Consider the following 72089-nt stretch of genomic DNA (forward strand, 5'->3'; position numbering starts at 1 on the left):
CAGCAGCTGTCAGCCACATCAACGCTAGACACGCTCTGCGCTAGACAAAGTTAAATTGAAGCACACTCTAACACTATATATAGCTAAAATGTCACTTCTTTCAAGAGACAAGGCACCTTCGAAGTCGTCAATACACAGCGCTTTATCACGGGCACAATAACTTTGAAATGGGAGAAGAGAGCGAAGATGAAACGATTATTCTCTTTTCCCACTTTGTGCTTGAAAGAGGGAGAAAGTGAGATTATTCCAAAATGGGTAGAAGCGTTTAAGGGGCTGGCTTTTTGATCTGCCTGTCCGTCAATGGAAACGAAGAGTACCTCCTGATGCTTCTGATCGTTAGGTGTCCTCAAAGTGTCTCAAAGTCTCTTTGTTATCGCTGAGTGCGTCGATTAAAGGGAGAAATATCATTTATTCATTTTGCCATTGAGCGAAAGAAAGAAAGGATTCGAGAGCTTAGCGTTCATTTTCGTCAAACTCTCGAAGTGCGGTGATGAAGTCAGCTTTCTTTTGAGAGACGAAGGGAGTTGAGGTAAAAAGATGAGAAGTGAAAGTTTTTGCTCGGCACATTTTGAAAGCCCCACACTGATCTTTGAGATGAAATAAATAGTGATCAAACTTTATTAAACTTTTCTTTTAACAGCCCCCTGCAGGAGGACAGTTCTGAGAAGAATGCTGTCTAACAAGGTGTTCCTGATGGTTGTAGCTAATAGATAAACACACACACAATCTCTCTTTCTACTATATAGTCTATGTCCGTCTCACACACTCTGACTGAGAGTATATAGCTTATGTACTGTATATGTTTACTGGGATATGTCACATTGCCTCTCTTGCCAGAATCAACACTCTGTATGTGCCGGGTTCCTCCCCTCAGCAGAGGACAATGCCATATGCATCATCGCTCTGTTCTCCAAACACGGTTTCTGATTCTCCTGGAAGTCCCTTCCATAGCTACTGTTTCAGGGTTTTTGGTTTTTTTCAAATGCTCAGTCCTGTTGCGATGTGTCTCTCAGATGTTGAAAAGTTCTTTTCAAGCCCAAAGTTTTTGCCGTCTTCACTTTTCAACTGGCAAGATGAATATCAGTGGGACAAAGCATAGAAAGGAAAGGCTTTTTGACAAGACTTCTGAAGGCCCAGGAGCTCGTCCTGTCTTTCCCTTTTGCAGTTTTCCCATAACTGGCTTTCTCGCGTGGCTTCTAAAAAGACACGGAATCAAATGCAAACTGAGACGTTGCAGTCTTTCAAGTTACATCAGTGGGGCCCTTGTGGAGATGCTGCTCTGCTTAGGTTTTCACAACTTTTGAAAAATGAGAAATTGGTGCATTCTCTCTTGTGTTATCAGAGCTGCTGACAGTACGTTCATGTTCTTCATGAATACATGACCGAGAGCAAAGGTGAGATTTAAGGTACAACTTGTCAGATTTGAACTTGTACACAGTAGGGATGGGAACGATGAATCGAATATTCGAATATTCGAAATGATTCAGGTATTCGAATAATTATTCAGGTATTCGAATATGAGTTATGAATATTTTTATTAATTCATTTTATTTTTATTTTATTTTTTGGGAGGGATGCCTTAATTGATTACATATTATCAAATTGAATAATTCAATGTATACGACAGTGCCATAGCTAAATGTGTTAGGTGACGTCTAAAGGTGTGTTTTGCTCCGCTCACCGGTCCCTCACAGCGGGCAGAGCTGCAGGTGCTGGGGCCTCATTTATAACGCCTTGCGTAGGATTGACGTAGGAAGGTTGCTTACGTAGTACAAAGCACAAAAATAGGTACATACATTTTCCGCCATTTTCCGATTCACAAAACATTGCGTACCGGCGAGGGAAGTGCGTACGGCACTTCCTACGCCTGTTTCCCTTTATAAAACACAATCGACTCGTAACGCCCATATTTGCCTGTAAATAGTCAAAGAAACGCCCATTCATTCATTCATTTTGACTGACTGCATGAAGTAGATTGCAGGAAATGACGATAGAACAGCTAAAAAAGACATCTCACACGTGTCAGATTTTGGTTATTGTGGGGAGGTCGAGATAAATCATATTGTTTGGTGGATGCAGTTTGAACCAGAGTAGCAGCATGGAGGTCGGATCGTCACCAAAATAAATAAATAAGTGGTCCGAAAAAAGTTAATGCCAAAAAAATTACACATAACCTTCCTCAGGCAGTGTGTTTGCACCGGGGACAGGAGACACCCCCTTGATGAGAAACTCTATGAAATGATTGGGGAATCCCTCCGGAGTGGAGTCATGACGACTGGATCTGAATTATTTTGTTGTATTTGGTGGTTTGTGTTCCAGCTGTCGATCAGCAACTATATATCCATAATCCACCAGTTAAAGGAAATACAACTAATGGATTGTGTTATATTAGCTGTACAATTTACCACATGGTGTTCTTAGTTTCCATACCTCCTGTGTTTTACGAGCGACTTATCAAGTCTTGGCAAACGGCATAAAACACGATTAAGCGTGATAGTATATAAAACCATGCTCGTATCTACAACCTATAGAAAAGCAAAACGGCGTCAGTTTAGACGTAATTCTGTCCTCCTGCTTACCGCATCATTTATGAGAAAACATTTCATAACAGTAACACAACATATTCGAGGTGGTTTTAAATAACATATCTGTATTTATTTATTTCTCCAAGTTATGTTTTTGTGTGCACTGAGGAGTCTCAAACAGGCGTTTGTTTAATCATTTTAAGATTGGCTTTAATCAATGTTTGAAAATATATTCTTCATATTTGATAAATGAGAGGTAACATTTTATTTATGGTATTATTTCCACATATTTCTCTCCATTCTTCCTTCTGCCAACGGTGTCGCAGTTTCTCGTCTCTCCCGTTTGTGTGCTTAGTGCGTACGCATGGGTTAGAGTTTGCGTGGAGGACAGCACATTTTCCCGTCAAGTTAGTATTTTATAAATCGCAAACATTGCGTAGAAACTGGCGTACGCCATTTTTTGAGCGTATATCCCTTTATAAATGAGGCCCCAGATCTCTCTCTCTGGCGTCCGGTACTTCGCGTTTATGTCCAAATCCATCAGATCTAGCTAGTTCTAGCTAATGATATGGCTGCTGCCCCTGCCTACACGCAAATCACGCAGACTCAAACCTCATCTTATGCCGAAATGCGGCGCAAATGCGCTCCGCAGCCGTTGCGAGGTTCCGGCGCTAACAGTTCATGAGCGTGCTCCCCCGCCCCCTGTCAACACTCGCGACACATGAGTGGCCAGCCTAAACAACAATAAGCGCTGCTTGGCAACCGTGTGTGGCGGCAAAGTATAGACATTTTGACAGGAGAGATTTAGTTTTGCCGTATTCAACATATTTTACCAGTCATAGTCCGGTAATTATTTACACTCTAAGAAGAGTCTTGACATGGCGTCAAAAAGGAGTAATGTGTGGAAATATTTCGACCAGGTTAGTGAGTGCGGTGTAGAGTGCAAACTATGCCAAATTAAACTTATATATACACATACTATACCTTGCTATACCCGCAACCTCTGTTCCAGCTGAGAGGGTCTTCTCTACAGCTGGCCTGATTGTGAATCGCCTCCGCACATGAAAGCTGTAGGCCTATAGCTGTCAAACTGTGATCACCAGTTCAATACATTTGACAAATTCGACTTGGTTTCTATACTTATTTGAACATGTATTTATTTATTTCCAAAAGTTATTGAAAAAAAAATGTTCGAAAAAAAAATTTGAATTTTTTTTTTTATAGGATATTTACATTTCGGTTAACCGGTTAACCGTTTTTTGGGGGGTCGAATATTCGAATATACATTTGCTTTCAAATTCCCATCCCTAGTACACAGTACACAGTACGTTTACAGTATACGTCATCTCTTTTATGAGGAACAATGTATTGCTGGCAATAAGTGGGGCTTTCCTTTGTACATTTTTAAGAATAATTCATCCCCAAATGAGCTTTTATAGATAAATAACCTACCCTTTGTTACAATGAATTCTTAAGCTGCATTCACATGATACTGATACATGATTTTGTCTTTGCTCACCACGAGGTTGGGCGCAAAGCCCTGTGGTAAACAGCCAGTTAGGTTTAGTTTCTATGGTTTCCTCCTCTGCCAGCTTGCGATGCTTCAATCAGCTGTTATCTGATTGGTTGCACGTTAAAAGGTCAACAGTAACTAGGTACAAATTGAACTCATTTGAACTTTGAACACAGCGCTGTGCAACCATTTTGAGCAGTGCACGACGCAGACACACGTGCGTACATGCGCAAGTGTTTTACATAGTACCGTTTGAATGTAAATGCTTGTGTTTGGGAATAAGTGAGCATAGAAGTGGATAAATGAGACCTGGATTATACTATAATCACAACTACTAAGTTTGAAAACGGATGTCTGATATAGTTTTGCTGTTGTTAAAGGTGGTCCCCATGCCTCTACCTGAAATGCCTCCATTGGACTACTTTGTTAACATCTGTAACATAGTGACATCACTACGTAACATTCGCAATTCTATTGGCTAGCGCTCTGACCAATTGTACGTGATATGATAAGGTGCTACGTGGTTGACCAATCACAACAGAGCCGGCCAGCTAACCAATCAGAGCAGACTGGGCTGTGGTTTCAAACAGAGGGTGAAAAGAGGTGCTGCGGCACAGGCAGTATGAGAACAATAAAGAGCTTTTTGAACATTCAGAGGCACAAAATACAAATATGACCCTGTAAATGAACATAATATGTCCTCTTCAATCCATCAAGAAGTTCTCCTGCTTTTGAACCCTTCGTTGAACGTGTAGGCATGCGAGAAAAGTTTCCAAGAATTCAAAAAATCGCACGATGTGTAATTGATATACATGATTTTAAGCAGACCTTTCTCATTCATAAAAATGTGAAATGTGTGAAATGCTGTCATATTAGAGGACTGGATGAAGGCATTTGTGGTATAAAGAACAACACAAAGGCCCAAATAGTTTATTTCCTTTTCATTCAGGCGTGAGTTGCTCTTTGTAGCTTGTGCTGTCTGGACAATCTGTGTTGGATATCTGAAGTCTAAACAGTCGGTGTTTGGTGTTCACCGAGGCTGGGGGGCCTGCGGTTTAACACTTTCAAGAATCACTTTGTGGGGCGGCATCGTAGGGCAGCCTTAAGAAAACCTGAAATAGCTGAAACTAGACCTTTGTGCAAATAATCACCCTGGGCCTCTGTAAACCATCATGTTTATGCATTGTAAATTGTGAAAAGAAATGCTTTAACATTGTGTGGCATATGTATTTCAAGGCTTTGAACATTGGATGGTATCCGAATTTCACCCACACAACCACAGGCTTTTGCTCTCGCCTTTTGACTGAAATATCATTCAGATTCCAAAGGGACTAAAAAAAACAACCTTTTTTGAGGCTGCCTGAAGAATGTGTCTGAAACCATTCCCAAGCTGCTTCCATGGCTATCACTGCTGCGGGGTCAAACATCTTCCACCAACTTCTTTCTATTCTAAGTTTGGTGACCATGCATTTTTTAAATTACACAACAGGCTTAGAAATGTTTGTCTGAGTATTCACTTCAAAATGTTCTGAAGTGCATATTATAATCCTCCTTCAAACTGGACATACAAGGCTTCAACAGTGCCGCTTATATAAACACCCAGTGGAGCATATTTAGATGTTGCATCAACCTCTCTGCCACCTTTTGAAGGAGTTTATAAGAAAGCTTCTTGGCAGGAGTGCAGTCACCACACCGGTTATCTCTTTCCTTTCCTGTAATTCACTTCATTTGCAACACACCTCCTCCTTTCATCTGTGGGTTTGAAAGCTTGCCTCAAAACCTGTTTACCCACTGATTCCTTGAAAAAGACAGGGAACAGACTGGGTGATGTCATGACACATACAGACAAAGATACACCCACTCCTTGGATCATCAACAGGTTTAATTACCTCCAGTTTGTCTCAGGCTCAGATAAACAGTCACAGATGTCTCATAGATTTGTTGTATTTACCTTTGGAGCTCCTCTCCTTGAGCATACTTTACTTTTAGTAATTACTATTAGTGTATCTGTTGAAATAGATACCTCAATAGACGTTTGAAAACAGATGAGACTGAGCCACATGCATTGTGTCCCCTTACTTTCAGTTGTGATGGTTATAAAGCCTATATGGCATCTAACGTTTCAGACCTTTGTCTAATTATCTAATAAAGAACATTGTGTCTTTCAGATTAAATCAAAGTCATCTGACATCCATGTAAAGGGGACTTAACCTCGCTCTGCTGCCGTGCTTTCTATTTTGATGTCAGTAAGCATATTGGATACAATCCTAAGGGAGTGCATGTACGTAGACACGTTGTGCCTCTCCTCCTCTGTTCCCTACTTCTTACTTGCTACCCCTTTCCCTCAACCTATCCTAAGGGAGTCCATGTACGTAGACACGTGAGTTTTGCTGCTATAGGCTTAGACTGTTGGGGGACACCTTACTTCTTCCTTCTGTCTGTCTGTACCTGTGTACTCTCATGTTCCCAATAACCCAGCTTCCCCCAAATGTATTTTTGGTGTCTATCTACGCCGGGATCCTGAGTCGTGGCTGATCCTGTTGCTGCGGTCCTGTGTCCTGGATCCTGAATCATGTGTCCTGGATCCTGCATCCTGAGTCCTGGATCCGGAGTACTGGATCCTGTGTCCTGGATCCTCTATCCTGAGTTCTGGATTGAGTCCTGGACTTCGAGTCGTGGCTGAACCTGTCACTGTGGTCCTGCCTGACTCTCATCATGCTGCTTCCCTGATGGCTCCCACAGGATTGTTGACATCCTCATGGATTCATCTTCTTATTATAGACACATGCATTTCCAAACATTTGGTCTACCTACGCTGTAAAATGTATTATCTCTTCGATTTACACACGGCATCTATTGCACGTCTGTCCATCCTGGGAGAGGGATCCCTCCTCTGTTGCTCTCCCTGAGTTTTCTCCCATGTTCCCCTTTAAACTGTGGGTTTTTTCTCCGGAAGTTTTTCCTTGTACGATGTGAGGGTCTAAGGACAGAGGGTGTCGTATTGTCATACTGATATTCTGTACAAACTGTGAAGTCCACTGAGACAAATGTAACATTTGTGATATTGGGCTATATAAATAAACATTGATTGATTGATTGATAGTACCACTAACCTATTACGTCATCTAAAGCATGGCACTACTGGACTGAGCATCGGCTAATAATGCTTGCGCTGTTAAGCCATCAGAAATTAAATATATAATCAAGTTTATCATCAGTTTCCACAGTTTTCCTGATATTGAGTTTTTTTATATTGATATTAATGGGATCGAACATTATCTGTTGCTTTGGGAGAAACCAACACAATTTGAGAAACCAGCCCAAATGCACTGCTATGAAACCAACTCTGGATTTGTAATAATGTGTGTTATATTATTGGGATAAGTTGTTGTCCCTAAAACAAAGGGTGGGCCGGAAAGGGCTCCCAGACAAAAACAGTTTACATGACAGGTACAACAGGCGTGTCAAGATCTTAAAACGCTCCAGTCATGCCTCTCCTACGCCTTTGATCTTTCTGCACACACATAAACACACATTCATACACTCCAGAGCACATTTATGTGCTTACACACGCCCAGGTGAAATCCTCCCTTCTCTGTGAAGCAGGGAGGTGATTTATATCAGCCAGAAAATCAAGAAGGGTGACATTTTGGAACCTCAGAGCTTGAAGGGGGCTTTGAGAGGAAATATGATCAGTTATGTCCGTGGAATGTCTTGGCAGGAATGTTGAGCTCTCACCTCATGTATGTAGCTGCTGGTTGCAGTAGCTCGTGCATTCCTGTTCATTTGACAACATGCAGCTAGTATTTATTTTAAACACTCAAGTGTGTGCCATATCACAGATTATCTTTCAGGTTACAGCCAGCAAGAGAAACAGCTTCAGTAGTCGTGTGTTATTCAATTATCAAGCCAATTGTAAGCCAACTTTTTAGAATTTGCATAAAGGAAATGTTTCATTAACTGGCTTGGCGCGAACTTGTCTAAGCGTAGTTTCGTCAGAAGTCAGCAGTATAGGCAACTAAGAACTTGTGGCCTTAATATTACAGTAGATAAAATAGAAAAAGCAGAGGTTTAAATAAACAAGTCTCCTTGGCTACCCATCTGAGACAAGAATGGGAAGAGCTCTGGTAGCTTTGGTACGTTTTAATTGTTCTATCATGTCAGCTAGTAGTAGTAGCACCAGTTAGTGTCCACTGTCATGATTCTAATGCATGGCAAACAGCTTATCAATTATTTGAGTTCAAGAGGACATATACTGCTGATGTTCAGGTTATCAGTATTTAGTGCCTCTACCATGTCTCCATGCTTTAATGTTCAAAAAGCTCTTTATTTTTCTCATACTGCCTGTGCTGCTGCACCTCTTTTCACCCTCTGTCTGAAACCAGAGCCCAGTCTGCTCTGATTGGTTAGCTGGCCGGCTCTGTTGTGATTGGTCAACTGCTTAGAGGTGTGTCTGAAATGTTGCGCCCCTTAGCCTATTGCGTACAATGTGTTGGAGGGATAGCCAATATAAATCGGAGTCTTTCCTAGCAATGTCATTATGTTAGGGAAGTAAACAAAGGAGTCCAATGGAGGCGTTTCGAGGGGGGGGGGGGAGTGTGTGGGAGAGAAACTCCCTCTGGAGGGAACACAGGGATTTTAGTCTTTGCAGACCATACCACACAAAAACTATATTACAGATTACAGGAAAGGAAAGCCCCTCCGAAATGTAATAGGGCCCCTTGAAATATTTGGTAAAAGCGGATCCATTACATATTCAACACATCGACCAGTTTTACACAAATGCATAAAACACCCGAAGTAAGCATAAGAACTTTTACGCATAATTTAGGTTCTTTTATTGACTTTATTTGACTTTTATTGACTTTATTTGCTGTACTTCAAAATGCAAATACAAATATGTTAATAAGAAAAAGGCTGCTGTGTACCTATAAATGACACAGCTTGGTAAAAGGTTATAAAGCAGGAGAGGATTTGTAATTCTTTTTTATTTATTTTTAAAATAACCACTTTTATGTTTGTTTCTTGCAGGTGGGGGCTAATAGTTTGGAGGAAACAGAATAGAGCTAGCATGCAGCAATGGGTAAGTGCATGTTTATCTGTTTAAAATCGGGTTGAGTTTGTTATTAATATGTTGGAGTATATAGGCTGCCACTGTCAGTCAAGCTCTTATACAATTCATCTGATCATGTATTCTCCTGAAAAGCTTGTTAATGGTACATGTATACATGTGTAGTATTCACGCTGTTTTTTGGCTTCACATGAGACCATACAGTATAGATCGGTGGCACGTATTAAAGATCCTTAGCAGGAACTGAACCCTTGGTGCTGAGATTACATTTGATGCTGTCAGGAATAATTCCCTATTGTTAAGACACTATCTTCAGAAAGAAAGGGTGATTCTGTTTTTTTCTTCTCAAATAGGTTTCTCACCAAGCTCATTTCTGAGATCAAGCATCATAATAACATGGCAGGAAGATTACTCAAACTTTAAGAAGATAAGAACATTTTAAAGTAATTTTTGAACAAGACAAAAAAGAGAAAAACATTCAAATGATGATCAAAGCAGCCATTTGTAACTATCCATCACAGTTTACAGGTTTCTTACAGACCTGTCAGTAAGTCACATTTCCTCTTTGAAGTGATGTAGCCTTGTCCCCAGATCTCAGCAATTCGGAAGTATAATTAAAATGATCAAATGTCCAGAACTATGACTATAAAACAACAAACGTTTAATAAACCCAAATTATTTTTCACACCATAAGGTCGGAAAATTAAAATGGAATATGTGAAGGGATTGGGATTAAAAGGGTTGCACACACACACACACACACACACACACACACACACACACACACACACACACACACACACACACACACACACACACACACACACACACACACACACACACACACACACACACACACACACACACACACACACACACACACACAGGCCCTGAGCTCCAGCTGCCCAGGGCTCTAAAGTCACGTTGTCCCGGAGTGATTGAAGGTCCAGCTGGTAGAGCAGCCCTTTTGATCCCTTTCTCTTTTATGAGAAAGACAAACAGCTCCTCGTCGTCACCCACACTGCAGTGATTGATACACACACACATTGTGATCACAGTTAGGCACACACATGCATGCACGCATTCAGATGGTGATCACAGACAGCCACACACACACACACACACACACACACACACACACACGCACACACACACACACACACACGCACACGCACACGCACACGCACACACACACACATACACACTCAATCACACGCACGCACGCACGCACGCACGCACGCACGCACGCACGCACGCACGCACGCACGCACGCACGCACGCACACACACACACACACACACACACACACACACACACACACACACTTGCGTTTTCTTAATAGATGCCCTCTCTCCCACTGTAATCACTCTAATGACCTCCTTGAACTCTGAATAAAACCCAGAGGGTGAGAACAAAAGGGGGGGAAAGGGGGTGGTTCATTATGCAGTCCGTTATTATAACGATATATTTTATTATGTGTTCAATTTATTGGTTTAAATCGTATTTATATTATTGATTATGGGGTTAAAAGTTTAAAACTAACAATTCACTATGAATGTTATGATATTTTTCCATTCAATCTGCAGGGAGAGGGACAAGATTCTTGTATCGGAAGTGCTCTTATTTGCATTTTTAGTCTAAGTGACCTAGACCAATCACATTTGAGCAGGCTTTGGTTGCAGGTAAACAGCCAATTGTATGCTAAAGAAATGGAGCACATTGGCCAAAATGCATGGGGGAGTTAGCATCCCAATTTCTCCCTCATCAAAACGCACTGGGATATTCCGCTTGGATTTGGGTATATTGCAGAAAATCTGTACATTCTACAGAAATTAAAAGCTAATGTAATGCTAAAAACAACCTTCTTCACAGCATGACTGCTCATCACCACTGCTAAGCTAAAAGGTGGACTTGTGTGGGCGTTATGACATTTAGTAGTTGATTTGGTCACTGGCCGTAACAGACACAAAGAGGCTTCAGACATTCACCAGTGGGGTATTTACTGACGTTTGTAGAACAAAATGTTAACATCTCTTCAGTGTGTGATAACCACAGACCTTATATTTCAGGCATTTAACCAAAAAGGGAAACCGGAAGTGGTAAAATAGATAGATATACTTTACTGATCCCAATTTTGGAAATTATTTTGTTACAGAAGCAGTGTGTTCAACATTAAAGTACAAATACTTAAAAAGTTCAATACAGAATTAACTATTACAAATTATATGAAAATGAATAATACTATATCAAATATAAACAATATAAAATATTCTGGATAATAAACATTTTCTTAAAAAAATCTAAAATACTACAGAGCGTAGACATACTGTACATGGTAGTATATAATATACTAATAATACAGAAACTTGCAAATTGTTTTATGCTTATCAGGAGAAACTATATTTTCTGGGTTTGAGAACTCATTACTGCTTAACACAGCTGTTCTATTCTTCATAATATCAACCCAGAGAATTGAACTTCACTGATACAGTCTTTGCTTATTTTGGTAAATGTCATGTGTCCTTCATGTTAAAACGTCTGATCTAAATACAGTGTTTTTCCTAGAGAACAGCTACAATGATTTTCCTTGGTTACTTGCAATCCAAATGTTTCAATCTGCTTCCAGGTTGTGTGGTAGTTGTTGTGTCTGGCTCGGGATGAGCTGCTCTTGTTGTGTCTCTTTGACTTTCTAGTATCATTTATTTTCTATGTTACCGATGTGTTTTGTCTTGAGAAACTGAGCTTTGTTTTTCATTGTGATGTGAAAGGAATTTCTCTGTTTGGGTCAAATAAAACACCATCTCAGCTTTTGCTATTAATTTACTACTTGTGTCTATTTTTAATCTATGGATCTAAGTTTAATTTTCTTAAAGGGCCCATGTCATGGCCATTTCCACTGATCATAATTACATTGTTGAGGTATACTAAAATAGATTTATACTGTGCAATTTTCCAAACTCACATTGGTTTCGCATACAGCATCTCTGTCAAGCATGTGTATTCAGCAGTATTCACTTTCTCCACTAAACGACTCGTTGGAGCTCTTGCCCCCCCCTCCCTGTGAGCCTAGTGTGCTCCGATTGGTCAGCTCGGCCACTCGTTCTGATTAGTCAACCACCAGAGAGGCTGCGCCCATGTCAGTGCTTTTCCCGGCTGCTCTCAGCGTAACATCAGTCTTATCATGGCGTCGGTACAGCGGTATATTTTATATACATATATATTTTTAACTGTTGTTATAGAAGAGTGTGACGGCCTCAGGGCCTTTGTCTTACGGTGGGGTGGAGCTGAAGAGGGTAATCAGCGCGATCACGGACACCTCCGTAGCCGGTGCTATTAATCCCAGCGGCCCGGAGTCTCTCTCCAAAGCGGCTGCAGAAGGACGAACTGAGCGACCCTCTCCCCTCGACCACCTGTCTCTGCATTTACTACAATAAATGTGCCGTGGTTTTGTAAACTCGTGTATGTCTCCTTGTCTTTCCGTTGTGGCCTACGAGCTACTCTCATAACAAAGAGTAAGTTATTTTTACCCGTTATAAACTACTACTGTTTGATGAGAAATCAAATCATGGTTTGCTATATATGAATTCAGGGAAGAAAGGATAGGCCTACTAAGTATTTCCATTAAACTTTATTTTTAGAAATGTACAAAATGAACATAAATATACATATATATACGGTATATCATCCATTCCTCCTCCTCGCATCTTGCCTGCGCACAGTCGGTGCGGTGCCTTTTAGCACCCTCAGTAGTAGTAGAATCCCTTCCCCGTCATGGATTGTCCGCCAGGATCTGGCTGGACGAAATCAAATGCAAATCACAAAATATTAGAGAAACTTAGTTGTTTTAGATTCGTTAGTAGTAGTTGTGTAATGAACAGCTTGCCTGCTAATATGCTAACCTAGCTTTGTTTACCTTGGTAGCTAACACGATATGAACGTTAGCTTGGAGGAAAGGCAACTATAATGCAGTGTAATAAAACTACTATGAACAAAAGCTAGTGGTTCATATTAGGCTAGCAATAACGTGTTTATAATTGCAATCGTATACGGGTATTCTGCTACGTTCGGTCATACAATGTAACTTGCATGAATACATTGTTTTGCGCTAGCATACAGCTAGCCTCGTTAGCTACATGCAGTATATGTACGGTCACAATGTACGGTAAATCACAGTACAGTATACTGTATGAGTATTCCGTGTGTGTGACTGCAGACATTCTCCTGCCATGACAAACATGTAAGGCCATCTGCTGACATTGTAGTTGATATATTTAAACGCTAGCAACGTAGCATCACAAAAATGTTTTTCTGACCGAAACTAGCTCTAGCTCCGTGTGTTAGATCGCTACGCCAGCTATAATGTAATTACGTTTCGCGACTGACTGGCAAATCACCCGGAGTATACTGTCAATAGGTATTTTGTGTGTGAATGCAGACATTCTCCTGCTATGAGATACATGTATGCAAGGCCATCTGCTGATATTAGAGTTGATATATGGAAACTCTAGCAACTTAGTTAGCACTGTGTCAATGGCTTAGCAGTCCAACACAGTTTACACATTTAAACAGTCTTGTTTGATAAATACACAAATAACAATGCAAACTTACAGGTTGTATACCCAGATCTTCCCCTGCTCCAAACGGTCCAAACAAGCTGTGCATATCCGGCCTCAAACTGGGCAATGTTTTGGAAGCTTTCGTCTGTGAAATGCCGGTTCTTCGAACCTCTGGAGGAGGAACACGACGCTGCTGGTGTGGCCATAGCTCTTCGGGATTGGTCCATTTCGTTCCGGGTACCGCATGACATCAGGCGGTACCCGGAACTAAATGGAAGACTCAAATGGGCAGTGACGTATCTCCAACGAGGCGTTTTGGGGAGGTATTTTCTGTGTTAGAGTTTTACTCGCTACAGGGTGTACTTTGAGGGTTTTGACTCTGCACACCGTTTACATGCATAAAAACCTTCATAACACACAAGGGGACGGGTAATAACCGGAAAAGCATGACATGGGAGCTTTAAAGAAAGTTAAAAAAGAAGGTAATATTATTAATTCTGTTGTCAGTGCTAAGGCAGGTTATCTCAGCTGACCCTGCTCCAATAGATGGTGTTGATGATGAAGCCCTCACACTGAAGCTTAGGCTGCCTTTACACAAGAACGAAACAGGTTGTATCCGCATAGTTTCTCTTGCGTATAGCCCTTTCATTTACACGAGGCCGTAACAAAACGATAGAAACGGACCCCACAAACGATAACGGGTCCCAAGGTGGATAGATTTGCAAACGAAACGCTCTGGGGGGTCAAACGGCTCCGTGTAATCGCCTCTATACGATAATTTCCCGATAGATGAAGCCATAGCCCCGCCTCTCCCCACCTCTGCTGCTCACTGCTGTAGCATGGCCAGTAGCACTAGCAGTAGCTACTGTCAGTAGCTACTGCTAGTGCTACTGCTACTGACCATGCTACAGATGTTAGTACAACATCTACAGCTCGACCATGCTACAGATGTTAGTGCAAAATCTACAGCTCCTCTACCACAACCATCAGCAACAAGTGGACATGGAGAATTACATGAACTACATGTTGCTAAATCCACCGCGGGGCATAAACAGAAGGGCAACCATGGCAACCATGCTCCGGGGTCTTCTTCGCTGCTTTTGGTGTATTTTGTGGCGGAAGTTACAGCGCCACTTACAGTCCCGGCATATGTACTACAGCGTTTCCAGCGGTCTCGTGTGAACAGACACGTTAAATGAAACGAACAGCGACATGCAGTCAGGGGAGGCAGGGGAGGCAGAGCCTCACCTGTCATACTCCAATGTAACGGAAAAACAATTAAAGAAAAACTAAATAATAATAATAATAAAATGTCTCCACTGATCTTGTGTAAATGTGATTTATGTATGATTCCAATCTCTTTCTATAGTCAAAATCAGCAAATTTGCCGAGCTCCGCTACGGGAGCGATGAGAAGTGAGGCAGGGACGTGCTCTGCCTCTCGTAAGCCCACAGTAACTTGCTGGAGCGCGGGCACTAATTTAGCGCGGCCACTTATTTTGTGAGCGCGCTCAAGCCATTTACTGTGGGGTAAGGTGAGGCACAGATGAGCTCTGCCTCACTTCAGAATGCGTCACCCCACAGAAACTGGCTGGAAAGCGGGCCCTAAGCGCATGCCTGTTCCCATCTCACTGTAGGTCACCAATGTAATGTTTGTAGATCCCTTTATTACATTTATCCTCGTCATCCATAGTCTCTAAATAACTTATTTCACGTATATATGATATTTAGGCTCGCTGGTCTCATCGTACAACGGCAATGAAAAAAGCACCAGGAGAGGCAGCCATAACCTCTGCCGCACTGAAGGGGGCGCACGTGAGCCCACAGGTTCTTGTTGCTACTGTTATTCTACGCAGAGACGGTAGACACAAACAAACTAGACTTTTGAAACTAGAGGAAGATAAGGAGGACTTTTACAAAAAAGTAATAGAGATTGTTGTCCAGAAGGATAGCATGGACTTCATCTTCAAGTCAAGGTAAGACCACAACTGTAATGAAAATGGGATCTTGCTAAGAAAGAACAATCCAATATTTAGATTTTGGGTATCCTTTTGTTGAACGGTCTGTTTAAAATTAATCATAGCATCAGACTAAAAAAGCTTTTGAAAATAACCGAATATTTCGATTAAGGTCAAAATATAATATTTGTAAATCTGACTCTGAAAGAGTCAGTGCCTCACCAGCCATGAACCTCACCGCACGTCACTGGAAACGAATGCGTGTGAACGGAAGACTTTTTTGAAAACGCATACTGTGCATAAACGCAAACGTTCCCGTGTAAAGGGAGCCTTAATTCTACAAATGTATTGTATACGTATGTGAATGTACATTACCTTGTGCTCAGAAGCATTTTGAAAGTTCTAAACTGATGAGTACATATTCTCCTTTATGGAAAAATTGTTTAGGAACAGGTGGTTAACATTGTAAATGAAATCCATCAAAGAAAAATAATGCAACAAAATTATTTAATATGTTTAGGCAACAGAACTGTTTGGTCAATTCAGAAAAGGTTTTTGGTTTTTCATAAAATAGTTAGTTTGAGGCGTCAATTGTAAAAAGTCAACATCGACATAATTGACATTGCCTTCTAGTTTTATGAGAACATGTTTTTTACGAACATTGATATGGATCTGAAGCAGTTCATGCAAACACATTTGTTGTTTCATGTTTATTTTGTTGTCATTGATTGATGCCACTAAATGCAAAACAGAAAGAAATGTGCTTTGATTTGCGAGCTAATATCCAAGCAGAATGTTTGAAGTTGGGATTTCCAGTGATTTACTATTTTAAATGGTTCCCTGCACCTCTCTCCGCCTTGGGCAAAGTAAGGGAACAATAGGGGGGCAACAGAAGAGAGAGAGGAGGGGAAGGGGAGAATGTGCTGCCGGATCTACACTTCCTGGGTCTCCGCTGCCCCAGAGGCATCTCGGGGCCTCCTTACATGGGAGCCTTTCCTACATGGGATTTGCATGAAACCGACTTTGATGGGATCTCCCTGCAGCTAAAGTGCTAGGATACAACATGTAACTATAAACTGGGCACCTCAGAAAGATCTTCCGCCAAGAGAAGGGTGTCATCTTTCTTATTTTTGACCACAGGGCATAAGGATGTCTCGGTCTGTTTTTAGACGAGGGGGTTTGTAATGATAATGAGGGTGACACTGCAAGGAGTCTCATACCTGCACATCTCACAGTGAATATATAGAAAATGCATGGGTGGAAGCCGGTGGGCAGGATGAAGGAGAAATGCAGGCAGAGACAGACTACAGATAGAGATAGAAATAGATAAAGAGTTGAAAATTCACTAAGGCGGACAGACAGAGAAACAAAGGGAAATCGACAAAGAGATATGGCAGTGAGGAGAAGGACATGTGAAGTAAAAAGGACGGCGATAGAAACAGAAAGATGAAATGAATGAAATGAGATACTGTGAGAGGTCAGCTTCTTCCTCTCTTCCCTCCCTCTTTCTCTTACGGTAATCCCTCCAGTAGCAGTGAGCTGTTAGGCTCCTCCATAAATCAGCGTTTGTATGAAATACCAGCGGGAGCCAAAGGTCAAAGGAGAAAATTAGCAGCTGTCTTTTCCTCTCCTTTCATGTTAGCCGCAGGGCTAATCGCCAAGTGCGCCATCAGCCTCATTTCCACTTTAAAACAAACGCCCCGACAAGCTGGGGAGGAGCTGTTTGCCTGCTCTTACATTTTATGGCACTGGATTTTATTCTGAGAGGGAGAAAGGTGGGAGGTGGGAGGGTGGGGGGGAATCCTGATTTCTGTCAGCCCTCTCCTTCTAGACTGTTTTTCTTTCCTTCCACCTATCCCATCCTCTTCAGGTGTGTGAGGGCAAACAGTGTCTCACACTGCTCTGTTGACACGTTTCAGCAGCGCAGGAGGAGCGCTGGTGATTGGCGCCCCCCCCCCTCTGCTCCTCTCCTAGGCGCTGCTCCTCATTAAAGGGAGGCCTGGTGAACTCTGTTGACCCCCTCGCTCCCAGAGTCTCTGTTACTCTCCTGCCCTACTACTGCCTCATTGTGGAATGGACGTGGCAATATTGGCTGATGGGAGTAGAAGGAAAGTTTCAGTAGCATTTCAGAAATTGAAAAGTGAAGTCTATGGATTTATTTTTCACAAATTGGAACCAAAAATGATTTTGTGATAGCTATTATTCTGTTGCTGCTTAAACACCTGCGCAACAATTTTTCTATACTATCTTTTCTATCAAATTTGTATCTAATTGCTATTATAATTGCTTTGAATACCCATATGTTTCACTATGATCCATCTACTGATAATCTGATATGTTTATTTCTTGATTACACGGTAGACAGAAAGAAAGCTTATCCAGCTGAAGCATTGTGCTTGTGTTACATTTGGCCAATGATAGCAAACAGCTCATCATTCAAATCTGGTGAAAAATAAATAATGTCACATGTGTGCCTTGTTTATGTTGCACAACCTTTACGTGTGTTGTTGTGTTTTAACCCTTTGCATTCCTGCTGTTAATGCTACTGAATCAACTTTGATTCTTCTCTATACTCCCCACTGTTCTTGCTCAGGTTCCTTTCGCCCCAGCCTCCGACCTTAGCCTCTGATGTAAGCGGCTCTTGGTGTATTCGGGGTCGAGAGCTGGCGCAGATGCAGTAGGAATAATAATAATAATAATAAATTCGATTTGTAAAGCACCTTTCATTGCTAACAGCAATCCCAAGGTGCTACAGGAGGCATTTTAAAAACAAACAAAAGAAACAAAAGTTTAATCAAAAGATTTTTTTAAAAGAAAGGTTTTTAGGCCTTTCTTGAAGGCGTCAGTGGTCTGTGGAGTCCTCAGGTGGTCTGGGGAGTCCTCAGGTGGTCTGTGGAGTCCTCAGGTGGTCTGGGATTCCTCAGGTGGTCTGTGGAGTCCTCAGGTGGTCTGGGAGTCCTCAGGTGGTCTGGGAGTCCTCAGGTGGTCTGGGAGGGAATTCCACAGGTGAGGAGCAGCTGCACAGAAAGCCCGATCCCCCATTGTGTGGAGTTTGGTCCTCGGGGGGCGAAGCCGATGGTTGGTTGTGGAGCGGAGGTTGCGTGTGGAGGTTTGTTCCCGTGGATGCATAGATGGGTCAGTAGTGCGATCTTGTATTCGATCCTGAGTGAGACAGGAAGCCAGTGGAGGGAATGACGAACGGGTGTGATGTGGTTGTATTTTCTCACCCTCATCAGGATCCTAGCGGCACTGTTCTGTACGTATTGGAGCTTCTGAAGGCTCCCGCTAGGAGTCCCGATTTTCCAGTTTCCTTGCTTTCTTTTCTGCCAGGGTTATAGAGTGGTACAGTGATGACATATTTGTGTAGGCTGACTCTGAAATTAGCATCACAAGTGGTCCCTCGAGAAAAAGCAATGGGAATTTTTACATTGGATTTTGGTATTTTGTAAAACATAAGCTCTTATGCAAACAGACATTTATCATACTTACATGTTTTGCTCAACAGGGTAGTCTCCACATGATAAACCAACTATATCATATTTAAATGGTATCACCAGAAATAAAAAGCTATGATGAATTACATCATGATAGCATGGCTGTGCAGCACCATCGCTAAGCCTATAGCGTTTTTACTGACACATTTGATAAATGAAATGTGAAAATCTTGTCAGTTCGCGGCGCGCTACACACAGACTTCACTTCTGACGTCTAAGCACAAACATGTTCAAAAAACGTTGAGAGAAGGAGACAGGAAGTGGTAAAATGCCAAGTTGTTTCCGGGTTTTAAGACTCATTCCTGCACCGCTATATTTTATCATTTGTTACTTATTTTTCCCCTTAGGTTTGTGGGAACTTAACAATAGGGCCATATCACTTTAAGTCTATGCTCCTAATCACAACTGAAAGCAGCCATGTTAATTATGCTGATAGCAATTGAAATGTGGTGTTTCTTTTCGCCGACTCATCACGTCTACTAGGTCAAGTTTTAATGAGTGCATTTTTGGTACAATGCAATCCATTTGAAAAACACAAACTAACACATCCAAAGTCAACAGCTCTGACACAGACTGTGCCAAACTGACTGTTGTGCAGCTGTTGTTTGTGATAGCAATAGATTGTACAGGTATTTCCATTATTGTCCTATCTGCCTGCATTTCTCCTCCCTTTCTCAGCTGCTCACTTCTTTCAAAACTTTGAATTTCAAATGCCTTGTCGCTGGCATGACAATGAAAATTGTGATCTTAAATCCAGTGGTGCTAAAGCAAATTGACAAGGAATAAGACATAAATAAGTGTTCTTTCTTTGTCTTCATCTCTCTTTGACCCTCTCTCTTTTTGTTTTTCACTTTACATCTCTCTATATCTCTCTTCACCCTCTCTCCATCTTTTTTCTCGCTGTGGGAATGTTTTCCCTGTCGGTTGTCAGTGCAGTCAGTGAGGTGCATAGCAGCGGTGCTTTGTTGATGTTTCTCTTTGCCTATCTGCTGTGCAGTGTGTTTTGAAACTCACCCTCCCTGTGCACACCTGCTGAGTATGACACTGGGAAACATCCCACAATAGGGTCAAAACACTTTTATCTTAGTTTTAGTTATGGATTTTGAAACTCTCCCGGGAACAATATGCAGCTGGCCAGAGCCGAGGTCCTGGATGATGGCTCTCTTTTGCTGCATCCAGGACTTCCTTTATTCACAGCCGGTGGGTTTAACTCTTCATCTTGAAACAATATCATAACCTCACCGAATAAAGTCAACAACACACACACATACTGTATGTTTCAAACTTCATCTAATCTAACAGAAGTAGATTAGATGTATGTTAGGTGTGCATAATACAGATTACACAGTTACATATGCATGCACACCATTTATAGGAATGGTGGCACTGTCTATATACTGTTTGTTTAACTTCATACTGACTATTGCTTCTTATAGCCCCTTTAAAGATAGAAGAATATGTAACTGAAGTGTTGCTGCTATTGTTCATGTCAGTGGTCCTTCTTATTGAGTCTTGATTCTAGTTTTATGCCAATGAATGTCACGGACCATGAGCGGTCTTTCCCCATATGGGCTCAATTTCATATTTCATTTCATTCTGCCTTATCCAAAACGACTTTAGCCCAGTCCAAACAGTATGAAGTACTACTTAGAAACTTTATGTTTTTTTTTAAATTGTTAATATTGTTTTCAATATATTTTAAAGGCCATGGTCCAGTTGAAACAGGTTGGTTTTCAGTCAAGGACTGAGGATTTGTAGACTAAGGATTTGTAGAATGAACTGTTAGCAGGTCAGAGTAAAGGGAGTGAGTTCGGGAATATGGTGTAAAAATGTCCTGGAGGAAGGGCCTGATCCTTGTACAGCACGGTAGACTGTACAAGACCAGTGTCTTGATCCAACCCAGTCTCACGGCATTTCGTGTTATAGTCACAACATTTAATCTATTGTTGTGTTCACCAACACGATTTTCCCCTTTTTCTCGTGTCACACAGAACGATTTTTTAAAAGCAATGTTGGTAGTATGTTTCGTGCCTGCACCACGTCTTTTTGTCCGGTCGGGTCTTGGAAGACCGGAAGCTGTGTGGTTCATAAAAACATGTTCTTACTCAATATCAAGCCACGATTATTGTTTTTATTTTTAATTCTATAATGTTGGACTTTTTTTGCCGTCCGTGAGGAAAAGAAATGGGGCCCAGAATACTGAAATATGTATTTTTTAAATCTTTTTTTCCTTCTAATTTGTTATTCTTTTCTAAATAACACACTGTTATTTACTCAACAATAACACAATTATCCTTGTTTTTATTTATTTGTTTAATTCTATAATCTCTGTTTTTTTTTAATTGAACTGAATTTCAAAATAAACTATCAACAAAATTGCGTTGCCAGGCAACAGCTTCGGGTGAAAACCGTATTTCCGGTCTCAAAGTTTTCATAGTAAAACCATAGACTGTATATAGAGTAAAACCGAAAGTATTCCCCTCACTGTCAACTAAAAACATCAGATTATCCTTGTTAATTACACAACATTGATTGGTTTAAATTGTGTACAATGCTTCTGTGTTTTTCCCCTTCGATTCGGAGAAACAAATAGTTTTTTCGGAGTTTAGGATGGCCGAAGACACTACACTACCCATAATCCTCAGCTATCGTTTGGGACTACAGTCCCTTTGCTTGACAAACCCCGTGATTAGTCTTCAAGCTCTATGATTGGATGTTGAAGTGGCAGTGCGCCAAGGTTACGCCGAGCGTCAAACAGCTCTTTGAAATGGAATGAAACCACGGCAGACTATCCAAAATAGGACTCGAACGGGTCCAGCCCAACCCCCTAATAGCTGGTCTAATGTCTGTGACCCCTCCTGTTGTTAATTGATAAGCCTTGAAACATGCACTTGTCAAGGTTCAGAGGCACATTTTGCAAATATGGCAGTAGTCATCGATCATCTTAAGATAAGATAAGATATACTTTATTGATCCCAAGTAATACACAGCAGCATGTAAAACATGCAATTTATTGTTACTTTGTAATTCTACTCCACTACAATTCAGAGGTTAACCTGGTATTTTTACTCCACTACATTTATTTTAGTTACTTTGCAGATTCTGATTAATGATGTGAAATATAAACAACCCTTAAAGCAGGCTTTAGTTACACCTGAGTAAAATTCAGTGAAGGTGATTGTCAAGTGCCAACAATCAGGAGAGATATTTGATAGTTGGTGCTTGAGAAAACTAAACATTTATCTGCAGATCCCTATAAAGTATATTCATTACTCGTTATTCTCTACTAATAGTTAATAATAGACTGTATATAATGACTATTTTGCACATCCCTTTCAAGATTTCAAGATTTTTTAAGGTTTATTGACATATCATATACACAACTACGGTGTAGTTATGCAATGAATGAAAAACGTGGGTTGCAGGTTCCTCAACAGTGCATTACAAGACATCTATCAATATGTGTGTATACCTCCACCATTAAACTGTCGTATTCTGCACATTTCTTATACTATCTACATACATCTTACAAGAGTATAATACATATGTATAATATCATTTAAAATAAGTGCTTCTACATAGTTAACATTGCAGGAAAGCAATATATTAGACGTTAAGTACTTTGTCAGGCTTAATATTTATCTGTAGATACCCCCAAAGCTTTTTTCTTATTTAAAAGAAGACCTTAACCTAAAGTATTCTTTAATGTTTAAATAAAGCCTTATTAGTTTGTCTGTTTTGCACATCCTCATATTAATATCTTTGTACATCCGGCACTAAACTGTTTTATTGTAGAGATCACTTACAGTATCTTCTTGATTTTTTATATTCTATATTTCTATCATTGACCTTCTACTTTCCCCCTATTTTGTATGTACTCTTAATATTTTTTTCATCAAAGATAACAAAAACAAAAAACAAACAAAAAAATTCAATAACGTGCTTTAACCACTAGGTGGTTGCTGATATATTTATGATCCACGTCACGTATTCAGTTTCGGCGGCAGTTCTTCCAGTTTGTCCAAAGGTCTTCTAATCAGGGCTCTATAAATAAAGAACTACGGCAGATGTGTATTATTTAATGCAGCCGAACCGTGTATTACAATGCCGTTATGTGATGACTTCCAAAGAGAAAAACAAGCACACTCGGATTAAAGTATTCTTTTCTTCTTTTTTTTTAAATGTTTTCGGATTTTATATCGCATAAACACCATATCCCAACGTGCATTGCGACTAAAACATCCAATCACCGAGCTTCAACCATAGCTGAGGATCTTGGGTAATCAGTTCTGTTTCCGGTGACTTTATTTTGAAATTCAGTTCCTGACGGACGGCAAAAAAGCCAGAGATTATAGAACTAAACAAATAAATAAAAACAAGGATAATTGTGTGTTATTATTGAGTAAATAACAGTGTGTTATTTAGAAAAGAATAACAAATTAGAAGGAAACAAATATTTTAAAAATACAGATTTCAGTATTCTGAGGCTCTGAGCCCCATTTCTTTGCCTCACGAACGGCAAAAAAAGTCCAACATTATAGAAGTTAAAATAAAAACAATAATCGTGGCTTGATATTGAGTAAGAACATGTTTTTATGAACCACACAGCTTCCGGTCTTCCAAGACCCGACCGGACAAAAAGACGTGGTGCAGGCATGAAACATACTACCAATAGAAATACATTGCTTTTAAAAATCGTTCTGTGTGACACGAGAAAAAAGGGAGAAATCGTGATGGTGAACACGAATCAATAGATTAAATGTTGTGACTATAACACGATTTGGCCAGCTACTGTGCCAGTGAAGGGAAAGGAGGAGCGGTGTAGTTTGTGAGAAATTAGGGGGGTCAAAGACCAGTCAGGCTGCTGCATTCTGAATTAGCTGTGTGGCCTTCTGGGTCAGCAGGGCACGTATCCTCCTGGTGTTGTAAAGAGTGTATCTGAAGGAGCTGGTTGTTGCAGCGTTGTTGGTGGTAAAGGACAGTTGTTCGTCCAAGGTCAAACTCCCAGGTTCCTTGTAAACCTGAGGCGGGAAACAACAGATGTCGATGTTGAAAGTCAGGTCGTTGATGTTGGAGCCCTTCTCTGAAAAGCAGTTTAGTCTTGTTGAAGTAAAAGGAAACACAGACTTAGTACTAGGGAACTACCAGGATAAAATCCATTTGATATCCCCCAAGAAATGTCTAGATAATTTCATGGGTGCAGTGCATGTCTGATGTGGCTTAAGTAAAAGTAATTGGGTTTGCTTTTCCATCTAATGGTATGTTGTTGACTTCCACCAACAACCAAAACATGTTCAGAATCCTGTGCAAATTGAAAACCATAAACCTGGTAACGTGGTCACTGATAGCTTCTTGCTCAGAGCTTAACATGTTTATTTTTATTTTGCATAAAATAAAAAATCACAATTACATAGCTTTTTCTTTTCCCTAGGTGTAAAACCAAGAGCTGGTTAACTTCCTCGCAAAATGTGAGCAATGTTGTTGTCATTGTTGTTGCTACTTTCATGCATATTAGCCTACATAGCAAAACATCAGGTAAAAAGGAGAAGTATGGGTATGAATATGCATGTTTTATGCATAACAACCATGTTCTAATGTTTAAACAATCCATAGGCTAACCGTTTGCAAATCTAATCAATTAGATATTTGCGGAGCAGAGCGAGCCATACACATAATAAAACATCTAGATAAATAAACACAACCAACCATCACCACACATGATTGGCAGCTAATCATCTCATATGCCAAAACATCCAGTTGACAGATGTAATTTTACGGATTTTTATGACATATTTGTTACCTCTTGTTTCAGTGAGGCAATCTGTATATGCATGATATTCATGTTTCTACATTTCTGAACCTTTTTTCCCTTTCCAAATTACTTTACTGTACGCTTTTTGTACAGCAATACAATAGGAAATTGTATTTAATTGGAAAGATTTGGAGACAAAAGAGTATTGCTCATGCCTATGTTTCCTGCTTGATCAGCCATGGCAATGCCCTGAAATCAGAAATACCAAGAACACCTCCCTTTTGAAATGTGCTGTTTAGCAGTCATCGATAGGCATTTCATTGCACAATTTTACTGTTAAGTCCCAATGCAGGAGGCAAGGCCTTTTTTATTTTGCAAGGTGGAAAGCAAAGTGGAACAGAGTGCAGGGGCGGACTGGCCATCGGGACGTTCGGGACGAATCCCAATGGGCCGAATCCCAATGGGCCGATCGGACGATGTGGGCCGGTCGGATAAGTCACTAGCACAATGATGATCCTACTTCTCACTTTATATATTACCTCAGTAAACATTTTAATATCTTCATGTTCTCAAGGGTGAGTTTCAATTCGTCTTCAATACAGCAATTTCATTTTGTAAATTACAGATCCATTTAGAGGAAAATAGACCATTAAGCAGGTCGTGCAGTTTATGGCTGCCTTGTGACTGACATTACTAACACAAAGTTTTCAGGTTCAGGTCTTGTCCCTGTTTTTGTCTTACAGCTCAGAACCCTTCCGAAAAATGTTTCCAGTTCATAGAAGTTTATTTTAAATGTTGGTTGGCTAGAGATATCTTGTTCAGGGTTTGATTGTACTTGGATACACCCTCTTGTGTCGCTTCTTGTTCCAAAAACCCAAGATGGCAACAGCTCAAATCTAAGACGGCAACTCAGTCAATGCTACAATATCAACAATGTTGTCTGCCAATTAGGTACTTCCTCCTTAGGTTTCTAAACCGAGACTTGGAACCACTGTTCCTAATGAAAGTAGCTATATCTCTTTTGAAAATAATGGAAATAGATTTGAGATGCTTTTTTATTTATTGATTTTCTTTTTTTACTGTTTTCACATTTGCAATTATAATCCTAAACTATTTTGCAGATTTTGTACTGATGTCTGCTTTGAACATGAACATATAAAAGTGTCAGTTGTCACTCCGACACTCTTCAGAGCTGACACATAGTGCTAATTGGCAATCAGCTGTAGCAGCCTTTGTAATCGCAATCCACTAACTTCAAGGCTAGGAATCCTTTAAATGTGGTGTTTGTATTATTTTGTCCTCCCTTTGGTATTGATGCTCCCATCAAACTCAAACCTTTGATTGTGAGTTTGGTCATAGCGACCTGTAAAAGCTTTTATAAAAAACAGTGGGAAGCAGCTCGGTGCGAGATGGGCGACATGTGGACAGAAAAGATTTAACAATGAAAACAGGATGGTGATGAAATAGTATTGGTTAGTGCCAAACACAAGGAATTGCTTTGTTTTTACCATACAATCTTAGACTGTGTTTGGACACACAGCCAGGGGCGCCGTAAGGGGGTGAAAAGTTAGGACGATTCTAAGGGCCCGTGACTGACAGGGGCCCAAACATTTTAGAACATTAAGAAAAAAAAATGTAAGTAACCAATTGTGATATCTTTTCATAGGGCCCAAAATCCCTGGCGGCGCCCCTGTACACAGCAATCACCGGCAATTTTCTGCTGGAGCGTGTCTGAAATGACAGGATGTGGATAAGTTGATAGCACAATAGCTAGCTGTAAAGATTGTAAATCCAACAATGAACCACTGTGACGTCCTTCTGTTTGTTTTATGGTGTCACTGTTGTCTCTCTCTGATGTCTTGTCCAGAACTCAGTTGAACACTGAATCATTTGATCAATAGCGCCACTTCATTTGCCTTATCAGTGCATGGATTTGCTGTCAGGCCGAGCCTTGGCCAGTTAGCCGTTGTCAGTTTGAACCAGTGTTGCTCTGTAAAAGGTTTTGTTCAGCCTCTAATAGGCCTAACCGTTGCTTCATATCAAGCATTTTTCTACATCATTTGTCTGATGCTCATTAAGGATGGCTAATGTGGCTCAAAGTGAACACTCACACATTTGTCTCACTTTCACAATCGCAAGGAGGATCACTTGATGTGTCGAGCGCGATAAATAGGCATCATGAATACACATGGCATTGTTTTAGTGGAATTACTGCAGGAACAATTGACACACTTATAAAGAGAATGCAGGATAATACTACATTATGTGGGTATAGGGATAATAACAGTTATTACAATTCAGGCAATTTGTGATGAATAGTTTTCTATTCTTTGCATGCATGCAGTAGGTGTGCAGAAAGTCGTTGTTTTATATTCTTTTTCAGCTGTTTATATTATTATGCACCGAGTAAATACGCACATTCTATCCGTCTGTACATGCTGGCTCGGCCAACATTTGCTCACATCAGATAGGGTTTTGGTTACCACAAAGGTTTGCCAAGCCAAAAAGGATTAGGCCAAGCATCAGAGGCATTGTTTCTATACATTTTTAAACTTTTAAGCCACCGAAAAACAGGATTGTGAGAAAAAAGAGGCAGAGTGGGAAGAGAAAGTAATTATTCATCCTAAGCGCTCACCCACACCCCCACACCTTATTTAGCAAATCCCTCACTCCAATTTCAAAAGATGACCACTCCTGTTTCAACCTTTTTGAAACCCTTACCTGATTGTTGTCACTTTGAAGACATTTAGACCTTTTCAAAAGTTAAAATTAAAGTGTATTTTCTCAAATTGGGCCGTTTAAAAGGAATGGTCTTAACAAGCCATAACAAGCGGATGAATGACTGGCTTCTCAAACTTTAAGGGTATTATGCACCATGTCCAACTTCAAAGCCCGTCTTAACTCCACACTTTAATTGTATCTTCTTCAAGCCTGTCTGCCTGACCGCCATCTGATTCTGCTGACAACTGCACTCCTCTCTTCTTCATGCTCATCCTTCTATCTCTCCATTCCTCCGTCGACATTCCCCCCCCCTTCTTTCCTTTAGCTTTTCTAAAGTCTCTCTGCTACAAGTGTCAACTCAGGCAGAAGCCCTAAATTACTTTTTTGAATGAGTGTTGACATCTACCACTCACCCTTCAGCTCATGCAAACAGAATGATGATATTTGCCCTTTTTTTCCCTCTCTCTCGCTCCACACTCTATTTATTTCTCTATTGCTCCTTTTTTTTCTATTTCTCTCTGAGCCTACAAACAGACATTCACGCTTCTCTCCATATGGGCTTTAATTTGCCATTGTCCCCCAAGATATTCCTCGCTCAGGCTTGAGATAAAGGGATAATCACTTCAAAGGGAAGCTAGGGGGGAGACTGCCCCCTCCCTCCCAGCTGAAAGGACAAGTGGACAATACGCTAATTGAGAGGGGGAACTGATCACAGGGTCTGTTCAAAGGGACGCCTGGCCACGCCCCCTCCTCCCTCCGACGCACTTAATTTTATTAGTGTTTATGGTGATGCTTCAGCCAAAATTATCACTGAAACCCACCAAAGCCTTTGAACTCCAAAATATTGGGTTATTTGCAATTAGCCACCCTCTCCTCTGTTTTTCTGAGCTATTTTAGAACAAGTATAGGATTTGAGCAAAGGAAATGGCGATAAAACAGGCTGTACAGAATGTATTGTTAACTTTATGGAAACATATGGGCTGGAGTGTGATGTCAATACAAAAGCGACAACAAGGGACAGGCCTACAGTTTGAGTGATGCAACTAACAGTCAGTGTTGGGAGGGTTGATGTAATATGTAACTTTTACATTTGATTAACCTTTGATCATTTTTTCTAACAAATGTATTACATTTTGTTTAAACTTAAGAAGTACTGAAAACATAAAGCTAAACCTCACAAGAGTAGTTAACACTGATACTGTCAAACTTTTTTTATATATATATAACTACAACTAAGACTAAATGTGTTTTCTTAGCTGATAACATTTACATTTATATTATAAGTAAATTACATAACTCCATTACATGTATTTAGTTACTCCCCAAAACCAATGATACACCATCAAAAGTGCTCTATACTACATGAAGAAAGAAACCAACTTCACTTCTATGATTAAAGTGACCTTTCTATTGCCATGTATCCTGGTGTGACACCTGTACTAACAGTGGTGAAATGCATACTTTCTCTGTGCCTTTAATGCAGGCTCTAATTAAAGAGAACCTTCATTTTCAATCTGCGGTGATACACCAGATGCCTTTAATTTCTTCCCAACCACAAGCTCTCAATTAGCCTCCAGGTCACCCTGTTTTATTGGGGCTTCTAGCAAGTCAGTGACGGCACTCTCGTCCTGTATTGTGCTTTTAAAGCGTTTGGATCTCCCTGTGAAATGGTTAGGGCCCCAACAAAGGGGTCAGGGCAGGGTCAACATCAAAAAGGGGCTTCTTGTGGTTACTTTACAGCACCCTCTCTCTTTTGTCACTGCTGAACACAAGAGTGGGCATTCAAGGGTCAACAGGTGTGGTCTCATGGGTTTAGCGCCTCATGACAATTTACAGATGAATTAAAAAAGCAAAAATTGTATCACAGAAGTTTTATATAGAAATGCATTAAAAATTAAAATATCCTGAATAGTTGAATAGTCTGATCTTAACATGTCATTATAAGCAGACTGAGCGAAGCATTAAGGAAGCTTCCTGTCTGTCAGCAAAAATGGAACTGTCTGAGGACTCCTTTTTTTCCTTTTGCAGTGATATGTGCGGCCTAATTTAATTTGAGCAAAGATAACATCTTATCCCAAATGTGAAATATCGCACTTGTCCTGCACTTCAAAAAATACATTTTATCTCAATTCTCCTTTTAAAGCTGACTTAGAGAAGTTAATGCGCAGATAACAGTATAGCTACATATTTCATGGCTTTAATTTGGTCTTTGCTGATCAGCCAAGTGCCCCTTAAATGTCACAATGTTGGCGCAGCTCAGCCTTTTTGTCATTTTGTGTCCAATCTCGCAGACAGCGAGCACTTCCATTTGCAAAGTGTTGGAAACTTTTTGTGAATTTTGGTCGCTGGATTGTTGAATTTGTGGCGGCAATGTTTGTTTTACCAAGCCCTCCAGCATAAACAGTGGCTACGAATGAACTCTTCATAATCACACTGTAACACACATACATGTTAATGCAAACGCAGACTGACGGACTGAGAAACACAATCACTGTCATACAGCTTTTTGATAACACCTTGCAGTGAACATTTTACATTTCAAAAAATAAGCTTGTCTCAATCATCAGACGAGCTTCCAGCATGCAGGAAGTGGTTGGCAGGATGTCAATGTAATCAAACAAGAAAGGCTTGTGATTGTGCATATTTGTAAAAAAGCGGCAATATGTTAAAAACACTCAGCAACATGTGGCAGATCTAAAATCTACAAGTTTGTTGCAGGATGCCGTGAGAAATATTGATCATCTAAATAAATACAAATATGTTCAGTTAATTGCTTGGCAATCCCCAGTGCCAATTAATTGTGAAGTGGATTACATGTCACCTTAAACCATGCGTCCGAGAATAAAGATTTGGACAAACAGAAAAAAGACGGTAACACATTCGATCAACATGGGAACTGCTGCACAGCATGATTTGTCTCTATGTAAAGCTGAACATGAACTAATCACCACTTCAGGAACTCGGAAAAGTGGAATTTCATTAGTTTTCTTGTCCTGTACCATCATGAGAGTTTTGTGAATTTGAATCGTCTGACTTATATAATTATATTCTCCTTTAAAGTTGATTTCAGACATCAAAGGGACAATATAGCCTTTGAAGTACCATGGGATTGGATCACTGTCTAACCCACTCTTTAAGATTCTGTCACAATGACATTAGGGAAGTCATGTGAATTAAAAGACTAGAAAACAGCTCTTGCCTTTGCTCTCTGTCCAATTTCAATCAAAATGTCATGCTGTGCCATTTTCTCTAAATGTGGAACTGGCAAGTGTGTTAGGTTGACATCTTTGTGGCGAAAATCCTGTGACTAATATGTAAATTATTTGACAGTTACACTTTAAAGGATTAAAAAATGAGTGATATAACTTAAAGAATATGTTTGAAATCTGTGTGGACATTGTTAAATTACATGTATCCACATATTCTTTAGTGTCACTCCCCTTACTATGGTAACTATGTAATTAAGAGTGAATATTTCTGAAATGACATAAGGATAATACGCCCAATCTCCCTATAAACCAATGTTAAAATTACAAAGAAAAATCTTGCAGTAAGAAAAGAGATAGATATGTACCACAATGGACTGTAAATGTATTGTAAACCCTTTTATAATGTATTTTCCTCAGCTATGAGAGACTACACTAAACTTCCTCACGTCACTTGAAGAGGCAACAGGCAACTAAAGTACCGCTTTTGTTTGCTTTGTGTTTCTGTTGAAACTTTGTGTAGTAACAAGAATAATGCTATTGGCGCGGTAGATCACTTACTTCTGACGCTCCAAAGCCTCGGGGAGTTGGCTTGAGATTGCTTGTCTTTGATAAGGTCCTGGCATACATGTAAATCTTTTCCCTGTCTAGAAAAGTTGAATAAACGTTCATGAACGTCTAAGCGAATGGGTTTGCAAACGAGAACTGTTTAACACAAAGGATTATTCAATTTGTTGGTGTTTTCAATCCTCAATCTTCATTCTGGTGTGTTTTATTGTATTGTTTGCTGCGAAGATGAGACGCTGCGTTTGTATGTATCTTCCGGGACCAGGCCAGCGGTTCGTTACTTTGAAGTCCACAGTTAAACCTTCAGCCCAGTTGGTTTAGAAACAGCCCGGAGGATTTCTACCGCCTGCCATGACTTCTTGAAACACTACCTGGGGAGAAAAGTCGAGGGCAAAACGTTTCTCTCCTTTATTCGAAGCTGTATTCAAATTCATCAGTGTGTTAGGACATTACAGGACAATGCCGAAGCGGTTGTAGGCAAGCCTGTTGTTGGACTACTTTACTTTCACGTTTAAAAAGGGAGGCTACTCGGGTACATGGATGGTAAGTTGTAGGAAAGCTGTTCCACAGGCCCCCTCTCTTGGCCGCTTTGATGTGCTGCTGCTGAGCTTTGAAGTTGAGAAATGCGGGCTATGTTTCTTGTTTGTGGGCGAGAAATACGGTGAGATAGATAAGAAGCTTATGTGTGTGTGCGTGTGAGTGTATGTGTAGCCCAGATAAAAAGCCGAATATTTGTCTGGTGGTGCGTCTTCTAGCTGGGAAAAAAGTGGGATGTATTCTTCTAACGGAGCCCCCCCTCCACCTCCTTTTTTACCTCCTCCAGATTTTGACACCCCCAGTGATCTACATAGGGACTGAGCCTGCCTACTCTGAGGTCAGTTGTTGAATGGGACAGGGTACATCAAACTACAGCGCTTGTTTTGCAGCGAGATAGGACACATGTGGCACGGCACAGGCTGTAAATAGTCCGTCGTCGCTTTTTCTGCTGGATTACTGCTTGGAGAATTCTGGACTGTATTAGGCTCTACTATAAATGGAGTAACAGTTCAACTTTTTAACGGGTTTTACTCTGGTTGGATCTGCTCTACGATGGTATGTTGTTTTACGCACGTTTTTTTTAGCCTTCATCCATTGAATTTTAGAATCGGTTACATTGTGCTAGAGTAACATTGCCTGTTAAGAATGTTTTACCTGTAATGAGGCATTTTTGATCGCCTATCACACAGTTTATGCCGATTATCTGTGTATCGTTTAGGAAACAAGTCTCTTAAGACTTGGCACCGAGGCTCCGGTAAAGGCTTTTCTTTTTTTTAATGAGGTTTTATGCCATATATATCGCGTATTTCTGCCGTGTTGGTAGTGTAGACACGTTACCGAGTATATGGCTTTAATAGTGTCCTGTAATAGCCTTCTTAAGTATGTATTAGGACGATTGGTTGCTTACATTTACGCATGAGCCAATAGTTTTTCCCGCGGGGCTTTTTACCCCTCGTACATTACAACGTTTAAGGTCATTGTGTTGCAGATCAGATGCATTTCCACTCGTCTGTACATTTCTGGGATGGTGAGAAGTGTGGAGACGAGTCTGTGTGTGTGATGCAGACAGGGGTATGGTACGGTCGTCCGAAACAGATTGGGAATTAATTGGAGTTGAAGCCTGTGACATGGACTCGTTAGGAAAACACGTGTAAGCCACAGTTGTGAGAATACGGTTTCGGTGAAGAATGAGGCTGTGTGAGATTATTACTCTTGTGAAATGTGTTTTGATGTGACAGATCAATGCACGTTGAGAATGTAGGCTGCAGTTGATCTCTCATTTAGATTATAAATAGATAAATGAAACGAAAAGAGCCTTTCATATTTCCGTTCTCTGTGAACCCGGCGAGGGTTTTTGAAAGGGACTGTTTACTTGATGTCTTTCTTTGAAGTTCAGCAGGATCTGGCTTTGATTAGATCAATACTTTGTGTTTCAGAGTGAAGAGGAGCTAAGAAGCTCCCCCGCTGCTTTCAGAGAGTGAGGAGGATTAGGCTGGTGCTCAGTGGAGGCACGACGGCACTCTCACACGGCAACCGGAGCTGGAGCCATGAGCAGGGCGCTTACGGAGCACATCATCAGTAGCTTCCGAGAAGATGCTCCTCGTCCTCCGGTACCGGGGGAGGAGGGAGAGGCGTCATGCTACAACCCCAGCAGATCTGCCAAAATGAGAGCCCAGAGCAAGGTTAAAGATATCCCCGCCGCCTCCGCGCCTCCCGGCTCCACGCCGCGGAGGAACGAGGATGGACTCGGGGAGCCAGAGGGCAGCGCGTCCCCGGACTCGCCCCTAGTCCGGTGGACAAAGTCACTGCATTTTCTCCTGGGTGACCAAGACGGCGCTCACCTCTTTAGGACCTTTTTGGAGCGGGAGAATTGCGTGGACACTTTGGACTTTTGGTTCGCCTGCAACGGCTTCAGGCAAATGGACTTAAAGGATACCAAAACGTTACGAGTTGCCAAAGTTATTTTCAAGCGGTACATCGAGAACAACAGCATTGTGGCCAAGCAGCTGAAACCGGCCACCAAGACCTTCATAAAGGATAGTATTAAGAAACAACAAATAGACTCGGCCATGTTTGACCAGGCACAGACGGAAATTCAGTCAAACATGGAAGACAATGCATACCAGATGTTTTTGACCTCTGACATATACCTCGAATACGTGCGCACGGGCTGTGAGAACGCAGCATACATGAACCACGGGAGTATCGGCAGCCTGAAGTTGATGTGCGGATACCTTCCTCCTCTCATGGAGGAAGAGGAGTGGAGTTGTAATGACCTGAAGGCAAAAACGTTAGGGTCTGTTGTTGGACTGTCTGCGAAAACCCTGAGGGCTACTGCTACCATCCGGACAGCAGCTGCAGTGCTGGAGAATAGTTGCAGGTAAGAGCCGCGCTCACCCACAGCATGCATGTGTGTGTTATTACATTTGAGTGCATGTGTTTATTTGTGGTATGCACACTTTCCTTGTGATCATCATTCCGTCATTAGTTAAACTACAGCGAATATGTGGCAGTTGGCAGTTTTTTCACAAATGCATAAGAGAGAGATAAAGGCACTTGATCAAAGAGTCTCAGAGGAACATGCATGTATATTTTTGCCCTCCTGCCTTGCAGTCAGTCAAGGGGTTGGAGGGGTGGAGGGGCGGGGTGGGTACAAAACATCAATGGATCTGAGGCTTCCTTTTAAGTAAATGGTGTCTTGCAGGCAGCCCTCTGCTGGCTTGCCCAAGTTTCCTGTGCTTTGAAACCCTTCCTCCGGTTCAGGCACAAATTCAGACACCAAGCCTCATGTCTGTTACAGCTACATGAAACAGTGTGATGCTATTGTAAAGTTGCTTTATTTTCTCCCTTTTTCTCTACTCTCTAAGCCATATTGCGATTGTACACTGTCTTAAAATCTCCCTAACCCAGAGAAATGACAATACAGAGTTAAGAGAACTTTATCCGTCAGTCTTATGCCAAGCCGGGATATTGTTCTCTTGGTCAGAGATGAAAGCAGAATTGTTTGTGGAAAGCATTTGGGCTTTTATCTTAAGAGCTCGTCCCACACGTTGTCCAACAGCTGAAATCTTTTCAAGCCAGGAACATTTTCAAAAGCTGGATGTTATGCATGAGTCTGCATCAAAGGGCTCTTTAAAAGTTTTTCACTCAACTACTTTGTCCTCACATCTGGACGCAATTGTTACTTAGAGGCTGGACAAGTTCTTGATACTTTGGTTGGGTCAGGAAGTGGAATTTACTAAATAATCCATACTTTCCCTCTCAGGTTAACTAAACATTTAGTGAGACTAGAGACTAAATATGCACCCCCCCTCCCCTTGATTTTTAAAAGCTGTGTAAAAAACAGAATAGATTAAGTCTCATAACTCAACTTTAACACCCCCTTGAGGATTTTATCCTTCATGTGAGCAGATGTCAGATAACATCATCACACAGTTACTCATTTGCTTGAAAGGGCCCATGTTGAGCCAGGAACCAATAAGCACACGGTTTGTTGACATGTGGGCATCTCCTGGTTTCCTGGTGTGATCCCCTGCATTCTTGTTTTTCACTAAAAGAAAATGGAGAGGGAGAGAGCCCCCTCTTTCTCCCTTCCGTCACCCGCGCTTTCCCCCTGCCCCTCACCATCTCTTTAGGTCAACCAATTTCCATCTCAAACATGTGGAACTCATTTTGCCACTGCACAGATCCCTTTTCCCTTCTCTTTGGAGAAACCTCCAATACTCAACTCCAAAGTGATAGAAAAACACAACAACAAAACATCCTCATCTCAGTTCCGCAGCTTCAACCACCAATCCCACTTTGCCATAGAGTGTGTGTTTCAGTGTGTTTCAGTGTGTTTCAGTGTGTTCCTTTCTCTTTTTTCTCTATTCAGCACTTTTATCTTTCTTTTTTGAAAAAAAAAAATGTGTCTGACAGAGACTAAGCATGCTTTGGAGAGAGACAGGGAGAGACAAGAGGAGGGGAAGGGGGGGATCATGAAAGAAAGAAAAGAGATGGAGAAAGAGAGCCCAGCTGTGCTAAATACCTGACTCTTTGCGCGGACCTTCCAAAGGTCAGGTTTGTGCTTGGGGCCTACGGCTTTAGTCATGCTGGGGTTCTCCTCTCAGCACTCCCGGCAGAAGGCATTCTCATAAAGAAAGGGGCCCTCCTTCCCCCTTTCCCTCTCTCCCTCACCCTCCCTCACTAAAGCTCAAGTTCCCCCTTCCTCTTCTTCCGTCCCTCTTCCTTGTCCACCCCCTTCACTACTGAAACAGGAATGCAACACAGCAGGAGAGAGTAGAAAGACAGAGAGAGACTTTAGAAAGGAAAGCAGGGGGGAATGGGGAAAGGAAGGGCCCCAGACTGGATGACAGAGAAAGGGAGAGACAGAAGGAAGAGAGCATAGAGGAGAAAACACTCCAAAGAAAGAGAGAGAGATTCAAAGTGGAAAAGTGCCTGTCCCAAACAAAAGAGTGTGGAGATAGAGAAAAAGAAGGTATATTCTGTTGTTCATTCACACACAGAAAAGCGGCTCACTTCACTTACTCCAACCATCAACCCCCCCCCCCCCCCCCCCCCCCCCCCCCCCCAAACACACAACCCCTGTATGTTAGGGAGGAGAGACATGACAGAAGGTCGAGAGACAAAAGGGAAAAGCATACCTCTATCTCTAACATTGTTGTCACATTGTCGCAAACAAACTCCAAGCTGTCACCTTCGCTTTTTGTTGTAAAAAATAACAGAGAAAGTCAACTCTACCCAGCTGTCACATCTCTCCCCTCTTCAAATCACAACTTTACATTCAAATTTGGGACATTTCTTTCTCAGGCCCCATCGTCGAGGAGACCCTGCCAGCCCTTACTTTGTCAACTCCGGATACATTTTTGCCCCCGCCACCAGTGCCAACGACAGCGAGATCTCCAGCGATGCTACGACGGATGATTCCATGTCCATGACAGACAGTAGCGTGTAAGTGGTTTTCGTTTTTATTCAAATCTAACCGTTTTTTTGTCAGTTTGATATCTACCCAGATAATGTAGCAACTTCAAAAGACATTGAGTTGACTTTGGCCACAGCTCTGGATTTCATTGTTTCCAAAGTATCTGAACGTGCCTTGGCCAGGGTTCAGTCAACACCTTTCCAGGAAAAAGTCTAGAGGTGTCAGAAAAAATATTTGGCCTTGTCGTCCAACAGACTCAGCATTTCTTGAGGCCAGGGAACTGTTGCGAAATAATGGCCCGTAATGTATTTTAATTATCTTCTATGATTGACTCCAGGTAATTCTATTAATGTGTAGTTGTTACTGTGGCCTCCGGGGAGATAACTCTGGGAAAGTCATTATGTCTGAGGACCTTTTGAAGTTTATTCTGATGCGTTGCAGGCTGGTGAGAAGGTTGAAAAAAATTGAAAACGTCTTGATGTGGGTGGGGGCGTTGCCTCATTTTCCTCAAAGTTGAAATGTATCCATCCCACCCACCCTTCTGCCACAACAGACTTGTTTTTTTCATATTATCTAATCGCTTTTTCCCTTTGAAGAGCTGAAGGAGAGGGGGGGAGGGAAATGGCCATTCGGGCCTCAAGACAAACTCATTGAAAAATGTTGGCACCAAATGAAAGGAGGCTTACTCACATGGTGGGTCGGTTTCCTGCCACTGGCCTCTGCGGCGTGCTGAGATCATGTGTCTTTCACAGGGGTTACTCATTTCTAGACCTTGGGACAAGGCATGAGGAACTCCCCCTGGCCAGACTAGGGCACCCCCAAAAAATCACCTCACCCTCCCAACCCTCCTCAACAGCGTCTCTCCTCCACCCTCCAGAGCCAATAGCAGGAGTGGTTAGGCTCGAAGTGCAAGGGAGTGAGAAAATAAAGTGCATGGAGTATAAAGGGCTTAACTGAATCGCTTTCAGCCTATTGTTAGGTGAGGGGAGCTTAGGGGGATAAGAGGGTGGCTGGCTGCTTTGAAAATGACTTGCACAACTGAATAGGAGATCCCCATAAAGTAAGGGCCCATGAAAGAGTCCAGGGCTGTTTTCTCTTCCCCAACCTGGACAAAGCACCCAGCCATCACATGATTCCCTGAGGTGGAGACAGTTTGGATTGATAAAAACATAGTTAGCGAAAGGGAAGTTGCTTTGTGTGCGAATTATGTTTTGCCTCCAAGTTTGGGGTTCTTGTTAGCACGCAAGTTCCTCTGGGCTGTTGAGTTTTACTTTGGAGGAGTTTCCTGTGTTTCTTCCTGCACCTGGAGGGATGATGGCTTGTAGTCTCAAGGGTACTGTTTGTGAAGCATTGATTTTTTGGTAGTAGGCCTCACTTTCAAAAAGCTTGCTGCAACACAGGCAATATCGGGAGCTTGGCTCCATTATCTTCTTGATAATGTCACTCTGAATTGTGACTTGTAGAACTTGTTTAGGGTAACAAAAGAGAATGTCCATGTGTCAAAGTCATATTCCTTTAATATTCACACCAAGGGCTTTGACACAGCGACCCCTCTTGTCCTTGTCCCCAGCGTTCTGTACTGCTAACTGATTTTAATAAAAACCCAGCTTCTTCTTCTCTCATTTGAGGGAACAATTTGATTAGTGTGTCCTTTTACAGTGGTTAAAAGGCACACTGTGAATTTAAATCTAATTTCCCAGATAAAGAACAAGAAGAGGAGGATTTGGGAAGGGGGGGGGGGGGAAGGGGTGGGGGATTTTTTTCTCTTTTTGCTTATATCTTATTTATGGATTTACTTGGACGCTGGGGAATGCTGCTGCACCAACTTCAAACATTACCTTATCTTACAAACCAGCCTTTTGATGTTGCTGAGATCAGAGGCTCACAACACAGCGCTTGCCAAACGAAGATGGCAGCGAGTGCATATGTGCATGAGTGTGAGATTTCAAAGAGGCAGCAGAAAAAGTAGCGTTTGGGCTAGGTCAGACACTTCTGAGCAGCCAAAACGGCCAAGATAATTGGCCCAGCTTAAGTGGCATATGACTGGAAATGCTAGCAGACACAGAATGAAAAATGGAGAACAAGATTCCCAGAATAAATGCTTAATTGTCCGGAGACCACTGGTATTCCTAGCTACATCTCTATTCTCATATTAATATGTCAGAGCTACCAAGACAGCAGCGCTTGCTAGCGTGTTGTAGTTTCTGTCTCTAACCAGCTACTGAGCTAAGCGCTAATTCGTCTGCTTTTGAAACAACCATTGTCAGAGTTGACAAGGACTGATGTAATCTTATCGGCGGGGCTCTTCTTTTGAAGCCCACAGTGTGATGTTTAGCATATCTCTACCATTGTCCTGGTGTGTTTTGTTATGTGTGTTTTTGTTGCCTTGGCTTCAAGGGCTCCCCGGCCTTTTGATTTAGCTGTAATGGGCCTAGTGGGTGGTGTTGTGTCGGTCACTTCAATGATGAACTGCCTCCAAAAGGCTCTTTCTCCACAAAGATTGTATAATGGCACAAATGCATTGGCAGTTGATGTGGAGGTATTGTGCCCGGCATAATAAGTTGCAGTAAATGATGAAACAGAAACACCAATTATAAAAGAAAGTAGTTCAAGTGGTATTTTTAACCAAATGTAAATATTGTTGTTTTTACAGAGATGGAATCCCTCCATATAAACTGGGCACAAAGAAGCAACTCCAGCGAGAGATGCACCGCAGTGTCAAGATCAATGGCCAGATTACACTACCCCACTTTCCTGTAAGTCCTACTTCCTTAAGTTCTACTTCCTGTCTCAGTGTTTCCTTTTTTGTAATCTGCTAAACTCAAACTTTTACACACTGACAGACAACTGGGTCCTGATTCCCTCGAGGAGTTGTGCTTTATTTTATTTTATTATTTTCCAGAGCTCACGTTGTGACAGAATACTATATTTCATTCCCCGAGTCGTTTTCATATAAAAGTCAGGGTAAATGAAAGGCAGCATTTGCATACCACTTCACTTCTTCTGCTGTTTAAAGCCACAACCCCCATCTTTCCCCCAGCTTCTGTAAGGCTGTAAATATAAACTTGTGTTGTCATCTTTGTATTCTGATTCAGTAGCTGTAGCATGTCACAAAGAGCCATAGCTTAATATGTGTTATGCATCAATGACAGCTGTCGTTGTAGCATAGGTAATTAACATTGCAACAGTGTTAATGCTAATGACTTAATTCAACATTTAGGTTGCTCATCTCCCACCCTGATATCTGGTCCTATTAGTATTTGGGTCATGCAGTGTATGTGTTTTAAATTAAATATGTTGTTGACCTGCTGAAGTTGTGGTGGAAAGCTATAAGGAACTGGGTCAGAACAGATTGACACAGGTTATGAGTTGGCTCTATTTGAGGCACGAAATTAAATGTGAAGATCTTTTGTCTTCATATCCAAACACAGGTGTGTGTATGTGGAAGTATGTTGAGTGCATGCAATCGACAGTGTTGTCTGTTCCGCCTTTTTTCTCTTTTCCTCTCTCTCTATCTCTCTTTCCCTTTCCCACTTGCACTCCTTTAATGTCTCCCTCCTGATTTGGAGATGGCTCTGTCTCCCATGATGCACCAGCCCCAGGCAGCGGGGGCCCCGTGCAGGGCTGGCGCTCCTTTGCCAGCAGCTCTGCTTGCCTTTCTTCTTCTTCCCTTCATCGTGTCTACAAAGAGATGAGAGGAACAACAAAAAAAGAGTCAAAATCAAGAAAGCCAGTGTGCCAAATAACAAAAAGTAAGAAAGGCAGAGAGAGAGAATCCGGTGCATATAGTTAAAGAAAAAGGAGGATAATGTGACTAGAGTACCTCAGAGCTGCCCTGCATGCAGCCGGGAAATAAATTACTACTTCCCCTCAGATCTTCCTAGTATTTGACTCTTCTATCCTCTCCCTCCCTCTTTTCCCTTCTCTCCCTCGCTCTCTCCCTGCCACCATTGACACTTCACTAACGCACGTCTCAATCCTCTTCCTCTTTTTTCACGCTGTTAATTTTGTCCCCCTCTCCCTTTTTTTCTTCCCCTCTCCTCTCCTCACTCTCTCTTCTCTGTCGATATCTGGCTTTTATTCGGAGATTTAAAGCTGCGTGTCCCTCCCACCCCTAGTGTGCGTTTGATGTTTGACAAGGGCCCTTTGAAGTGTGCTGACTTCAGAGGCTGCCTAGCTGATGGCTTGGTCGGGCTACAGAGGGTGCAGGCAGGGGGCCTCCCCTCCAAGCGAGACCAACTGCTACCCTGCCATCACTACCCCCTTTCTCCCCCCCCCCTCACCCAGCAGCCTGGCACAGTCAAGGGCACTGGGCATGAGACGATCATGGGAGGGATGGGCGGTGAAGAAGGTTCAGGTTAGCTCCAGGGCAAGGGCATCTGGATTAGGCCTTTTTGGAACAAGATAGAGCAGTGGATTAATGCAGCATAGTGCATCTGTCAAAAACAGTACGAACTTACATCCACACACAATCTAAATGGTCCTCCCCCTGTGTTGTTTACCCTGCAGAGGACACATCGGCTGCCTAAGGAGATGACCCCTGTGGAGCCGTCGGCCTTTGCTGCACAGCTCATATCCAAGCTGGAGAAGCTGAAGCGAGAGCAGGACACCATAAGCTCGTTGGAGGAGAGGCTGCAGCAGATCCAGGAGGTATGGATGCAAACAAAACTGCTCTGGCAATTCCACACACATTGAGCATTGCTTTTATTAAGAAATTCTAACTTGTATCCAAGTTACCTCTGGAGAAGGCACTATGAAAGCCTATGTGCCAACTTTAGCATGTCGAAGAACAGGGAAAACACCAAGGGATTTGAAAGTCTGTCTTGGTTTAGCTTCTTCTTCCCTTTTCCTCTCTGTCCTCCTCTACTTCATCTGGAGGAACTTTCAAACTTATGTTTCTAGACACACTTGAAGCTCCTTCAAATAGTTAGCACTTAGCTACTCTCCAGTGGCACGCTTGCTGAGTGTGTGCAGTGCCAGTCTCTTTGTGAAGCAGAGGCAAACTCTGCATTATAGATGAAGCGCACCCAAAGCCTGTTAGCGAAGATAACAGTGCGGCAAAAAGGAAACTCAAATCAAGTTATCCAGGCGTTTGCTCTCACTGATTTCACAGGACGATAGATATAAGTTAGTGTAAGTTTAGACACAAATTGAATGGTGGTTATGACTGTTTTATCAATTGACTTAACTTTTTTATTATTTTCTTTGCCTATCTAGGAGGAGGAAAGGGAGGAGAGCAGTGATCCCACCAGCAGCACCTCCATCCAACACCCTCTGCTCCCGTCTGGCAGTCAGTGTGAGGAAGACCCTCAGGCTATCCTGGACGAGCACCTGTCCCGTGTGCTGAAGACACCCGGCTGCCAGTCACCAGGTGTGGTTCGGCACTCGCCACGCTCTCGCTCTCCAGATCAGACAGAAGCTCTGGTGTCCTCTGGCCACGGGCCCTTCTTCGGTGCCTACCCTGGGGCAGCCAAGGTTCTCATGACTGGCCGTCAGTCCACAAAGCACATCCACCACCACTACATCCACCATCACCACGCTGGGCCCAGGACCAAGGAGCAGATTGAGGCCGAGGCGGCTCAGCGCGTGCAGTGCCTCTGCCCTCCAGGGGGCGCCAATTATTCCGACTTCACCCCTGCGTAAGTGCAACCTTTCCCACCACTTTTCCATCAACAGTTTACATTTACCCTTAGTTACTTTATATTCTTAAATCTGCATTTTGTCTGGTGCTAACTGGCCTCTTCTTCTTCCTCCAGTCGCTGCAGCACTTTGTCCAAGCGGCCAATCAAGGCCATCGATGAGGGCGTGTCCACCCGCCTTCCCCTAGATGCCACCGACCGCTCTCAGAATGTTTGGCAGTGGATCCTCGAGAGTGAGAGGCAGGGCAAGCATAAGCCACACAGGTAAGAATCGCCACAACGGACATTGGCACCACGAAACACTAACAGACCGCACCCTCTTTGTCGATAAGTCACTTTGGTCCTAGTCGTGGAGATTTCTTTTGACATTTAGTTTTAGTTTGTTTCATGGTAAATGATTAACCTGTTGAACCCCATCGACCCGCCCCCGGGCGGAAAAACGCATCATCTGCAGGAAACAGCGTCTGAGGGCTTCTTAATATTTAATAAACTATGAATGTTTTATATCCATGTAACGGGAAGAAACTCAGCTAACTGATGATATGAACCATTTTTAGCAAAAAAAAACACAAGACTAACGCTGAGCCTCTGAATCTGCCCTGAGCGAAAAAATCTTAATGCCGTTATTACAGAATTCTAGCTATACTGATCGATATACTTATTGGATCTGCACAAACAAGTTTAGCTAACATCCTAAGATTCCACAGATTATAGAAGTATAAGGATCATCACTGAGCGATCAGAACTCGTGACAGGGGAAGCAAATACAGACAACACACGACGTAGCTTTAGGTAGCAAAACACGGAGATATGCTCACCTTTAGCTGTTATTCTGATCAAAAGCCGTGTTCAATGGCATTAAAACGAGAACAAACGCGGCTGAAGGTTAATCCAATGTGTCTGTCACTTTGAAAAAATGATTGATAATCCATAATTCAATTTGTATGCAGAAATCGGAGAATAAAAATTAGCTGCTAATGGTAGCCACCAGAGGTTAGCGCAGCTTCCGGTTTTTCTACGCGTCACTCTCACTCCTTATTTGGTAACCTGTGTGCGTATGTGGAACTTTCCCTCCATTCCATTGGCTCTAGCGGTTAAAAAGAGATGTCAATCATCAAAATCGAGCAAGGGGGGCCAGAGATAGGTCAAATCCACCCAAATGACCCCAGAAGTGTTTTTTTTTTGCTACATTTCTCTAAAAAGGTCAAATGTCACTTGTTTTGCATCAATCTTGATACAGGGTACTTATTATATGTTGTACTTTGGATTCCTAAAGCTTTTAGTCTACCATCCCATCATTCAAGGGTAGTTTTCACTATAAGTAAAAAAAGAATCTTTGGACGGACACTATAATTTACAGTTTTTTACTATGTTCAATCTGAATTTTCTTTCAAATAAAAAACATCTATATTGATTCTGACTTTTCTACATCCAACTCACAGGTTTATCATTACTTTGAGAAAAAAGATTATTCATTTTCCCCTTTTAGAAGGGAAGATATATAGTCAATTGTTCTGGGAATGTCATTTTCGAGCCTGAGACCTGGAAAACAGGCTCGGGGTTGAACAGGTTAAAAGAAACAAATAAGTACCTATTTGGTAAACACAACATTTAAAGTGGCAGTTTTGCATGATTATTTTTGGAGAAAGAGCATTTTAGAGATCCGTGAATTAAATCAAGTAATGAAAACACGTGTAAGTGCTGTCCTAGACTAAATCATTATTACTCCACTAAGCACTGGTGTCTGGAGTTCTCAGCTCATGTTGTATTTTATCCCGACAGCACACAAGGCCTAAAGAAGTCCAACCCTCTCGACTCAAAGACTCTGCCCAGCCGGACTCACTCCTCTTGGGGCGGAGGCGGCATTGGCAGCGGAGCTCACCTCCGTGGCCACCACCCCGGCCACCCTTTCATCCAGGACCCGGCCATGCCCCCCCTACCCCCACCCAACACCCTGGCACAGCTGGAGGAGGCCTGCCGCAGACTAGAAGAAGTCTCCAAGCCCCCAAAACAAAGGTATGGCAAACATTTTGCTTACATACATATTCCCCATCTTTCACATTTCATGGATCACCTTATTATACATTTTAAATGGTGTCAAATGATTGACCTTGATAACAATGTGATCGATTTCTGTGGTTTTAACAGGCATTCAACAGCAGCCAGCAGCCTTCCGAGAGACAGAAGCCATCCGGCAGCTGGAGGCACCCCGCTCTCCAGCCCCGGACTCACAGCAGACGAGTACGTCTTCTTTTATCTATGACACATTACTGTCTTCTTTTCTACAGCTCAACTTCTCTTAATTAGATTTTTTTTTTTAAATCAGATTTCATTAGCAATAGACTTTGTTAGCGTTCCCTCCCTCTCCCAGCTCGTGTTTTCACCCTCCTCCTCGCAGATTTTCTCACTCTCCCGTTCAAAGAGAGATGTTGTGAGTCAGCATAGCTATGTCTTTGAACTCCTCTTCTCTCGCCTTTTAATCATTTAAGATTAAACATGCTTTAATACGCAATCCTAACTACCCACCCATCTCCCAAACCAACACATTCACCACTGGAGCCCAACAAAGTCGTGTTAAGCAGCCCCTGATAACTCAAATGTACCTCTCCCCTTCATACATGTGTTGTTGAATGAGTGGGTGTTTGATGTTAAGCTACAGCCACCTGACTCTAAAGCCTCTTTCAGTTTTAATTAGTTGACCCTTAGGTGAGCTAGCTGTCTGTTAACATCCTTAATTAATTATACTCCAAAGATTCCTTGTCTACATTCAACAACCTGACTCTTACAAGTACAGTGCTCTAAAACCAGTTTTTATTTTTGCCCCTTCAGGTCTAAGGAGCTCATGGTCACCTACTTCTTCTGTGGTGAAGAGATTCCTTATCGCAGCATGATGAAGACCCACTGCCTCACCCTGGGACACTTCAAAGAACAGCTTAGCAAGAAAGGCAACTACCGGTAATTACAAAACCACTGACCAAAAACACATCACATATTCTGATAGACGGGGTTTGTTGGGCTGCTTATCTGTGTCTGTATGTTTGTGCACTTGTTATTGCACTTGTATATGCTGAGTGGGAGTGTGAAATAATGGAGGCGGATAGTTGAAAAGAAACTGGGCTGATCCACTGTATTCAGAGCTTACAGAGAGGGGGGGAAATGAGGGGGGGTTGTGGGGCGAATTTTTTCCCCACATCTGGTACTGATTTCCACGGTAAGGCAGCCTTAATAAATATGGCTTTGAAGACTGGGCCATTTTATTTTTTGCACAAAGACCATTGCGAGGCCTTCAAATTCCTCCTCCACACTATTGCATCAGGCATTCAAATCAAACGCTGTAAGCACCTTCTTTTGTTAATGTCTGATAGCAAGATGATGAAGGGAATTTAAAAAACATAAGACCTTATAAGGTAGTTAAAAATATCTGGGCAGTTTGAGGACAATACATCAGGAACTTATTTATCAAGTTGCAGTTCTGCTTATGTTGTACGCCACTGAAAAAAAATACAAACTGCATGCCCATGACATCAACATTAGGTTACAGCCACATCTGCTTGTTAGTCAAGAGAGAAAGCCTGCAAACAAGTCATTGCACCCCTGCTATCCCATAACTCAGCGAGCGAATGAGAAGGGGGGGAGGTGGGGATGAAGCGTCTGGCTTCAATGGCAGCAGAATGTGTGGAGTTGGTTAATTTGGACATGGCAGCGGTACAGTGGAGAACAGTACGCCACGGCTCTGCCAGACGATATTGGTGCCAGATGTTGCAAAGAGAGAAAAATCCTGCCACATAAAACATGTTCCAATAGAAACGACTCCTTCTGTCTCTCTCTGTCTCACTCTCCGAAACAAAGTGATGACTTTGAAACTATTTGTGAGCAAAAATGTAGCAAAAAGAATCAGCCAATTAGACTGAGGAGGGTAATGCATTTATTTGGTTTCTACAAACGCAGATGAAAAGGCTAAATCCTGCCCACTGAAGCTTAGTCAGAGTGAAACTCTGCCAAAATGCCATATCATTAAACAAAGCCATCAATTGTCACATCGCTGCACACTTGTGTAGAAAGTCTTGCAGCTGTGGTAGTGCCACCTCCTCCTCTTTGGCTTGTGCGTAATTACAATCAACACGGCAAATAAAAGTGCATGTGTATGTTTTTGCACAACCCTTCTTATATGTGCTGTTTGAATCACTCTAAACGGAGCGATTGCTCATAAAACAGCTTTTTTAATCTCTTTTTTCTTCTTTTTTTTGTATTCCGAACGCAAGCACACATGGGCAAAATGAGGCATTTTTCCATTACAAAGCTTATCATTAAATCCCCTCCCGCTGATCTTTTGCTGGGTTGAAAGTAGAGAGGAGAAATCATTAGGAGCTCCAGGAGACTTCACAGTCACCGGGACCAAGCTAACCCTGGGAGTTATCTCTGCTTGAGAGAAGAAGAAGAGTGGGCTAGCTAGGTGACCTGTGACCTCCAGGAGACTGTCTGAGCGGTGCCACCCCCCTCCCTTTAAAAGCCCCTCAGGCTCGGCCTACGTCCAATCTATCACACCCACTCAGCGAGCCAGGAAGGCCTGCTCTCCGCTTCCCCTCCGCTTTCTTCCCTTCCCGCTCCCTCTTTCCCCCTCTGTTCTCCGCTGGTGATCGGAACGCTGCCCGAAGTGTGTGTGTGTGTGTGTGTGTGTGTGTGTGTGTGTGTGTGTGTGTGTGTGTGTGTGTGTGTGTGTGTGTGTCGGATGGCGAGTGTGTGAAACATAAGGCATGTTTATGTGCAGGCAGCGGAGTGTGCTCCTTCAGTCACATGCAGACTCTCAGGCACCTGAAATGCCAACCTGTGTGACAGAAAGGCCCTTCATTTGACAGCCAGCCCAATTAGAAGCCATGGAGACACAGAGAGAAGGGGGGGGGGGGGGCTACTGAAGAGAGAAAGAAAGGGGAGGGGGGGGGGGGCCTTAAGACAGCCTCTAATTAACCCTTCAACTTTAATAAGAACTTGCAGGACAGATAGGCATCCGTAATCTGTAGGATGGTCAGGAGTAGATGAGGAGATGAGCACACATGGATGAACACACACACACACAAACACTGACACACACACACACACACACACACACACACACACACACACACAAACAGGCGGTTTCTAGCAGCTTGAATTATCACAGGGAGTGTTTAAAGGCAGGGTTAGCTCTGTTTGTGCAGTGGTGTGATGTGGAGTCAGGCTCAGCCTTTGAAGTGTGCGGGGATGGCATTGAAGGCTATGACTAAGTTGTTTTGAGCAGGATCCATTTCTGGCTCTCAGAGTGTGTGTTTGTGTTTGATTTGGACTAAAGGGAGTTGTGCGCAAGCATGTATATGGAAGTATTCGTGTAGGTGCCTCAAAGCGCTCTTAAAATGCGATGAAATGTATCAGATGCACTCCTGCTGCAACTCCTGTCTTGAGTTCAAGGTTTATTTATTTTTTTCACTCACACCCACGCTCAACATTTTCTAATCACGGACCTCTCTTTGTGTTTCCTTCTCAGGTACTACTTCAAGAAAGCCAGCGATGAGTTTGAGTGCGGTGCCGTGTTCGAGGAGGTGTTGGAGGATGCCAACTTGTTGCCCATGTACGAGGGCAAGGTCCTGGGCAAGGTGGAGAGGATGGACTGAAAGCCACTTTGTTGCCAACCAACCCTTCTCCCGCCCAACCAAAAGCTAAACTGTCCCTAAAGAAACTTGAGCAAGAGACTCTTTGTAATTAACAAAAAATACTCTAGACTCCTATTTTTTTTTTTTTTCTATTTCTTAATATTAAGCTAAACAGAGTTAATATATCCAGCACAAGAGGAGCGATTGAAGGAAGACGAGCCAATGAAGTATGCCGAACCCAGAGGAGGCACCGCCCCTCCCTGACTTTATCAACCAATCAGCCTTAGAAACACAAGGGAATGACACGAGAGACTTAAAAAGACCAACACAAAGGATGATGATGATTGGAGGCTAGTGGGGGGGAGACCCCGCCTCTTCTTAAATATATAACCACTGAAGATGTAGATGACTGTTTTGTTGTGATGAGAGACTGCCGAGTGCAACGGACTAGCACAAACCTGCTCTTAACACTTCGACATCGCTACAAAAACGTCTGTACGTGTGCATATACATACATGCATTTATGTATATATACATGTATTATATATAGAGATGCTTTTCGTCATGAGTTGAAAGTTTTTATTAAGTATTTATTGAGAAAAAAAAACACCCACACTTTACCCTGTTCCTTAGTTTTCTTAAATATACCCCTCCCTCCCTCCCTCCCTCCCTATTTCCAGCCAATGGGCAAGCTGCTTTGAATGTTGGGAGAATACTGTGGTGATATTGTTTGTTTTTGTCTGTTTTTTACTTTATGTGACACTAGCCTAGCACCTCCCATAGCCTTGTCGCCCGCCTGATCTGAACTAACAACCTTCGCAGTGGTCTTGTTCCGAGGCGCACTCTTTTCCATTCTAATGGTCAATCCCAGTCTTATATGCTGCTGATAGTTTGGAATGTTACGTTTTTCACACTAGCATTTCCTCTCCCACGTCCCCGTCCCCCCTCCCTCTATTCTTCTCCCAGTCCGGCGACAGAGCTCAATCTTTTTTGTTGTGCCTTTGTTTGTAAATCAGGCATTGCACGAGGGGTGGGGGGTGTAAACAGATACACACAGAGAGGAGACCTGGAGCACAAGCTGTACCATCTAATAATGGCAGTGTTTACAGCCCGCACACCAAAATAACTTGTGCTAACAAGAACAAGTTTGGGTCACTGAAAAGGACTTTCTCGGGGAAGTCAGCTAGCGTGTCAAAAAAACACAAAAAAGTAAAAAGTGAAGAATTATGGCTCCGATACCTTTTGAATGTTGTTACAGTAACATCGTATATAGCAGAGCTCCTGTATACATTGTAATTATGCATTCTGAAGTATGAATACTGATACATGTGATGCACACACACATAAATGACACACACAGTTTCGCTGGTGTTTTATGAGTACAGCACCTGTGCCTACATGGATGCCATACCATGTGCTACCCTGTTTCAGGGGTTTAATATATATCCCTTGGTTTTCAGAAGGGTTTTATGTTGAAAAGATATTTTTATGCTTTTAATAATATCCTGTAATCATGTTTTTTTGTTTTGTTTTACACTACGGCCATTTGTTTTTTGTTTTGTTTCATTCTATCTTAACTGTAAATTATACATTATATAAAGAGTTTCATTTAAAGATTTACATGGACCTATAATTATTGTAATTATTGAGAGATGTAGCCTTTATTAAAGTTTTATATTTTTCAAATGAAACCTGTTTGACTGGATTTGCTTCTTTCACCATTGTTTTCACTGCACTATAATGTCACTGATATCTTGTTTAATATTACTGCCAGTTCATACCACACAGCAAGTTAGAGAATATTCTTTTCCTGACAGTTATCCAACAGTTTTTCTTGTATAAAAAACTTTAATGAAACAATATATCAAGTAAGCACCGAAGGAGTAACAATAGATTATTAAAATAAAAAAAGTATTAATGAAATCTTTGTAAAGGTTGCTGATGTAAGATGTTGTTTACAAAAACTACTATCCAATCAATTATCACTAGAATCCAAGTTAAAGGTGGGGTATGTAATTTATTTCAGAAACCCTTTTTGTTATATTCCATGGAATGCTCTTAACATCCCGATAGCAATGAATATATCAAATGCTTTTGCAATAAATACATTAAAAAAATGTCATCTGTGGAAGCCGTAGTACTGTAAAAAGCACGACCAATCATCTGAGCCGGCCCGGCTAAAATAACTGGATGGCCTACCTGCCTGTCAGCCTTCCATCAGGGCACAAACTTATCTCGTGCCCTCATTGGTCATGTGCGCGTTCGTGTGTGTTGGAGGAGGGGCTCTGTAAGGAAGTGGCAGATTTTGTTTCGGCTGCGTACTTTCAAATTCTAGCGCACTCGAGCTGGTTTCTCCAAAATGACCTACCCCACCTTTAAGTGTACATGAGTATTTTTACAGTTCACCCTAATGAAAAATATGTGAGGGACCAGGTCGAATGCAAAGGCTATGAGTCACTTCTTTAGAGGCATGATTTTTGTCTGTTTCTTTTACTTTATTTCCAAGATATTCATATACAAACCTTAGAGATCACAAGGCTGTGTTGTTCACTTTACGGAACTTACAAAGCTAACGTTTGTCTGGATCACTAGGGAGTGCATAACAAATATATTTTAGGTTATGGGCGTTCTTGTAGTAAATACAAAAATATAAAGATTCAGCACCTCGTATTATTTTACACGGCAAATGTTTTAACAACATGTCTTACCATAACTTTATTCTCCACGAGGAAAGTCAGGTTAAACAGATATTACACAGAGACATAGGCACGGGGGCTTAGGTACAAAAAAACTAATACACATCTTTCCGTCGAATGACAACATAAAACCTAGTTTTATCAGCCCAAAGTAGTGAAATGGAAATCTCATCTCTAGTTGGGTGAGTCATTGTGAGTGTTTGGTGGACTGAGAAATAAAGATATTATTCAGCCTGTTAGTGTGTAAATCCCATACGGAGGGTAGATGGGACATTCTCAGTAGAGAAGATGGAGAAGTGAAATATCTGAAGTCTCAAAGGAAATTGCTATCCAACGGAAAATATAAGACAAATCAGGCAGTTTAACAAATATAATCTTACTGCAATCCATTCTTGTTACATATTACCAGTCCAATATAACCATTAAAAACATCAGAATGAGCTGTTCCATTATAAATGTAAAACTGTAAATAAATAATAGGAAATGCTGGATGGTGGAAATACAAATCCCCGCCATGCTATAGAGAAATGATATAGACTGTAAGTAAGTAGGACACGTCTATGGAAGCTGTTGTTAAATACCTGTGGTAGTTATCCCTGACAGTAACACCTGCCTTCTGTGTAACCCTCATGTCTTCCTCAGTAATGAAGAACATGAGATGGTACAGCAGCGCAGCTCTGTGATCACATGGTGGTGCAGATTGAAGGTGCGGAGGTGAACTGATTAATTTATAAAAGTCAGCCATGTTTTTGCATTGTAAAGTAAGGCAAACAGCTGGACTGTAGACCTTCAAAAAGTCTGTTCAAAATAAATAATTGAAGTTTAATTTCATGAGTTGTTAATCACTGTACACAGAAATCACTAAAAGCCTGAATCCTTTTGATGCGTCACAGCCCCTCAGTGGGTAAATGTACGCGTTCTGTATTCAGCAATTAACATAGACATTAAGCATGGAAATGGGGGCACGGGCTAATTGGTCCAATTAAAGAGCAATGAGGACCAGCTACTCTCTTACAGTCAACACAAACAGTAATGAAGCATCCCCTATCAGAGGGGCTAGCCATGTTTGCCTCAATTATCCGGCTTTATTTCAGCGGCGGGGGGAGATCATTCAGTGGTGGGGGGCACGGGCTGTCTGCAGACTCACTCACTTGTACAGCTCAGTAGCCACGTAACAAAGATAACAGCAGTCATTACTGACAAGCTTTCACTTCCCACAAAATGATTTTTCATTTTGTTGTTCCTGGCAATATGGCAACAAAAAGAGGAAGAAAAACCGACAAGCCGCCAATGCTTGTCACATCTATGAGACACTGTAGGTTTTTCTATTCCTTAAAGCACATACTTTTTTACCTTAAAAAACATTTCTTTACTGCAGCCACCCCTGATGTTTGTATTTCTAACACCGCAATTTAATTTCCCGGACTCTTCTCTTCAAAGGCGCAGAGCGGTGAAAGTCCTTCACATGATCAATGCATTACATACCGCCCAAACCCTAAAATCAATTCCTCGATGCCTCTAACTTCACAATGAGGAGGGTTAAATCAGGCTGAACCAGCTAGTTTCTGTTCAACTGTCTAGAATGGGGCAGGTGTAACCTTCTACCGTCCACCCCCGCCCCCCCAGCTCTATTTTTACAGCCTCTTGGGGCTCTGGCTTTGAAGGGAAACCTATCCAGGAAAATTGCTTGCATTTTCCCCAGAGAAACGTTGATAGATGGACATTGACTGTCGCATTCCCGCTCTTGCACATCAGGAGCTCCCCCCCCCCCCCCCCGCTATCTTCCCTCAGCCTTTCAGTGGCATTCCAGTCCGAATAGGTGCTTTGTTGAATTGCAACGCAGGTTATACACAGCTTCTGAAGTTCCTGCTTTCACAGAAACATGACTTTTGACTGGCTCGAACTTACATTTAATTTAAAGCACACAATTCTGTCTTTTCTTCAATGGTGAACATTTCTATGGTGTAACTTTGATGTCATTGGCAGCATGCTCTTTTCTTCCCCCACACACCCCATATGTCCCAGACGCCGCCACCTTCATCCCTGTCTTCTCTCCAAACAGTGGCATTCATTTCTCCATGCATTGTGGTAATTGGCATAGCATGGTTGGGGCTATTGTAAACATGGCTGTGTGAGACTGGTATAAAGAGGCACCAGTCACTCCCCAGGCTAAGCTAGTGTGTGAGGCAGGCAGGGGCTGCTGCCTATTGTGCGGGTGAAGCCTTTGTAGATTTGCAGTGGGCCCCTTTTTAATCGCCTTCTCATACGCCGCTTGCCGACTCGCTTTGCATATTTAATTGCCAGGTAAAATCATTTTGTCGGCAATCCGTTTAATTATTTGATTGTACAGTAACCGTAAAGAGTGAGCGAAGGGAAGAGGAAGGGATAAAGGGGGATGGAGAGAAGGGGAGAGACAGAGAGAGAGCAGCAGGCAGCAGAGAAAGAAAGAGGTCTGTTGCCAGAATAGACATCAAAGCTGTGCCTTGATGTTGATGTTGAATGGGCATTAATGGTTTCTGAAGGCAAGAGATTGCACAGAAAAAAAAGAAAGAGAGAAAAGAAAAAAAAATAAACCCTCCTTTTTCTCTGACAATCCCGCCAGCAATCTCAGTAAATGCATAAACATTGGCACCCAGTGCCAGATAGAAGGGTTGAACAACAGAGAGAAAGAAAGTGAGAGCAAGAGAAGCTAGTTGGATTGTTCACTTTCATTTCCTGTAATGACTGAAGGGCGCGAACAGAGAAGAGACGGGTCAAATAGCCTGATTGGAGGCTGGCAGTGATTACGAAGCTGTCGCCATGTTAAACATTTAGGTTGAAAGACCAGAGGCTTCCAATCAATGCCTGTTAACTTAAGTCACAAGGACATCAGAGCACAGTGTGTCAGGTTTTATAGTAAAACTATTAGCATGTATTGTTTTGGCTTTACTCTAGTAAAGATGCATTGAGCTGAATTTGAACTTCTTACGAACAAAATATTGGAGAAAGGTCTCTATGAACTGATTGTAGGCAACACAAAGCGTTGCTATTGGAAGCATTCTCGTTTCATTATAAGTCCTATTGATATTGACCAATTTTTTTCAGAGGGCTTTTGTTGCATGCAGGTGAAAAGTCCACACAAACGTATTTGTTTCGGGTTTTGCATATCGTATCAACTTTCCAGTTTTCTTCGTATCCTGCCTTCCTTCCTTCCTGCCCTTGCAATCAGCTCATTTCCCTCACTTGGCTTTCCCACCCCAGCACTCGCCTGCTACTCATTCTCATGTTTGCCCAACAACATTTACACAACCTTGAGTCACCTGAAGTAAACTGAACTTCCTTCATATTCTGCCTGTATCTGCATCATGCTTTTGGGTGTGAAGCTGTCTTTAATAGAGAACATTTCATAAAGGGATTGGCAAATTAGCCAAACTGCAAACTGGAAACCCATCAGCTAAGGTCTGAAGAAGATTCAGCTTTGGTCAGCTGAAAAATAAACGTGAATGTGTGTAAACTGGCTTCTCATAAAACAATCCATCTCTAAAACTCAGCGTACTAATCTGACTCAAATGTTAATGTCTTACTAAGACAGTTTGACAAGTGTAGTGTATCTTGGGGGAAACTTTACCAACAACAATGATCTTATGAAGTTGATCGCAAAGGTATTAACTATGTTTTTTTTTTTGGGAGTATTTTGTCACCACAGGAAACTTATAGGAACATTTATGCAAAGGAAACAACTATTTCCTCCACAGGATGGATGTGATACGACATTTGCATTCTTGAAACCAACCCCAAACAGTGGGTCCTGTCCTCTCCTCTGTCACCAAACACCTGAGTGTTGTCTCGTGTTTCACGGTGTGTGCGGTGGGGCTTGGCATTTGCGTGTGAACGGTCCAAGCTAGGGGCTTTAACTGCAGCTTACCTCTGAAACTCATCCAAAACCACCTTGATCCTCTTTTGGCTGGCACTGCTGGAGATCTCTCTCTCTCTCCTCCAGTCTGGCTGCCTCTCCCTCTCACCCCCTCTCCCCTTCTCTTGTGCTGTCATCTTTACTTATCTTCCCAGGTTCCCCGAATCCTGTTTCTCTGTCATTCTGTTGTGAGGTGTGATGTGGGTGTTGGGTGGGTGTGTATTGTTGGGTATCTGTTATCTGGAGGAAATATCCAGATTCAACATCACCTTGACTTAGCCTGCATGGCCTTTTACTGACTTTACCTGGGAAAAAACACATGTGCACCAAATAAGAGGTTGAAAACAGAGAAAAAAATGGGCTTCTTTCAATACAAATTAAAACCTGTATCTAAATATCTTTTAGCATGTAAGCATTGTGCAATTGTGTCAAACCTAGTTTTTAGTTTGTCTCTTTCCTTTTGAAGATTTCTCTATCTGTTGTTTTACTTTTGTGTATGTTTTTCCTGGCCTTGTTAGTTCTACCTGTTCACCATCAGCTCTGCAGTGACCTCACCTCCAGTACACCTGCACCTCATCCCCTCATTAGTGTTGCTTGTATCTAAGTCCTGGTTTTCTGTCTTTGTTGGATCCTTGTATGTCATTTGTCGTGTTCGGGAAGTTCTGTTCTGTTCTGCCTTGCATTTTCTGGTCCAAGCCACACATATGTTCTGTTGTACCTTCCCGTCTCCTGCATTTGGGCTCAGCCGGCTCCTCTACCTGTGACAAAATGCAGATATGGTATATACATTTCCAGGAAATCTGTCAGTTAGGTGCAGATATGTACAACCTGTTCTATCTGCTCAAAACTGTTGATGTGTTGTAAAAAACAAATATATTTAGTTTTTGCAGATGTTTTCATCGAAAAATGACCAACCAAGAAAGTGAAATGCTGCTCAATGACAACCATAAAACTATAAATTATGAGCAAAAAATAGCCGAGGCAGTTTATTCTGATGCTTCGACCGCATCGTCATTGTTAGTCAGCAGTTGGAAGTGTCTCAGTTGACCAAAATATCGAACTCTTGGGGTAAGGATCAAGAACAAACTTCCCCTTATTCATTTTTTTAGCAGATTTCTTAAGAAAGTAGAGGAATTCTAACAGTGATCACCAAGTCTGTGACTGTCCACACGAGACACTCAGAGAAGAAGCAGCATATAGCAGCTTTCTGTGGTCGGATTGAGGAGGACCGTTTTGGGACGACTTTTGTTCATTTATTTTAAGAGCATCCATCCATCTCTTTGCTGTTCTCTCGACCTCTGCCAACTCAGTGTCAGCAGTAGATAGGCATTATCTATTTTGTCTAACTACCCCCTGTCGGGTCTCAAACCACCCCCAAGGGAGGCCTGTGTTCTTTAGGCGAGATGGAGGGCCAAAACCACTGTCAACAAGGGGAACAATTTGGCTGGCAAGGGCCATATTTACAGAACGGTGAACCACAGCTGCTTTTAGCAGTGTTCCTTCGTCAGTAAACACCGCAGGACGGTATCTTCCTCAGATCTCAAGAGGAGGAATAGAGATAAAATGATGCCATGCAGCCCAATGTTGGTCTATGCCGACCGCCAATCAGACCGCCATTGTTTAGAACTTCAGAACGGCCAAATGATCCGATAATACGAGTTTGTCGTGGCAAGCGACTTGGTCCACATTCCTCAGTGACCCAACGGAATGCAGTCCCTCGAAAGGCTTCGCCTGTGGCCTGAGTCTGGAGGGTGTGTGGTGTATTTTGAATGCATCAGACTCCTGTCTTTTCTTGTGCGATTCTGAATATCGGGAGCGGCAATTCTAAAAATACAATGATTAAGGCTTTGTGGTTTTTCACATGAATGCTCGAACCAAACTCCCTTTAGGCCATTGTACACACAAAGTATGACAATGTGTCAATAGGCAACCTTGAGTCTTGTTAACACTTTGGCCCACATTATATAGCGGGAAGCTTGGTATGCAAACAGAGGACTGGTTTGGGGTTTTGTAAAAGGCTTTGAACCTAAACATACTTCTGTCATGAAGTTATATCTGGGATGGATGAGAACAATAAACCAGCGCCACATTGAATCCCTGGGAGTCCAGTCTGAGTTGGTGGCATAGACAAATGGGGAAACTCTAATTCTTTGTATATAAAGGCAGCTTCTGCAATTTAAGTCGCCTTTTTAGTGGTACAATCAGATCTTTTAAAATATATTACTTAAAGGAGAACTGGGTTTTGAAGAATCATTGAGGCATCAAGATGATAAGCAATTAAAATAAAGGCCAGATTGTTTTGTTTTGTTGTAGTGGTTGTTTTGTCTTTGTTAGGTGGACTGTCCAACATGTATCTGGCTATCCAATCAGTTCAGATTTTATTATTTATTATTGTCATATTATCACTTTAGAGTTTTTGCCATTTTAAGAGAAGCAGTTGGCAATCCAATTCAACTTTATTTATAACGCACTTTAAAACCTCCAGACCAAAGTGCTGTACAGAGAAATACTAAATCACACAGCACAGCTGACAAAACAAAAACAAATAAAGGTAAGAACACAAAATAAACAACAATAAAAACAACAGCCATATGGGAAAAACAATGTTGTTGGTCTTGGATCTCAGTTTCCCCCCTACAATGTTTTAAATAGCCATGCAAATAAGAAAAGCAAACTGATAATCCAAGAGCAAAAATGTGTAAAAACAAATATCATATATGGGTAACACTTTATATTAAGTTACACAAATTCACCATCAACTAGTTGTTAATTAACATGCATATTAGCAGTATATTGGCTCTTTATTAGTCATTATAAAACACTTATAATGCCTTATTCTACATGACCGTATTCTACAAGTAATAGGCCATTAGTTGAGAGTTTTTCCTCAATAACCCTCTAATTAGTGCTTATTTATTGCAAGTGAGTTTTGGTCTTAATATGCAACCCAGTCTCACGGCATTTTGTGTTATAGTCACAAAAAATTCATTTAATCTATTGATTCGTGTTCACCAACATGATTTCCCCCTTTTTTTCGTGTCACACAGAACGATTTTAAAAGCAATGTATTTCTATTGGTAGTATATTTCGTGCCTGCACCACGTCTTGGTCTTGGAAGACCGGAAGCTGTGTGGTTCATAAAAACATTTTCTTACTCAATATCAAGCCACGATTATTGTTTTTATTTTAAATTGTATAATGTCGGACTTTTCTTGCCGTCCGTGAGGAAAAGAAATGGGGCTCAGAGCCTCAGAATACTGAAATCTGTATTTTTTAAATCTTTTTTTCCTTCTAATTTGTTATTATTTGGTGCAGGCACGAAACATACTACCAATAGAAATACATTGCTTCTAAAATGGTTCTGTGTCAGAATACTGAAATCTGTATTTTTTTAAATCTTTTTTTTCTTCTAATTTGTTATTATTTACATTGCTTTTAAAATCGTTCTGTGTGACATGAAGAAAAGGGGGAAATCGTGTTGGTGAACACGAATCAATAGATTAATTTCGTGACTATAACACGAAATGCCGTGAGACTGGGTTGTAATATGCGCTGCTCAATATGGGCCTAATAAGGCAGTAGTACCACAAGAATAGTAATTCTCCCATAATAACACTTAACAAATATGATCTATTCTTATGTAACAAGACATGAAACTATAAGTGTTAATTGTGTCTAAATAACAAAAAAATTGGTATTTCTATCTAAGAATATGTTTTGGGGTGTTGACAGTTCAGCTACCAATAGCAAGGTGATATTGACCTGTATGTTTCATATTTGCACATTTATATTTTTGTAAAATGTGTACTGAAGGTTAGGCCTACAGGAAGTAGGAGAAAGTTAACTGAATAGCATGGCAGTAGACTAATACTAATTTTCCCTATGCAACCTGAATAGTAAAAAAGAATTGTGGTGGTCAATGTAACGCTGTAACCAGAGTGATTACAGCGCCCGGTATCATTTTACACACATTTGTATCATACAGATGCAGGACTTACACACGCCTGTTATCTAACCGACAGGTCCGCTCGCACTCTCCAGACGAAACTCTAATAAGCATTCATTCACAAACTAAATCAGGAGACCTTTAACGTTTTACGTCTGATTCGCTCCTTTTTTCTTCGCTGTACACAGCTCCAGTTTCGGCATTGGCCTGTCATCAGATTTAATTTTAGTTGCTGCTGTAGCGGAAGTTTAGTACAATTATTTTTGATTAAATACTCCAAATCTCCACCCTCCATAATTGCACTTGCTTCAGTTGCTTGCTACTTTCTAACGGCGGTGAGAGTGGTGCAGTGACGCTATCTATCTATCGATTAGATTTATGATTAGAAAATTATAAAAGTAGAGTAGACATGTGGATATTATCCGGCTGAACAAAACGTGCATTTATCTAACAGGTTCGTTTTCCACAGACCTTATTTCGAGCAATTTTCCAAAATCCTATGGAGAAATCCCATTGCTTTTTTGTCGAGGGAAAGCGAGCGCAGCTTACTTCCGGGTTTTAGGACGCGTCACTGCACCACCAAGTTGATGCGATTTGATTGGATTGTGAGGCAAGGGAAGCCAGCCGTCTCTGGCTTCCCTTGGCATGGCTCTGACTAATCACAGGTTGGCAGGGGCATGACGTGAGCCTTGTCTGATTGGTCAATCCATTTTTTTTCACCAAGGGAAGGCAATTTCGCCTGGCCTCCTCTCGCAACAGTGAGTGCAATCTACTGTTTTACCATAACATCTAGAGGGGCGCTGTTTCACTCTTTGTAAAATACTCAATGAGAATGGGGGAGAGATGGGCCGGCAGCAACACACAGCAAAGAAGAATTTCTGAAACTAAACGAAGTGTTTTTATTTATTTATTAAAATTATAACTACAATCCGAAAAAACAGGGAAGCCTGGCTTCCCTTGGCCTCCAGGAGAAAACGCCACTGAGTTTCACTCCGTTTGAATGTCAGTGGACTGCAAATAAGTCAATAAAGGAGCATGGCTGCTCATTCCCTGGCTCTCAAAAGAGTTTGGCTGGCTGTTTAATCTATGTTCACACTGAGACAGTACAACACATAGAGAGAACATTACACCTATTGTGTAAGTACATAGAAGCAGGTCACACAGTATGATCACAAATACATAACATCTGTTCAAAATCAGTTTTAATAAAAAGTACAGGCTGCATGTGTTCTCAGCCTTGGAGAAACTTGACATGTGTTGGTACATGTGTCTGAACCTCTCTTTAGTAGTTCATTAATAAAATAGATATTTCAACTTGTGCCTACTTTGTTCATGTATACTGTTGAGGTTAATTTCAGTAGTTGTGTGCTATAATGTATTTACAAAGTGTGAAGAAGAGGCAACTTTAGAATAGGGAACCTGTTCAGGTCAATTAGAGTCAAATTACTAGCTTATTGGTTATGAACAAGACTTCACTTTAAAATAGGGAACATATTATTAGATAGAAATACCTAATTTTGAGTTATTTAGACTTAATTAACACTTATAGTTTCATGTCTTGTTACATAAGAATAGATCAAATTTGTTAAGTGTTATTATGGGAGAATTACTATTCTTGTGGTACTACTGCCTTATTAGGCCCATATTGAGCAGAGCATATTAAGACCAAAACTCATGTACAACAACTTCCTTACTTGCAATAAATAATAACTAATTAGAGGGTTATTGAGGAAAAACTCTCAACTAATGGCCTATTACTTGTAGAATATGGTCATGTAGAATATGGCATTAAAAAGTGTTTTATAATGACTAATAAAGAGCCAATATACTGCTAATATGCATGTTAATTAACAACTAGAGAATGCAATTCCTGAAGAAATTGCTAGTGGGAATGCTTTATGCTGAAAAGCTGACGCTGAATTGCTATGCTGAAATGTAATGTGTAAGAAGAAAGTGAAGAATTTAGATTGAAATGATACATGAACACTGGGGGCTTGAATGTGTGATGAGAGAAGAAAAGAGAGTAAAATGGCTTGGAAAAGCAGCAGAATATTTGAACTGCAAACTATTGAACTAACTTGATGGCGAATGATCTGTCGCCATGGCAACGGTATTTGATGACACCCCATAATACGCTTAGATATGTTGATGGCTGCATCGTTACCAAACCTGTGAAGTCTTGGGCTGTTTGGAGCATTTTTACTGAAGTTATGAGAAAACCGTGTTTCATGGCGAGCATTGTGTTGCCATGGCAACGGCATTTGAAGAAATCTCAAAACTGTCCCGTAAATGTCTTCATGTTAGCACACATGTGAAGTTTTAGCACTTTTTGACAATTTTCATAGGAGTTATAGCAATATCGTGTTTTATTGCAAGGGATGCGTTGCCATGGCAACAGCTTTTGAGGAAAACTCACTAATGGCACATAGACATGTTGAGGGCTGGACCATTAACTGTCATCTGAAGTCTGGTGCTGTTTTGACCATTTTCATATCAGTTACGACAACATCGTGTTTTTTGGCGAGGGATGCGTTTCCATGGAAACAGCCTATGGTGAGATCTCAGATTTGGCGTAGAGCTGTTGAGGCATGGACCGGTGATATACAAGCGACGTTTGGGGACAATCGAACAGTGTCCATTGGAGTTACAGCGACATCGTGTTTCATGGCGAGGGATGGAACGGCATATGATGACACCCCATAATTGACATAGAGCTGTTGAGGGCCGGACCATTAACCATTATCTGAAGTCTCGTGCTGTTTTAGACCATTTGCATAGGTATCACGACAACATCGTGTTTTATGGCGAGGGATGCGTTTCCATGGCAACAGCCTATGGTGAGATCTCAGATTTGGCGTAGAGCTGTTGAGGCATGGACCGGTGATATACAAGCGAAGTTTGGGGGACGATCGGACCGTGTCCATTGGAGTTACAGCGACATCTTGTTTTATGAGGGATGCGTTTCCATGGAAACGGCATATGATGACACCCCATAATTGACGTAGAGCTGTTGAGGGCAGGACCATTAACCATTATCTGAAGTCTGCTGCTGTTTTATGGCGAGGGATAGTAGTAGTAACACCACATTACGTAACATCAGATTTGATGTAGAGCTGTGTTAACCATTATCTGAAGTCTGCTGCTCTGAGCATGTCAGTTGGAGTTATGACATCATCGTGTTCCATGACACAGGTGTTTATATTTGAGCTAACGACGTGTCCAGAGATCAAAGGTTTCCATGGTCACTTCATGCCCTCAAGAGGCATTTTGTTTAATTATTTTGCTTAATTTTTTTTATCTTTCAAGCTACGAGATGTTTTCCTACGTTTGTCATGAACAATTATGTCTCAGGAATGTAGAGTTTGGGAATTATGGCAGGTTTAAAAGAAAATATGAAGGCAAAATTAAATCTGTCCTCCACTCTAGCTGTGACATCACGCACTCTAAAATCTGAAGAAGGCCTCTTTACCAAGGTCTGAACAATGTTTAATATCTCTAAAAGTAAGAATCCGATTTAAAAGTTGTGTTACACGAATAATGTCAGAAAGATGTGTAACATTTTAAAGTTGGAATGAGGTTTCTGAGTGAAAGTATGAAGGAGCAGTTAGCAGTTGAAGAAGGAGCAGTTAGCAGTTGAAGTTGCATGAAGATTGTTGAAGTCTGAAGAGTTTCTCCATTGACTTCCATGTTAAAAATGTGATGAATTATGGGATGTATCTCTGGAATTATGAATGTTATGAATGATAAAAGTAATAGCCATCGATTCCCGACCGAGCTGAATGTTTTAATGTTCAATGTGGGAGAAGAAGAGGCGCAAAATAACCCGGCAGAATAATAAAGAATTTTGTGCGTAGCATAACAGATAGTTGGAATGCTGTGTCAGCATTCCCACTAAACTAGTTGATGGTGAATTTGTGTACCTTAATATAAAGTGTTACCCATGTATGATAAACACATCAGATAATAACGTAATATGATTTTGTGTTAAAGTATTTCAAATTAATAACATAATTGTATACATAAATGTACTAAAAGTATATGCATGATCAGAATTAAACCTTTTATTCACAGAGGTGTAAACAGTTTGTAAAACAGCAACGAACCAGTATAAAATACATCTTGCAAATTAGTGCTAAAGCTGAAAAAAGCAGCAGTTTCTGTTCCCAAACCCCGACATGAACCGTGGAGAACCTGCCCAGCGTCCAGACATTGTCATCCACACAAGCTGTCTTGCTTGGGTGTGGCGGCCACAGACAATATTGAACTGAGCTCTTTTTTAGGAACTGTGGAATTTCTGTGCGCTTTCATCCTGAGACAGCCATAGAGCTTCCCCCCAGACGGCTGCGGGAGCTGTGGTGAGGCCACTCTGGGTTTGGAGGCCTCCCAGGCACCACAGGGATAAAAACTAGCCTCCGTCATGTGACGCGATCATGTGATTCCAGCGCAACTGGAGTCCTATGAAGAAGAGAGGCAAAGGGGGAACAGAGGATTTTCATGAACTCAGTCAATTTAATGATATACCAGAAATCCACTTTGCATAGATAGGGCGCCATGCAGCAACATTCTCTTATATTTGAGTATGTTTCTGTTAGGAGAAATAGTGAACTTGTCTATTCTTAACCATCCAAATCTGTCCTTACCCAGGTGTGCTAAACTGTGAATCCCATTTAATCACTCAATCAGTGCTGCTGTCATTTAAAATTACGTTGCTGTAGCCTCAGTTTCAGCTGTGGTACGCCATGGAACAGACTATTTATTTCTTAACGGAAGCACCACATAACTTTGAATTCAATAATACACTTTTTTAATTCAATATTGTGAGTCAAGTCGTTGGTTTATTTAGTATGTGGCCATGTAATAAGTGGGATAATGTGCAACAAGGTGGTCATTCATTGAAAAAGAACGCATCAGGCTCCATGATCACCCAACGGCACATTATCGCTTACATCAACGCCCCCCTAAACACTAATGGTAGATCCTGTGAGGTGTGCTATTTGTCTGTCACATGGCCAAGAATTGGAGATATGCCACCAAAGAAAAGCTGTAAAAAGAGGAAGTGAACACAGGAAATCACAGTTTTAATTTGTTAATACACTTTCAAAAATGTATTTTCCGTTCTAGCTGGACAGGAAAATCTAAAAGCATCTAACAGTAAGCTATTCAGTACAACCCAAGCAATATCATCCAAGGTTAATTAGCTTAATAGATATCAATGGAACAATAGTATTACTTTAGTCTCTACCTTTAATAATCCAATCATTATAATTATTATAAAACATATATTAATTAAAATATAATAATATAATATTCTCAATTTTGTATGTTCCTCAAATGTACAACTTGTGGATTGTGAGAACAAGATGTTTCTTTCTAATATTGGAAAGATTTGATAACTCGTAAAATGTTGTATTACATAAGAGAACACAAATAAAACTACGAAAGATTTGATGTATTTTTGAAACCATTTGAACTTACAATATCAGAACAAATTGAAATGTGAATTCTAACAAAAAAAGGACATTTGTCTGAATCACTCCCAACACGAGGCCCAGAAAGTCTTATTTATTCATTCAATCCTCGATCTTATATGTCATGTAATTTCCTTGTATCTAAGATGGAAACCAGATCATCGTTTAGTGGCTAAAATGACATAAACTTTCCTTTTTATTTTTCAGAGATTTCCATCATCCAAGACAAGTCCAACCACACCAAGAGTTGACACATGCCATAGTTCGTCTGAAAAGCACCTGGTTGTGGGTGTGTGAGCCCTCCAGCCTGACTGTTTCTCATCGTAGACGCTCTGCCAGGCAAAGCTCTGGGCTTAGCCGCCATTGTTTACTCTTTACCCACAGAGCCCAGCACCTGTTAGAGATTGAGCTGTACACAACCCAGCTGCAAGCCATTTTCATCTAACACCCAAGAAGATAACTACCCCTGAAGCACAAATGATTAGGCTAATCGGCCTTGATGATGGGAAGGGACTCAGTCGGATGAGAAGGTAGAAAGTTGCGGGTGCAAAATGGCAGCCTCCGAGGACTCTGGCCGTCTCCAAACAAGCATAATTAAGCCGTCTCGTAATGAGGACTGCAGTGGCACTGTCGTTCTTTGTTTGTGTTCTTCATCTCACATGCCACTTACTGATGGGCCAACATGCCCCCCTGGCACGACAAGAGGCTGCCATTGTGAGGAAATGGCTCTGCAGTCTGCAGGAGCCCACAGCAGCTCCATCTTCTTTTTTTTCTCCCACTGGCTCCCTGTCGCCAGCTTGTCCCTCTTCTCCTTTGCTTTTCACACACAGGCAATTAAGTCAGTTTCCCAATACTGTGATCCCCTCCAACATTCTTTGTTCTTGTTTTTTGTTGTTTTCCTGTTCCTTCAGTCTTCACCCTCTCTCCCTCCTTTTGCGGGTTTGTTTCTCGGGTGATGAGGTCGAGGCTGGGGGCGGAACAGAGAGAAGAAGAAAAAACTAGAGGGGGGGGTGTACATTTGCAGCTTTATGACTAACCACATGTGTTTCTGGGTCTTTGTATTTACATGTTTCTCATGGAAAAGAGGGTGGTGGAAGGGGATGACGGGAGAGGAAAGACAGACATATGGTTCTTGTTTGTTGAGTTAAATTCAGAGTCGGACTGTTTGTTTCCTGCGATGAGCAGAGGGAAATACGTTCTTGTAATCAGCTTCAAATTTGACTCCTCCCCAGGTAGTGGTTTATGCTTTTACTTGAAATAAAATATTTACATATATAAACAACACATTGTACACATGTTGGTTCGCTCGTTTGAAGCAGGAAAGCTGTAGTTTTGGTCTTTAGAAGGAAATTCACTCGGTTGGATTGAGGATTTTGTAAAGTGAGAAGCTTTGAAAAGTAATTCAAACTCTCCCTCTCTCACATTCTGTGTTCCTGTCCCTGGCAGACGCTCAGCGCTGCACACCCCCCGCTGTAACTATTTCACTCCGGATGCCTTGGGCACCTCAACTGCTGGCACTGGTCTCTCCATTATAAAGCCTTCATGAGAACCAGAACCAGGTACTCTGCTCCCCCCTCTTCCTCTTCTGTCTCTGAAGTGTGCCAGCCCCTACCAACATGACTCGCTGGATGTCCAATTGCCTTTTAGGGATGAGAAAGAGAGATGGGGGGCATTCCATTCTCCTTTGCGCACCTTTGGCTTGTAATCTGCTCAAGACCAGACTTTACATACACTGCGGGAAGTATTATCTGAGATCCTTGTAATTTCCACAGATTGTGGGAGGTAAATGTTTTGTGGGAATTTATTGGACCTGTTGGCCTGGTTTTATATGGAAGGAACTCCACCCTTCGATACTCTTGAGCTGTTAAATATCCCCAATCAGTAACTCCAGGTGTTATTTTGTGATGCAACAGCAGTTTGAACAACCCGGTATCACGGCAAGACGTGAACATGTGACGATCTACCATGCTGGGAGACGTGAATATGTCACGGTTTCGTCCCTTCAAACGTGACAGTTACACGGTATTGTTAACATGGCCCAACGAGTGGAGAAATACCCGGAAGTGCCAAGCAAATGGTCTACCAAGACTATTGGTCGGTTTTTATTGTCAAAATTAGATGTTTTTAATTTATTTTTTAATCGTCACACTCGATTTCGCCGATTTTCTTGTTGCCCTAGCTGGTCGACACCTCTTTTAGCAGAAACAAAGGCTACATTCATGTATTAAATCGATGTTAATCCATGTGTGTGGATCATAGACTGTATAACAAGTCTGACAAACAGGAAGCACTGCCGCCAAAACTGAAAACGTGACGTGGATCATAAATATATCAGCAATTAAACAACATCTTACATTTCTTTTCACACAATACGTCTCCTTGCAGTATCAATACTAATTCGGTTGACTTTTATATTTGATCCAATTGGTAGATAGGTTATATTTACACCATAACGGTGCACAGCTGATATAAAAGGACTTGTCGTTTTTAAAGATATTACTGATTTTCTTTGAATATAAGAATGTAAATACTGAGTTGAGAGAATAGTCAGGGGATTTGAGTGATGGGAGACACATCTATGGATTCAGAATTTCAATAGCTTACTGTTAAATGACGGATATACCTTTCAGTCTGTGATGTTTTACAAATCAGATATTAGAAGTAAAACATGTGAAATAATATAGCAATATCCTGTACAATTATGTGAAAACATGAATAAAACTACACATCTTCAGATGTTATACATACACAAGTGTCCTACACTAATAATACAAAGTTATTATGGCTGTGTGTACCTTGTGTGCACTGCCTAGTGGTTAAAGCACGTTATTGAATTAGTTGTGTATATGATATGTCAATGAACCTTAGAAAATCTTGAAATCTTGAAAGGGATATGCAAAATAGCCATTATATACAGTCTTTAATGAACTATTAGTAGAGAATAACGAGTAATGAATATACTTTATAAGGATCTGCAGATAAATGTTTAGTCTTCTCAAGCACCAACTATCAAATATCTCTCCTGAGGCACTTGACAATCACCTTTCCCTGAATTTTACTCAGGTGTAACTAAAGTCTGATTTAAGGGTTGTTTATATTTCACATCATTAATCAGAATCTGCAAAGTAACTAAAATAAATGTAGTGGAGTAAAAATACCAGGTTAACCTCTGAATTGTAGTGGAGTAGAATTGCTGTTTTGTTTAGTAATGGATATTGAATATGGAATAAAGGTTTTGACAAGACCTGGTGTAACAATAATCAAAAAGGACATTAAAAGAGCTCCAGATGTTAAGGATCTAAACAAAACAGCACACCTGAAATGTATATTTAAATACTTTATTAAGGGCAGTGAATTCGTTTTTTCTGTATGTTTTTCAAATCAGTGTTATATAGTAAGTGTCATAGACAGTGTTACATTGCTATTATTATCCTTAAAATATATGTAAAACAAAACCACTTATGATCTTTTTATTTTAGTGGTTTACTAATGACAGTTAATTCTGTTTCTGCTATTGATGGTTTCATTTTTGTGAAAAATAATAAAATAATAAAATTCAATAACGTGCTTTAACCACTACTTTATAACTATTATTATTTTTGTATTGCTCTTGCTCTTATTGTTATTATGTTATGTTATTATGTTGCATTGTTGGAGAAGCCTGTGACATAAGATTTTCAACTGCATAATTACTCTGTAGCTATGTCAGATTGACAATAAAGAACCTTGAACCTTGAACCTTGAGATGTGCCTTTCTATCAGCTGTGCACCGTTATGGTGTAAATACAGCCTATCTACCAATTGGATCAAATATAAAAGTCAGCCGAATTAGTATTGATACTGCAAGAAGACGTATTGTGTGAAAAGAAATGTAAGATGTTGTTTAATTGCTGATATATTTATGATCCACGTCACGTTTTCAGTTTTGGCGGCAGTGCTTCCTGTTTGTCCAGAAGTCTTCTCATCAGGGCTCTATAAATACAGAACTACGGCAGATATGTCATATTTAATGCAGCCGAACCGTGTATTACAATGCCGTTATGTGATGACCTCCAAAGAGAAAAGCAAGCAAACTCGGAATAAAGTATTATTTTATTTTTCAATTTTTTTTTCGGATTTCACATCAACAGGAAGTCCGGTTAACTAAAATGTCCGTGCGGAACAATACCCCCAACCCATAGATCCGTGGGTGAATAATGTCAATCACCACATTACACACATCCCTTCACATTTACATTTGAATTTACATTAAAGTATTTCGTGAGGCCTTCTAAAATGTTTTTAAATATAATTAGGGTTGTAGTTGAAGAGTTTGTAAATTGCGTTGCCTGGCAACGCAATCGCACAACGTCACGTCCGTTAATTCCACATCCACACCTTTATATTAGGGCTGTCAAGTTAACGCGTTAACGCAAAAAAAAATTAACGCCACTAATTATTTTAACGCGATTAACGCATGTGTATTTTTTGTCCTCGGCCGCCCCGTAGTTTCAGAGCGCATCGAGTTTAAAATACCATCTACAAGCTGATGCTGACAGCCCTACTCCTGCCGCCCGCTTGTGGCAGACCACACTTCCACGCTCACCAGCAGGCCCGGACTGGCCATCGGGAGGACCGGTAGGGTGTGTGTATGTGTGGCGCGAGCGAGGCACACCTTACGTGTTGTTGTTGTTGTTGTTAGCATCTGGTGCTAGCTAGCTGCGCTAACGGATATAAGGAGCTGTTTCAATGAAAACAGAGGAGCGACATTTCGCCGACAACTGCGCCGAGCACTTGACTTAATGCAGGTAGCCAGACAGTGGGACATTGTACGAAAAGTCAGCACACTCAGCACGGATAGTGCGCGCAACATGATTGCAGCGTCCAGGCAGCTCCCGTTCGAGCATATATGCCTTGAGCTGCACATAGCTCCAACGATCCATCACAGTGTCTCCACATTCTCACACACACACACACACACACACACACACACACACACACACACACACACACACACACACACACACACACACACACACACACACACACACACACAGTATTATTGTATGAGAGAGGTTCCAGGTTGAATTGAGGCGAATATTTGTAATGTTCAGAGGTTGTTGTGTTTAATATTCATGAGAATATTTGTCATTGTTCAAATTATATTAAACAAACATATAAAGCATATTTGTCCACTCATATGTTGATAAGAGTATTAAAAACTTGAAAAATATCCCTCTAAGGTACATTTAGAACAGATAAAAAATGTGCGATTAATTTGCGATTAATCGCGATTAACTATGGACAATCATGCGATTAATCGCGATTAAATATTTTAATCGACTGACAGCCCTACTTTATATATACAGTCTATGATCCACACACATGGATTAACATCGATTTAATACATGAATGTAGCCTTTGTTTCTGCTAAAAGAGGTGTCGACCAGCAAGGGCAACAAGAAAATCGGCAAAATCGAGTGTGACGATTAAAAAATGAATTAAAAACATCTAATTTTGACAATAAAAACCGACCAATAGGCGCGGTAGACCATTTGCTTGGCGTTTCCGGGTATTTCTCCACTGGTTGGGCCATGTTAACAATACCGTGTAACTGTCACGTTTTAAGGGACGAAACCGTGACATATTCACGTCTCCCAGCATGGTAGATCGTCACATGTTCACGTCTTGCCGTGATACCGGGTTGAGTTTGAAGGCTTTCACTACTTCATCTGCAGGACTTTATTTAATGATTTTAGTTTCAACATCCTTTAACCAAACCTATGTTACGCCTAGGTCTAGGGGAACCTAGGCGCAGCACAAAATTGCACTCTCCCCACTCTCCCCATTCTTCCCACTCCCAAGAAATGGTCAATGACACAGGAAAATGCATTTGGTAATTTTAATTACCTGTTTTTTTAAAGGAGGCCAGACAAACCCACATAAACAAATAAACCTTTGCATATATATATCTTGCCTAACAAAATAAGTAAAATAAAATACAGGCTTCTTACCTAACCTAACGAAAAACAGGAGAAAACGGGATTTAAACAAAAGATAGGCAAATCAAAGCGTGTCTTCAAGACAGATTACATTAGCTTAGCGTTACAAAGATACAAAAACGTACAACAGGGACCGGTAATCGGTAACTTTAGCCACACAGAACAACAGATCAGATCTACTACAACAGACACGGAGTGAGAGAGAGGGTAGAGGGACTGCATGGCTGCAGCTTAAATGCTCCTGTCTCTTCAGGTGGACCAAACAGCATGTCGAAGGCAGCCAATTAGCTAACGGGCACCACCTGCTCGCTCACTCACACACACACAGCCACTCACAGACTCTCACAGGAGGAGGGAAAAATATCCACACACAAATGACATAATGACCCAGGGTCATAACACCTATCTTAGTTAAAGTGTAACCTCTCTTGTGTTTCATTATTGTATTGAAATCAAAATCTCTTTTCCTTTTATTGATGTCTCCCTGTGTGACTGTTAAACATCAAAGCACAAAACACAATGCATTTGTTCTGGTTTCTGAGGAAATGACACCAAATCATTTTACTGCAGGTGTTTTTTTTTTCATGTTCGAAAGGTTTAATACAGGGTGTGTCGTGTCCTGTCTTGGACTCCGGCACAGCAACAAAGTTTTTTCTCCGTTTTGTTCTGGAGAAATATCGATTGGTTTGTCCCGTCGAAGGCCTTGCAAAGCCAAGCCTATGCCAACGCCTTGTTTTAGCAGCCAGCACTGGAGGAAGGTATGGCAGAACCCATGATAACTCATTAATAATAACTTGGTTGTTCATTTTTCTTTAGACCAATCACAATTGTCTTGGTTGGCGCAAAGCCCAGGATTTAGCAACAATGTGCTAGCAAAAGGTAGAACAGCAAGGGAAGGATAATGAAAAAAATATGAATCTTGACTAGAGTAATTTGGACCCTTGAGCCAAAAATGTGCATCTGTGCGTTAGCAATGTTAACAAATCACTTTTGTGAAATGTGCCTCTGACTGACTGGAGTTTTTGCAAGAATAGTTGGTTTTTGGCATCTGGTAATTCTAAATACAAAGCAAGTGGAGCAGAGGGATGCTAGCTGGGAGAAAGAACCACATTGAATGATGACAGATGATCGTATCTGATGAGGAACAGATGAAGTACAAACAGTTTAAAAATATCTAACCTGAACAATACTCCTTGATTCATTGTTCCCTTTGCTTGGTTTAAATGTGTTGAGATTCACGTAAAATTCCATTTCAATTATGTTAAGTAAATGTAAAGCGAACATTTAGTGACTAACATATTTGGGGACAAATGAAATGTAGCAAGGCCAATGAAATGTGGTGTGTACACTTAACAAGATACAGGCTTTTTTTAAATAACCAAAGGAAGAAATGAAACTTGATATTTTTTTATATTTTGCTCTAAGGTATTTGACACAGTGCTCATGAACATGTAGTGTGGAGGGGAGGTTTGTTCGTAAAGATAAGGACGGCACAAGGAATGACTTTTCTGCCTGTTTTACGCAGGTTTCATTTACTCCTGCGGCCTGGATGATGACTGTAATTGTTGTGTTTGCGCAATCTAATTTGGCAACTGTGGTGGCCCAACTGAATTTTCTCTGCAACTTCAGACATTTTGATTGGATTTCATTAAAACACATTTCTCAATTTTGGAGGAAAAACCACAATCTTGTGGCCTCTGCAGAACCTCAACATTAACTTTACTGTAGACTTCTTGCCACTGATGACTGTGACAATGAGCCGAAAGACGCAGATTTCAACACAAACAAAATATCGCAATCCTTTAGAGCAGTTTGTGAAAGATATTTGCACACATGATATATTACTTTTATTGTTTCAGGCACTTCAATCAGGGGAAAACTTTAAAACAATAGAAGTATAAAGACATGTCGAAACTCAGCCCGACATCAAAGAGACGTGTTCATTCAAAACAGTTGAGCACTAAATGAGTCACAGGCATTTTTCAGGAAGGATGGCCTGCGGTTTGTCAAAATGGGACAGTGA

General features: G+C 41.4%; 1 protein-coding gene across 1 annotated transcript; it reads left to right on the forward strand.

Moving 5' to 3' along the window:
• The first annotated feature begins 32244 nt into the window (after positions 1 to 32244).
• Positions 32245 to 48367, forward strand: LOC117482808 (axin-2-like). Its single transcript, XM_034131002.1, has 11 exons — positions 32245 to 32454; positions 33336 to 34279; positions 36709 to 36849; positions 39474 to 39576; positions 41330 to 41470; positions 42038 to 42459; positions 42577 to 42723; positions 44242 to 44475; positions 44608 to 44700; positions 45289 to 45414; positions 47978 to 48367. Exons 2-11 carry the CDS (start codon positions 33447 to 33449, stop codon positions 48102 to 48104), a joined length of 2367 nt encoding a protein of 788 aa, XP_033986893.1. The 5' UTR covers positions 32245 to 32454; positions 33336 to 33446; the 3' UTR covers positions 48105 to 48367.
• Positions 48368 to 72089: the final 23722 nt, after the last annotated feature.

Source organism: Trematomus bernacchii, unplaced genomic scaffold, assembly GCF_902827165.1.
Source record: "Trematomus bernacchii unplaced genomic scaffold, fTreBer1.1, whole genome shotgun sequence".
In the NCBI taxonomy this organism is placed as follows: Eukaryota; Metazoa; Chordata; class Actinopteri; order Perciformes; family Nototheniidae; genus Trematomus; species Trematomus bernacchii.

Excerpts from the sequence above, each read along its gene's own strand:
- LOC117482808 (XM_034131002.1), top strand. The coding sequence starts at position 33,447 with ATGAGCAGGGCGCTTACGGAGCACATCATCAGTAGCTTCCGAGAAGAT. Across the intron at positions 41,471-42,037 it reads GGCTGCAGCAGATCCAGGAG|GAGGAGGAAAGGGAGGAGAG; the intron begins GTATGGATGCAA and ends TTGCCTATCTAG. Across the intron at positions 45,415-47,977 it reads AGCAAGAAAGGCAACTACCG|GTACTACTTCAAGAAAGCCA; the intron begins GTAATTACAAAA and ends TTTCCTTCTCAG.